General features: G+C 37.5%; 2 protein-coding genes and 1 long non-coding RNA gene across 4 annotated transcripts; all 3 read left to right on the forward strand.

The window, feature by feature from the left end:
• Positions 1 to 3,418: 3,418 nt before the first annotated feature.
• On the forward strand, positions 3,419 to 6,504 carry LOC122312442. 2 transcript variants are annotated; one of them, XR_006243186.1, is made up of 3 exons: positions 3,419 to 3,842; positions 4,039 to 4,044; positions 5,977 to 6,504. It is a non-coding gene; the product is annotated as an uncharacterized LOC122312442 (long non-coding RNA). The 2 variants fall into 2 exon arrangements; XR_006243188.1 differs by having other exon boundaries at positions 4,039 to 6,504.
• A 6,845-nt stretch (positions 6,505 to 13,349) lies between these two features.
• On the forward strand, positions 13,350 to 16,299 carry LOC122313615. Its single transcript, XM_043128800.1, has 6 exons — positions 13,350 to 13,583; positions 13,732 to 14,230; positions 14,348 to 14,420; positions 14,675 to 15,212; positions 15,393 to 16,060; positions 16,152 to 16,299. Exons 1-6 carry the CDS (start codon positions 13,350 to 13,352, stop codon positions 16,297 to 16,299), a joined length of 2,160 nt encoding a protein of 719 aa, XP_042984734.1.
• A 13,680-nt stretch (positions 16,300 to 29,979) lies between these two features.
• Positions 29,980 to 31,014, forward strand: LOC122313683. The gene has a single exon (XM_043128892.1). It carries the CDS (start codon positions 29,980 to 29,982, stop codon positions 31,012 to 31,014), a length of 1,035 nt encoding a protein of 344 aa, XP_042984826.1.
• The last annotated feature ends 41,075 nt before the right edge of the window (positions 31,015 to 72,089 follow it).

The following is a 72,089-nucleotide window of genomic DNA, read 5'->3' on the forward strand; positions in this document are numbered from 1 at the left end:
TCTCTTTCCAGATCATCTATACGTGGCCGAAGATCACGGGCATATTGTTTTAGCACTTTATTCTCCACCTTCAGTTCTTGTTCTTACGACTCTTCACAGAGCGCTTCTGACGCAACTCAAATATTTGATTATTGAGTTGATTGACCTCATTCACTCTTGCTAATAACCTCGAAGATAGGGTCATAATAGAGGTAGCATAATGAGTACTAAGAAATCTTGATTATACAATGACCTCATAATCACTGCTTTCAGAAAAATGAATTTATACTCCTATCATAAGAGTAACATCATCAGGAGAGTAAATGGAAGGATGAGGCACAAATGATTCTTGATTCAAATCTGGAATATTGGCGAAAGGAAACTGTCCAGCCATAATATTGTTATAGATAAACAAATGCAAAATCAAGAAACAATGTGGAGATTTCTTCTCTCGTAAATATCATTCTCTCGTGAGTTTTTTATGAGAAATGATGATCCTGTAAATAGAAATTCAGAGTTTTTCAAAATTTTCATAGCATCTTTATTGCTTCACAGCATCTCTCTACAAGAGACAAGAGAGGTAGACTTATAGCCCTGCGTCGCTTGTCTGACCTAAACAGTTCCAGAAGAGAAGTAAAATACTGCGGTCTTGTCTAGCTGAAATGGCTCCAGAAGAACAATGAATATTTCGTAAAAACTATGTTATACACAGGAACTTCAGAAGAGCACAACTCCAGAAGAATAATGAATTTAATGTTAAAATGATCTTGAATAATTATGACGAATTTCTTCACCAAAACATTACCAACTGCATCATTTAAAGAGTTGGTACATAATATTGAGATGCATCAACGCAAGAACATTTCACAATAAAGACATTGAAACTCTACATACATTTGAGGGGGCAAAAAATAATCAGACAAATTGTACTCTTTTTCCTTAGTAAAGGTTGTATCCCACTGGATTTTCCTTGGTAAGCTTTTAATGAGGCAATCCTAAAGCATTCAAAAACACATTAGAATGTTGTATTCGTTTTCTTTTGCCAAAATTTTTTACCACTGGGTTTTTTTACAAGGTTTTAATAAGGCATATTCTTTGTGTATGGTCATCAAAGAGGAAGTGTTATAAATATTCTTTTTTTCTTTGCTAGAGAATTGGCATTGGAAAAAAGTGAAGAGAGAGAAAAGAAATGAGGGGGAGAGAGAGGAAGAAAGAAAAGAGAGAAAATGAGAGAGTTGAAGGTTCCTATAGGGATTCTTTACAAATATGTGTATATGTACTACGTAAGAAAAATTAAGTATTAATAGTGAATAATATTGAGCTCCTAAAGAGCCGATTTTATCTTTATTATTCTTATTATATTTCTTTAGTTTCACAACAAAACTCTCAATATAAGTAAAAAAGATAATCGTTCAATCAAACATTCCATTTCGGCTATGTTTTTTTGTTTATTATTTTTCTATTTCTTTGATCAATCCCCTCTTTTTCACTTTTTGTTATGATCTTCATGTTCCTTACTGTAAATAAACCAAGAATATGTTATGTTTGGCTCCAATATTGGTTGGGCTCTTATTTTATGGGAATTAGTCTTGATCAGCACATAAATATTTTTTTCTGATTCTGATTGTTTAAATTTTAACAAAGTTATCATAAAGTTATTTTAACAAAGTTATCGTAAGGTTTTATAGTGTGAAATTATAAGAAAGCTTTCAAAATAAATCACATATACATTTAAATGATTTTCCAAAACTCTAGGGGATGCAATTGCACCCTCTCACATACACGTGGCTTGACCATTGCACGTACGTATCAATGATTATATTCATAAAGATTCAAGTAACATGTTTAGTATTAGGATATGATTCATATTCTCTCTTAAAATAATCGATCATAATTTTAGGTGTTAATAGCTCGTTAAATTAATGAGTCGAGTCAAACTCGAATTTGATGAGTCTATCAAGGGAATTTGATTAAAGAGGAAGGGGCTATCTGGTGGGATACCAAGAGGCAGCTATTAATAATAGAATTGGGATGCTTGGCCAACTCGAATTGTGTTTTTTTTTTTTTTTTCGTTTGTAGGTGTGTTTTCAAGCAAATAAGGGAAGTGCCGACTGGGTTGTTTTCTAACTGCTGTCCGCCAACACGTGCCCCGCCAGGATGTTGGCCAGCCGCTGATCTTCAAGTCCACCACGCACCACTGGGGAGCCACTGGCTGATTCAAAACTTGACTTTTCTGAGACCTCAAACTCCAGAAAAGCATAGTCCGACCGTCGGCTCTCCTCCAGCTACTCTTGCACCACAACCTTTGTTTTTTTTTTTGTCTTCTGTCCCTCCGTTCCATTGATGCTTTGGTGTTTTTTTCTTAATTTGTATTTTCACGGCCTCTATTGTCGTGTTTCTTGTTTGTTTTGGTGTTCTGTTCGTTTCATGTGAAGTCCACGGTGAGGTGATGAGCTGTTGAGCGGTCGCAATCTGAGGCAAAGAGCTGAGAGCGGCGGGCGATGCTACGGCCGGTCTTCACTGTGGAGGTTGCTGTGGTCCGTTCTTAAGCTGGGTGCTCGTGATGCCGATTGCCTATGGAGGGTGTGCCTTCGGAGCTCATGCCGTGCTCGTGGTTGGGTTGTTTTTGTTTTGTGGGTTATCTGTTTATTTAGTTTTAGTATAGGTATATGCTATTGGACTATTTGTTCATAGTAATTGTCTTCGCATTTCGCCTCCCTGATGGTTGGAGGGGCCATCCAGCCTCTGGTCATACACAGCGTTTACTCTCTCTTTTGAGAGTTTTAGAAGTTTAAGACAATGTCCGTCACTTTGTGTGCGGGGAAGCTCCTGAGCAGTTGCGTTAGTTGATTTTGTAGTCTGGTTCTCCTGATTTATAAGTCATAGTTGTAACTTTGTTTACTGAATGAATGCAATGAAGCATATTTCCATAAAAAAAAAAAAAAATGGGATGCTTGGCAACTCTAACTTGGGAGAGATTTAAGCAAAACTTAGATGACAAGTTCTTTCTCAAATTGGTTATACAGCGACCTCCCCCAATATTCGTAGGGTCAAAATATGGATAATTTTATTGAGCCTAAATTTGATTTAATGAGCTATTTTAGATAAGTCTATCAGCAAAATTGCATTGAGTTTGGCTATGAATTTTTAATTAGGCCTAGAGGCCCAAAAGTTTTTTAAGGCCCATTGAGGTTTAGACAAGGATTTTGGATGGAATTAATGGGTCAATATTTTTAGAAGCCTAATTGATATTTATCATATAAGTCTAAATAGGCTAAAGACTCAAAATTTATATAATAAGTTAATGATTTCTATTGAGCAAATGGACCCATATTTAATTGATATTAGGCCCAATGAATTATTTTAACAGCCCAAAAATATTTATTTGACTCATTTTGAAAATTAAGATAGGCCTATTAGACTTGTTAATTGACCTGGCCATAAAATTATAGCAAGCCTCGTCATTGCCTAGCCATTGCCAATGCTAAGTCCAAAATGTAAAGGAATGTGGAAAAAGCCATCTGCATTGGACTGGATATATGCCCCAGGTTTGACATTTCTACTACAGTAAGTCTTAAGCCTTTTCCAAGTCTGGCGAGAGACTGTTCTGCTGCCAAAGAGTAAATTATATTACTTTCTCTCCTTCCTCCCGCTCAATATTTCGCTCGTTTATTCTCTTTCCTCCCGAAACTCTCCATTTCCAGTTTCTTTTCTTTCTTTCTCTGGAAAACATTTTCTTTTCTTCGACCCACTTCTCTCCATCTTCTTTCTTCTCCAACCCACAAGGCCTCTCCATCTTCTGGATTCTCCAACCCGCAAGGTCTCTGTCTCGCTCTCCATTGGTCATCTTCCTTCTCTCAAACGTAAGTCTCTCTTCCTCTCTCTTCTCTCCCGCATCTCCGATTCTTATTTTCTAGTTCATCGATTCTTAAAATGGGTTTTTGTTTTGCAATTGTTTTTCTCAAACACTGATCTCTTTCTTGATTATTGCTGGAAAATCGATTCTCCCTTTATTGGGTTCCATTCCGCCTCTCAACTGTTACCGTAAGCGTTTTCCAGTAAAAGGTATATACAATCGTTTTGTTCACTCTCATTTTTGGATGAATCCCGATTTTCTGATTGTTTTGGACATTTTTTATGTTTGGAGCTTGCTTTTTAAGTTTTGATTGGTGGAAGAACTCAGCTTGTTGTAGTTGATTGATTTACTTTTATACATCAAACTTTCCTCTCTATTTTTTTTTTTTTTGTTTTTTTTTCTATACTTTAATTTTTTCAGTTTTTATTCTGACTTTGGCTATATTCATACCTGCTGACAATTTTGGTTATTGGAGTATATGACTGCCGAATGATATTGTTACTTGCATAAACTTATTCTAATTTCCAGAACCTTTGCCCTCTCAAAAGTTATACCCTAATTTTGAACTGAGGCTGTCACATTAACATTTCCATAACTAAACCATGATCTCCAATCCATTGAAAACTGATTATTTTATTCAACTCCAGTTTGTAAATGAACTACATGTAAGAAGGCAATCAAGGAAGAGATTGGCAGAGATTTTCAGTTTGAAATTTCTATTTCATTAAGTTGGTTGTGGTTCTTTTTATTTAGTGAGAAGTATCCCTAATGTTAATTTCCATAGCCGCTGAAAAGTTATGTATTGACTCTTTCTACAAGGAACAAATATGAAGGAACAAAAGTAACTTTATAATGCACTGAACACAATTACTTTAACTAAATAAATGACATATTTCTAACTACTGATATGCATTAAACTACATGAGATCTCTCTACTCAAAATATAAAACTACATACTTCATGCATAAATGAAGTTGATTTGTTCTATAAATTCTCAGAATGGGGACACACTATTTCAAGGTTTTGCATTATTCTTCATTTCCCATGGTGCATATTTTTCTCACAAACTGAGGATACTTCATCCATTGAACCCTCAAGTTTTTGAAGTATCACTTGTAAAGGTTATATTTTAGTATTTTCTATCACTCTCCATGTAAAACTAATGGTAAAGAAATGAGAGAGCCATTCCAACCCCTAATGGTGAAACTAATCCAAGCTGCAGTAATAGTTTTTGCTAATGCTTTTAAGTGTCTGCATGTTTCCTACAACTTCGCGTCAGAACTTCAAGCTAAGCAGCTGTGCTTGTTTAATGTTTGAGCTATTATGAGATAAACCGTACCTAGTACTCTTGGCTAGTAACCAAGGGAATTAAAGTGATTGTATGTTACCATGGGTTAACAAGAATGACGGCAAAAGAAAAAACCTACTATCATATAATACCAATACAGTATTTTTCTGGATATTTATCACCATTAGTCTTTTCAGTAACAATGCAACTTCCATGAGCTACTGCAGCTTTAACCGTTTTCTAAATATTTACCCCTTTTATCTTTTAAAGTAAAAGAGTGGGGAGAAACCAAGCAATAATGCAATAACTCAAGAGGAATGAGGGTTGTGCTTGTCCTCCATGCCTTCTACAGGTCAAGAAAATTATCAAAAAAGTAGTTGAGAAACTAAACAATTTATGAAATCTCAATATTTTTATCCTTTGCATTATTCTCCATCTCCCATGGTGCATATTTTTCTCACAAAGAGAGGAAAGTGAAAATTTCCCATGGTACATGTATTTTGCCGATACTTCATTTTTTGAAAGCCTTGTTTATCTCATCATTTAGAAGAGGCAAACCATTGATTTAACTATTTGAACTTTGATTTGGTCTAGTTGGGGGTGGTTGGCTCTAATTTCCAGAACCTTTGCCCTCTCAAAAGTTGTTTGTATATGCATGTATCATATCATGTTATTTGTACAAGCCTATGAGAGATTTACGTTTGAAAAGATCATCCCTGTCTGCATCCTTTAATTGATAGATGGTTCAGTAGCCCTTATGCCTTTTGCTTAATGATAGATGGTTAAATCAATTCATATTGCTTTTCTGCATTGTTTTCTATATTGCTGTCTCTCTCTATTGTTTGCTGAAAAGCTGAGAAAGAAAGGGAGAGGAAGTGGAAGTCGATGGAAGGCAAAGATGGTGAGATCAAGATTGCCTTAGCTCAGATAACTGAAGATAGAGCGAGCATGGAAGAGCGGAGGCAAGGTGTGTTAAAGGCAGACCGTGAAAGAGCAGCAACATTTGAACTAAAGAAGAAGAAGTTCAAGGCAAAGATGATGCTGCTAGATCTAAGTAACTTGAATGCCATGCAGCAAGAATATTTTGGTGCCATTCAACTGCAAATTTTTGAGGAATGGAGGTCTCATTCAGGAGGTACATCTACATCTCCTTCAACACCTTATGGCAGTGTTTAACTTCTAATGTATGTTTTGGATTTTTTTGAAATTTCAGTGGCAGCCCAGCCACATGTGGGATGGAAGAACATGTGGTTGGGTAGCAACTAAATGTTTGGACTTTTGTATAATTCTCAGCATATTATATTGTACTAGAAAATGAATTGTAAGAGTACTTTATGAACTGTTTTGGGGTAATTACTAGATTGTGAAGGCTATTTTTGAACATCAGTTTTATTTTCTGCTATTGGTGGTCTTCAGCTGGTGCAGAACGAGTTTGTTCATTTTGTGTTTGTGAAAATGCACTAGGTTAATTATTTATTGTTCATCTTGGTGTTGCCTAGGACATTTTGAATTAATTATTTTTCTCAGTTTTTATTGTTCTTGCAATCTTTACTTAGCAACTATGGTCTGTTAATAGCATGCCTGGGACAGTTTTGTTTGAGTTGCAGGTGCATGGCTGTACGTGAGCCATTTTTTGGAGAAATTGAGGAGGTTTTGGGGATTGTGTTAATAGCAATTTACTCCTGCTTGTTGATTTACATGTTGTAAAGTATACATCTACTAGAGAGTAGAAAGAAAATGTCAAAATTGTGTAGGACTTCTGTTCATTCTTGTTTCTTGGGTTTAAAATTGTATACATGTTCTTCCTTGCATGGAATATGCATCTGCAATTGGCAATCTGCATCTGCATTTTGTATCTACACCTGCATCTGCAATAGGCAATCTGCACCTGCATCTGCACCTGCAATCTGCATTTGCATCTACACGTGCAATCTGCAACCTGCATCTGCATCTACAATCGGCATCTGCAATAGATGTGATTGTGGTGCTTGCTCAAATCCTCTGATTATTAAGTACTAAAATGATGGAATCTAGAAATGTTGGTCTTGCCTTAATCATGTTGGTATTCAATAGCCAACCTTCTTTTAAAAAATAAAAATAAAGTGCAGGAGTTGGGGAAACAAGAATCAAGAAAATGGACTGATTCATGAGTGATAGGTCTATCTCTGCCCATTCTAAATACACAATGACTCGAGCATATTGCTGTTTTATACCTGGTGATTGTCTAAATTGGAAGCTGTAACCAAAGTTTAACTAGTATATTTTCTCAATTCTACACAATGGAATATATAAAATTCAATGTATTTTGTTTGTTTATTTCTGGATAACTTTTCATGCTATATAGCTTCTTTGGGTTCAATTTAGTGGAATTCAATGTTGTGTTGTATCAACACCAAGCTAGAGGGTGAGGTTCCGTGAATTTCCTATAGCTTGTATGCTAGTAAATTGACCCTCCAAAGAGTTCAAATGAAGTTTTAAATGAATACCAACTTCCTACATGTAGTGTCTTTGTAAAATATTAAAAGAAAAAAATTATCAAATATTATTAAAATAAATAATGTTATATTATTTTTTAGAGTTAGGGATAGTTAGTCTAATGTGGACTAATTTAGCTAGAAGTCCATATTATGGCCAAAACACAACATTCTATCTAAATTTTAGACTTGGCAATGGCCCATTGCCAATGCTCTAATACCGTGACGATAGAGAGAACATAAAGAAAATTGGGTCAGCCTATTTCAAATCATAATAAAAATTGCATAGGACATAAAATTTCAAAACACTTTTAAATTTAAGAAATCAAACTAGACAAAGAGAAAAGTGATGAGATTTAATTAGAATATCTAGGATTTAATAAAGACAATAATAATGATAATAATAACAATAATAATAATAATAATAAGTGACCAACAAAGACAACTGACTAAAGAGTAGGCACCCAGGAATGATCTAGTCGAGAATATGAAGTTAAAGTAGCATTTGGTTACTGAGTTGATCTCATATATTATGTTAATAGTAAAGAAAAAATAATAAAAAAGTAATGATTAAAGATTGAATAGTAGTAAATAATAATACATAATAATAATAAATATGTAAAAAATAATGATAAAATAATAAATAATAGTAGAGTATGCTGATAATATTCCACTATCCAAACTAGCCCAGTTGAAGATAAACATGGTCATTGTGTGTGCTCGAAGGTTAAGCACACCCGCCTTTCTCTTTTCTAGAAAAATGATGGATAAAATATTTTTAGAGTAACGTTAAATATAATTTTAGAATGTGTAAGTATTATGTATTTTTTTTTAAAAAGTATATGGGATTTACTATTAAAAATAATTTTTATATGGCCTTTTAAATTTACTCACTTTTTTCAAATAGAATATATAGAACTTGCACACTCTAAGACTATATGCATCATTTCTCATTTCAACCCTTTACTACAAAATGTTTTGCTCTTTCCTCTATTCGAAGTGAGCTGAATGTAGAGAAATGAATAAAGACTACAGCCTGAGAATAGGAATTATTAACGATAAGGGCTGAGATTTATATTGAACATGTCTGTGGCACATAGAATCGGTAGGATTGTCCGAGACAGAGACAATCCTTGCCTATCCGCCAGTCTCAACCATGGGCCTATCTAGTATCTATTATAACCCAAACAACAATTGTATATAAATTATACATAATAAGGTCTCCCATCCTTAGAATTATGTTGAGAAGTAGATGAACTTGGGAAACGGGTAAAAACAACTGTGACATGAATCCAATGAGAATTTTATTGAATTAAATTGGAAGAGTAGTAATTCTACTAGGTTAGGGAATAAAACTTGGTTATAGAAGCTAAAGAAATAGAGAAACATCAAAGTCAAGTCTGGGGTTCGAATAATCTTTGCACACGCTTGCTTTTACTGTGTAGATAAATTTAACTCGAGGCGAGAATGTAATTAAAAAGAATGTGAAGGGTGAGATTGGAATCCTTACAATGACTACAAAAAAATCAATAGCACAAAAATCAAGAATTTAAAATGCTAAGCACACAAGTGTAAATAGAAATATGTAAATTAAACTTGTAGGTTATGTTTCTAGAATTGAATTGCTTTGAGACTTTATTGTTTTATTCTAGAGTGGGTAAAAATGGGATGGCTTATCTTGGATTGATGACAAACAATCAACAACCTTGAAGTGATGAACGAACCTCAAGGACTTACCCTTCTAGCTTGGTGAATGTTCATTTATAAAGTTTATGACGAACAATCATTAGCCTCGGGCGTGATGAGCAAACCTCAGACCAAGAACATATCCTCCTGTCTAGGGAAGAGCTTCTTAAATGGGGAGAGAGTACCACGATCAAGAACCAGGTTAAATAATGAGTTATCATCCTTGGAGAATACTGGGCAGTATGAGGGGTCATGGCTTTTGTATAAAGTAAAGTATAAAAGAAAAATAAATGAATGAAAGTATTTATTGTTTATAAAATGAATGTTCATTGATAAAGTTTATGAAATTAATGTTTCATTGACGAGTTATATAATAAAGTATAGAGTTGGAGTTAATTGTGAATTAATGAACGGTTATGTTATTGCTTTTATGATTAATTATCAAATAAACTGTGCTTCTTAATATAGTGTTTACATATTCATTTTTTATACATATTTATGCATTAAAATGAATTGGGAAGTACAAAAATCCATAGCAATCACAAGTCTAATTTATGGATCTTGAACATTGACATGTAAATCTCAACGTAGTGGTCCACCTATGGTTTCAACATTTTTTCGTAATGAAACCACAGATTTTATGGGAGGAACACATAGAACACATTTGGATACCAAGAATATCTCAAAACATATGTAAATAATAGTGAAATTGTTTGTGAATAGTAGTGAAATAATTTGAATTAAGATATTTTATTAAGTTTTGGGAAAAAAAATGAATAAATTGAATAAAAATTTTAAAAATTGTTTGAATATAATTTTTATTTTAAAATTTAGAAATAAGAGCTAAACCACTTCATTTTAACCAAATCAAGTAAATTTTGGAGGGTGAGTCAGGCATCATGTAATAACCTGATCCAAACCAATAATTTTGAAATATAGCTTTACCGTTATGATTTCCGACCTAATAATGCTAGGATGACTACAAAATGTGCACACTAGTACAAATGAGTTTCTTTATTTTTCTTTAATCATTTTTGAAACATTCTTAACCATTAAGAAAAAAAAATATAAATTCACTACAGTCACTTCTTTAACTACAAATTTTAACAAGGTACTTGGGAGGGGTCAAGGGATTGGTAACAATGTAACATTTTCAAAAGAAAAAAGAAAAAAAGAAAAAAGAGGACACTGTTTCTGAATGGAATCAAGATGTATGCATCAGGTCAACGCCACATGCAAACATACAGTTGCTGCATGCCATCCCATTGATGCTAAAAAACAAAATATAGCTATTTGGTGCAGGAATAATAGCAACAGATCATATGCGAGTTTCAAGCACCATTCGAGGGAAGGGTAGTTTGTCTGTTATAAGGCATCATGATGTTAAAACCATCTACTGTACTAGTAGATGCGATCATTCCTGGAATCGGCGAATGCCAATGTATTTCTTTCAAGTCTTTCTGACCCTGTTTAAAGTCAAAGCACTGCTGAGTTAACAGACTGAATCAATAGAGAAATTTCTAATTAATCCATCCTCTCACTAAGGGGTAAGTTCAGATAAAAGACGAGGGGAGTGGGTTACATGATGAACAAATAGATCTAAGTTGTGTAGGTAGATCTTCAGGGGCATTTACTTGCTCTTTTGTTTTAGCTCTCAACTCTGCCTTCTCTTCTTCATCATTTCCTAAGGAAAGGTCCCATATTCTATGCAATGAAGCCAAACGATAAAAAATAAATAAATGAAACCCAGAAAAATTTAACATAAGATTATGAACTTCTATTCAAAGAAGAATAATAAAACTACAAACACATATATTTGGTTGACCACTTCTTAGTTTATGCGCAAATTCAATCTATCATGCCTATTACTTACGTTAGCTGATTGTCTGATGATGAAATAGCCAAAGTAGAGGCTTCATGTGGACTCCACTCAATGGACGTGATAGGGGATGTATGCATACCGATTAAAGTGACTCATGTGAATTGAAGTTCTTGCATTGTTGAAAACCAATATTTTTATATGTTTATTGTATGAAGTAGTTCTTATTGCGTATTTGACTTACTTTTTTTTCAATGAATATGGTTGTCTGAAGAACTGGTTAAACTGAGGTTTGAAGCTGCAAGATGAGACTTGGCTCAGGGAGAAGTGGCATATACCTAGATCTTGTATAGATGTTTTCATTTATGATTTTAATAGAATAAGGTTTAAGAAAATTTTTAATAAGAGCTTCCACGAACTCTCTCTCTCTCTCTCTCTCTCTCTCTCTCTCTCTCTCTCTCTCTATTGTTGTGCGTTTTATCTCATGAAATTCTTTTAAGGTCGAGTTGCATTCTAGTCCCTCTGTTATCTAAAGTAACTTATTCTTAAACTTACGGCACTCTCAACGACCTCTAAAATAACTAACAATATGTCAAAATAAGGTTTCCATTGAATTATATAAATCAATGTAAAAGACATATCAGCAAAAGTGGTTCCGTACATTTAACAGGAATTGTTCACACGTTTACACTTTTATTTATAAAAACATGTAAATGTCAGAATATTATTAGAACTTTTTATCTTAATAAAAAGGAAAAAAATACTCATATTAACAATTGTGCAAGACATGACAAAAGGAACACTAAGCTCTAGCCCAATTGTTGAGCTCATTGTCATTGTGTGTGAGGTCTTGGCTTCAAATCACCACCCAAACATTACCAAGTATGCTTTTCAACAGGCTCTGTGCTCGATTACAATAAAAATAATTTTATTATGGGGAAGACAAAGAATAAGTTTTGAGGAATAAGAAGGATCAAGGTTTCCTCTCCCTTGGGGCATTCGGGTAATTAAGCTCTCGTGAACAGGAGGCTCCGATATTTTAGGGCGATTGTTGGCGATTTCCTTAGGTTTTCTTTGCGTGCGGCTGCTATGGCCGCCGTAGGGACTGAGGCTCTGCCGGGCCGTCCTTGGACACTTGCGGACCTTGTCTTTGTGGCCCCCCAGCCGATCCCTCCGTATGAAGTGCCATTCAAGACTCTGAAACTCATAGCTGGTGAGCTCTGTTTTGTGTTCTCCAAAGAGGAAATTAAGCGATCAGCAGAACCGTTTCGTTTCTCCTTAGTTCTGAAGTTTCTTTGGCGCCGTCCTTCTCTTGATGCTATTCGATCTTTCATTCGTTCTAGATGGGGTTTATCTGGTCTTCCGGTCGTGTCTTCTATGAGCAAACCACGAAATGTTTTTATCAGATTTCAATCAGAGGGTGATTTAAACAAAGCTTTGTCCCGTGAAGTAACAGATATTGATGGAGTCCATTATAGGGCTTTTCGAAGGTCGCCAGAATTTTCTGAAGATGAGGAGCCGTCTCTGGTCCCTGTTTGGATCAATCTTCCAGGTCTTCCACCTAATTTCTTTCATTCATCATTTCTGAAAATTTTTATTGCACCAATTGGGAGATTTATTTGTCGTGATAATTCTACTCGGTGTGCCACAAGAACGGACGGTGCTCGTGTTTGCGTGGAGATGGATACTGCAAAGTCTCCAATACGGTCTTTCTGGATTGGATCCCTTGGATCTTCTACTAGCTGGTTACAGGAAATTATTTTTGAAACTCTTCCAGCTTTCTGCATTAAGTGTAAAGTCCAAGGGCATAATGAGAAGACTTGTAAAGTTGGTGGGGATAAAAGTACTTGGAAATTTCATAGGAATGGCAAAAAGTGGGAGGAGAAAGTTTCAGGTGAATTAGTATCTGAAAAAGAGCAAATAGGGACTGTTGTGCCTGGTTTAGAGAATGTGGTTCAAAATAACACCCCAGTGGAGAGTGTTCAGCCTGAAGATAATCAACCAGAAATGGTGGATAATGCAGAAATTTTTATTGAAGATAATCAGCCAGAAATGGTGGATAATGCAGAAATTCTTATTGAGGAAGTGGAAGAGGAGAAGTGAGTCCAAACTTAGTTCCTTTTGAGACTTTGAAAGGAATAAATGAAGTGAATAATAGTAAGGCTATGGAGGTTGTTTCTGTGCAGGAAGATGATGTGGGTCAACTAGTACTTGATACACATCATTATTGAGGAGGTGGAGGAAGGGATGGTGTTGTCAAGTGGTGTTCCATCAGGGTCAATGATTGTGGTAGATGGTCAGGTAGAGAATGACGTAGTAAATGAGGCGGCATGTGAGACAGCTCAGGTAAAGGGTCTTGGCTTACAGATGGATGCTGAAACTGACCCAGAAATGCCACCTCTGATGGACATTGATGATGTTCAAGTAGAGGTTCACGCTAATGATCAACAACGAGTGTCCTCCCATTCTGATTCAGAGGGTGTAAACCTAATACTCATTTTCAATCGGTCAAAGAAGTTATTTCAGATCCTGAAGAATTAACAAAAACTGTTGATGAGGGAAAGGAAACTAAAGTCAAGATGTCTAAAAGGGCTCGAAGCAAGCCTTCACGATTTCATTGATGATGCAGAAAATTTTATACGGGAATGTACGAGGTCTTGGGACCTCTAGAAAAAGGTTGTTGAAGATGGTGAGATCCAGGAAACCTTGTGTATTTGCAGTTGCTGAGCCATTTGTTGATGGACAGCATCTTGGTCGTTTGCAGAGTGATGTTTCTTTTGAAGGTAGTGTCTCGAATCAAGAGGTAGGGGGTAAACTTTGGGTTTTATGGTCAAAAAATGTGAAAGTTTCTGTGCTGAGTTTGTCTTTCCAAAGCATTACTACAGCAATAGAGATGAATGGGAAATGCTTGTGGATTTCTTTTGTGTATGCAAAATGTTACTATGGGGAACGTCGGCAATTATGGGATCATTTATGTAACTTACATACCTCGAATGTTCCATGGATGGTTATTGGTGATTTTAATATCATCAAATCAGAGCAGGAGCGGATTGGGGGACATCCTCGTCCTCCTATTGCAATGGAGGAATTTAATTCTTTCGTTGACAGGGCTGGATTATCTGATTTGGGTTTCCAATGAAATCATATGACTTGGTGTAATGGTCATGAAGGGAGGTCGAGGTGTTGGGCACGTCTGGATAGAGCTCTTGTTAACTCTGCTCATGTTTTGGAATTCCCTTCGGCAGGAGGTATTTATTTGGCTAAGTTGTCTTCTGATCATGCTCTTTTGCAGGTTGATTTAAGTCCAGAAAATAGGAGGTATGGACATGTTCCTTTCAAGTTTTAGCAAATGTGGACAACCCATGAAAATTTTTCTGATTTTGTTACTAATGAATGGAAGGAGGTACAGGAGGGTGGTGGGATGGTTAAGTTGGCGAGAAAACTAAAAAAGTTGAAAGGGGCTCTTCGTGGATGGAACTATACTGTTTTCGGATGGACTGGGTTCCATATTAAACAATTGGAGAGACGAGTGCAGGAATTGGAGGAACAACTGCAATTGGGTGATTCTGAAGATGTAGAACTGGATCTTTAACTACCAAACTTGAACTAGATGTGTGGAACACTAGAGAAGAGATTTGTTTGGCTCAACAAGAAAAGCAAGAGTGGCTTAATTCGGGAGAAGCAAGCTCAAAATTCTTTAAGGCCATGGCTTCGAATAATCATAAATTGGTGGGGCAGATGAAAATTAGCGAAAATGAATGGTTGAAAACTCTGGAGGAGGTTCATACAGGTGCTGTTGACTTTTTTCAGAATTTTTTGGCCACTAATCATCAGTTCCAGCTTCCGGATTTATCTTCACTTATTGATCTAGTCATTCAAGAGGATGACAATGTCAATTTGCTAGAACTTCCTTCAATCCAAGAGGTAAAACAAGCTATTTTTTCCATTCTTACTGATAGTAGTCCGGGCCCTGATGGGTTCGGATCAGGGTTTTATAAAGCCTGCTGGGATATTGTTGCCATGGATGTGGTGGATGGAGTACATGATTTTTTTGGAGGAGGCAAAATTCCAAGGGAATTCACAGCCTCATTTTTGGTTTTCATTTCCAAGGTTGATAACCCAAAAGGCTTTGATAAATTTCGCCCTATTAGTCTATGTTCAGTTTTTTATAAGACATGCACAAAAATTCTTGGGACCCGGCTATCTCATTTACTACCTTGATTGATATCAGAGGAACATGGAGCATTTATTCCTGGGAGAATCATTTTTGAAAATGTGAGCTTGATACAGGAGATGATCCAGAACATTAACAAACCTGTTCGTGGTGGTAATGTGGTTTTGAAGATAGACATGGCTAAAGCCTATGATAGTATGAATTGGGATTTCTTGATCCATTCCTTGGCTAGTTTTGGTTTCTCGGAGGGAGTTTGTAGTTTGGTGCACCAATGCATTTCTTCGCCTTGGTTTTCAGTTGTTATGAACGGTATTCTAAAAGGTTTCTTTCAGGGAGGGAGAGGACTGAGACAGGGTGATCCTTTGTCACCTTATCTTTTTATCCTGGGGGAAGAAATATTCTCTAGATTATTGAAAAAGAGTTTTCAGGAAAGGAGGATCATCCCTTTTCAGCATCCAAGAGGGGCACCTATTATTTCACATTTATTATATGCTAATGATATTGTGATTTTTGCAAATGGGGATAAAAAGTCGATCCGGGCCATTTCTGAGGTTCTTACTATCTATGAAAATTGGTCTGGGCAGAGAGTTAACAAAGAGAAGTCATCCATTATTTTCTCGAAGATTGTTCCTCGTTCTAGGCGAAGAAACATTTTGAGTATACTTGGATTTTCGGAAGGGTTGCTACCTTTCAAATACTTGGGGGTTCCCATTGTGTCTGGCAGACTAAAGGCGGTTCATTTTGATGAGTTTCTTTGTAAGATCAGGGATAAAATTGGGGGATGGCAATCTCGTCTTTTATCTAATGGAGCTCGCCTGTTGCTATTAAAACATGTGCTTGGTAGTCTTCCCATTCATCTTCTTTTTATTTTGCAGGTCCCTAAATCTATCCTATCCTCTATATCCAGATGTTTTAGCAATTTTTTTTGGGGATATAAAGATGGTAGACCGAAGAAACATTGGAAGTCTTGGAGTTCGATGTGTGTACTTGCAAAAAAGGGCGGAATTGGCATTCGAAATTTAGATGAGGTACAAAAAGCTCTTCATATGAAATTTGCTTGGAGGTTATTAACTGAAAATTCTCTTTGGTCCAGATTTTTCAAGGCCAAATACATAAAGCAAAATCATATCTCTGTGGTTAACCCAAACAAAGGTTCTAGATTCTAGAAGATGGTGATCAGGAGTATTCCGGATGTTATTGAGCATTCCAAATGGAAACCGAGGAGAGGGGATATCTCCTTTTGGTTGGATAAATGGATAGGTGATGAGCCTCTGGCGGCTTCAGTTCCTATAGTGGCACCAAAAATTAAAGTACAAGAATGTTACAAGACAAGTGGCTGGGATATGGATCTCCTTTGTCAGTTAGTGGGTACTCAAAAGGTGCAGGAAATTGTTGATAATTTTTGTAGTCTAAGGGATGGGGAAGACCGTCTAATTTGGATGGAAAAGGAGGATGGGAATTTCTCTTCTAAGAGTGCTTGGGAGGTTATTCAGGTAAAAGCTCCAAAGATTAGATGGGCTAACTGGATGTGGCATCCGTGTATCCCGAAAAATATGGCAATTGTTATGTGGAAAAGTACTAATAATGCTCTTACTGTCGATGACAAAATTTAGAGTGTGGGCATACCTATTGTTTCCAAATGTAACTACTGTATTCATGGAAAATATGAAGACATGAACCATGTGTTGGCTACGGGTGAAGTGGCAAAAGTTATTTGGAGGAGATGTGCTGTGCAAGTGGGTTTCCTTCGGCATCAACATAATACCTGGATGGAAACTGTCTCTGCTTGGTTTGCTAAAGCATCCCTGTCATCGTTCAGGGGTCAAATTATGGGTTTTATCCCTTCTATTGTCACTTGGAGGTTATGGATCCGTCGGTGCCGTGCTCGTATGGAAGGAAAGTGGGAATCGGTGGAGAAGCATTAAATTTTGGCTTGTTAAATTAAGTGCAAAGCTAAAGGTTTTAAAACCGCTATCTCGATGTGATAATATTTTACTAGCTGATTTATGTATTCCTTATAGGTGGAAGAATTGTAGACCTTCTAAAGTTGTCTATTGGGTTCGTCCTAAGGAAAGTTGGGTTAAATTAAATATTGATGGGAGTAGTCGTGAGAACTTGAGAAAGGCTGGTGCTGGTGGTTTAATTCATGACTCTAGAGGTAATTTGGTCCTAGCTTTTTCCTACCCTCTTGATTTTGGTACTAATAACTATGCTGAGTTCATGTCTTTGTTGCACGGAGTTAGACATGTGCGTAGATTGGGATTCAGAAATGTAGAAATAGAGATGGACTCTATGGTTGTTGTAAACTGGATTTTCGCCTCTAATTGCCCCATTTGGTATTTAGAAGATTATTGGATTGAACTTATGGAATTACTTTGCAATATAAATTTCTCCATTCGACATGTTTATAGGCAAGGCAATAGCCTTGCTGACTTTTTGGCCAAGCTAGCATTTGAGGATTGTGCCGCTATTTGGGAGTCCTTGGTTATGGTCCCTCCTCTTTTAAGGGGTCTGATTAGAACTGATAAACTGGGTCTTCTGTATATTAGAATTTGATTTATAGGTTTGGTTTTCGTGTTTTGCTGGTTTGTTTTGGGCTTGTTAGTTTTTTGTTTCTTGGTTTATGGCGTTCTTTGACACTTGGTTTTGGGTTAGTTTTTAGAGTTTTATCTTTGTAAACCCCCAAGTGTTTTTTTTTTTTTGGTTCCACGGTATTCCTCCGTCACAAATGAGGGTTTATTAATAAACTTGGGACAGGGCTGCTATGTGTGTGGCTACTGACTCTTATTTAAAAAAAAAAAAAAAAAGACATGACAAAAGGATAAAAAGATCACAAAAAATAGAATGAACGAGTTTTTCCCATGTATTTTCTTTTTAATTTTTTATTGAGCTATTGATATCATTTTTCCAATAGAGAGATAATGTGTTCATATTAATTTCTGAAAAATATTGTAAAGACTTGACAATATTATAAATTTAACGGTAGGTATACAAAATATTTGAAATGAGTAATGAAAGAAAAAAATTAAGAATATTAAATGATATATAAAAAGGATAGATAAACTTATATATATGGTGTATTGTAAAAGTTGTTATAAGCTAAAATAAGGAAAGTTAGTTTTAATTAATTATTTCATAGGAAAATTTAAATAATTAGCCATTGGGAATGTCAAAGGGGGGACAGAGTGCTACATGCCATGTGGAGTGCTACATGCCATGTGGCAAAAATGTCTGTTAAGGGAGATCAACTGAAGTTGCAAGTTGCATCTTCCAATTGTAGAAATTACTTGGTTCTTTGCAACAAGGTGATCTTTCTATGACTTCTTATGTTACTCAACTCAAAACCCTATGAGATGAGTTGATGGTTTATCATCTTGTTCCTACTTGTGGTTGTGGTTCCAATTGTCAATGTGGGGCAGTTAAAGCCTTTATTGAGTGTCATCATGAATAATATTTCATTCGTTTCTTGACTATTCTTAGTGATTCTTTCTCTACTGTTGGGGATCATATCCTTCTCATGGATCCTTTACCTCCCATTACTCGTGTTCTTTCTTTGACTTTCCAAGCTGGACGACAACATGCTATCTTGCTTGGTCCTATACCTAATTTTGATGTTGCCTTGATAACTACTTAAACAATAATCAATTATGGTGTTCAAGCATAGAAATTGGTTCAATCAAGACCCTAATTTACTAAAAAAAATTGAGGCCTCTCTATAGCCACTATGATATGATTGGCCATATCAAAGAAAAATTTTACAAGCTTCATATTTACCCGTTTCGCTTCAAGATGAACAAACCTCGACTTAATTCTATATTGAGTTGTCAACCATCTGAGCTATCTTTCAATTCTCAAGAGTCTCAAGTTGTTCCAATTTCTAGCATTGTGTTTAATCACTTGATTAAATCACTTCCACATGCTATTAACTTCTCAAATCCTATTTATGACATCATTATCAAACCTTTTAAATCTTGGATATTTGATTGGGCTAAGAAAAATTGGATTTGGACTTAATAGCATCTCAAACCCTAACCAAACCCCCTTTAAACCCCAAATTGAAACCCACTTGGTTGAGGCCCCCACCAAGGCCCACGAATTTGGCCACCTTGGCAAATATTCTTGAAGAAGTTTCCTCCCCCACGTGGCAGACCATTTACTTCCCTTGGCTGCACCCAACAGCTCCTTGATGAGATGGAGAAACCCACCCGATCAACCTCTATACCTAAAAGCTTCTGCAGACAGTCCTTTCCCCTCACTATTCTCCACTTTATGTCACATAGCCACATCAAATCAAGGTTCATTCAAGTCCATATATTCCCCCTCCAGAAGTCTTGAGTCGTGCAAGACACACTTCCTTCCCTTTCATCACTTCTTCACCCCGTTCTTAGGGAGAAACCCAAAAGTGCTCTCTCGGGCAGATTTTTGAGTCTTTTTGCGTAGAGCTTTTCTACCATTTGTAAGTATTTTCACACAATAAATCCATCATAAAAGTTATTCCTATTTGAGTATAGTTTTCGTAGATATATTATTCGTATCATTACATGGTTATTTAGTTGGTCAAAAGTATTTTTAACCATAGAAAGGTCATTCTGGGCATGAAACTGGAGAGTAGTAATTTACATTAACTACTATATTAACATTGACGTCGCATTGTCGCTCAATCAACTGTGTCTATTTGGTCAGCTCCTGGTTCTTCTTCAGGTCCTGTAACAAGATCTACCATTCGGGGGGAATGGTAGTTGGGACTACCACAGTGAGATTTGATTACAAATCTCAGCAAGTTAACAAAAAACTTCCACACAGAATAATGATGTATGGATGACAGTAAAAGCATAAATGCATAATCAAATTCATAAGTAATTAAAGCATAACTTGGCATACAACATAGCATAATTGACATAACTTAAATTGAAACATGAACTGAACTTGACTTGACATGAACTTGATTTGAAACTTGACTTATCATGAACTTGTTCTGAAACTTGACTTAACATGAAAAATACATACTCCACAGTTGTTGTGGCCCCATGTATTCTATGTGCAAATACATACTCCACAGTTATTGTGGCCCCATGTATTTTACACAAACTTGACTTAACATGAAAAATACATACTCCACAGTTATTGTGGCCTCATGTATTTTACGTGTAAATACATACTCCACAGTTGTTGTGGCCCCATGTATTCTACACAAACTTGACTTAACATGAAAAATACATACTCCACAGTTGTTGTGGCCCCATGTATTATACGGAAACTTATTCTTTAACTGCTTAAATACATACTCCATAGTTGTTATGGCCTCATGTATTCTACATGTCACAATTGCTGTGTCTCACGTAGTGTATGCGTCACAATTGCTGTAACTGCATACATAAGTAATCAAGATGAAACGTGACTGGAATACGAAAGGACTGAAGCTCTGACGTTACATAACGTGATTTGAACATAACTTGAAATATATAACCAACTTGAGATAGAAACATTTCGTAACATGGCATAACATATAATAGACAACATATTTAACATGACATACTTGCAACAGTGAATATTACATGACTTGATATACATGTAATAGATGACATACTTAGCATGACGTACTTGTAATGTACAGTAATACATAACAGAATATATTATGTAACAGATAAAAATTGATGACAGAATAGATTCTGTATAATAGACAATTACATGATAACTTGGCAAGGCATGACATATATGATAACACACATACATACACTGTAGTTCCTTTACTTAGCACACATACACAGTATCCTGCTAGTAAGTTAAAAGCTAACTTACCTCGATCTCCGCGTTTCTTATAAAACCTTGAACGCGATCACGAGGAATTGTAATTAGTGATTCTAAAATTTAGCACTAAATCAATAATAAATTGAAATATGGAAAATACTAACTTAAAGTGTAAAATTTCTATTTTACTCTCTGCATGTAGGAAAATGACCGTTTTACCCATAACTTAAGGATTTTGCATACTAACTCCAAAAGTCACCAAAATTTACATGCCTCATGTAAATTTTATCCTCAATTCAAATATCAATTTAGAAAAATTTAAAACTAATCACAACTATTAAAACTCCATAGGGCCAAAATTCTCATATGCTATTTCTATTGATTTTTGTTTCCAACTTGTTTTGATCAACCTTTTGATCTATGACTTATAAATATGTGATCTTCAAACCAAACCATCACATGGTTTAAAAAGATGTCCTAAAACATATATAAGCTTCTAATTCAAGATCACATGGTTAAAACTTAACCAAAACATAAATTTAGCCAAGAACATCCACATTTTGGCTTATCTGAATATCTCTTTACATAAAATTTCATATCTTTGAAACTAACATCAAATATCTTCAAAATAATAATATAACATGTATATAAGATGCTTAAGATCCTCAATAAAATTATCAAAGTCATTAGAATAGGTTTAGACCACCAAAGAGTTAAACTTTCTCAAAACAGAAACTGTTTTTCCTCTTCCAGTTTCTAAGTTTCTAAATCTAAGAAAATCTTTCATCAAAACCTTTAATCATGCAAAAATCCTCAACCAATAGTCATATATACATGTTAACAATACTCCATAAAAATTTTGGAGCAATATCTATCCATTAGCTTGGTCAAAAACTCCAAATTATAATATATTCTCCAGTTTATCTCCCAGAATGACCTTTCTATAGTTTACACAATATTTGATTGACCAAATGATCTTCAAATGGGGCAAATAAGATATCCATGTAAACTAGACTTAAAAAGAAACAACTTATATGAAGGAGATTTTATGATAAAACACTTACAAAAGTTTTTAAATGGGCGTACAAAAGAACTCCTAAAAGCTGTCCGAGAGAGAGTGTTTGATAATCTTTTATTGGAAGGTGTAAATGAAGATAAGTTCGTGGGTGCTGGCTGGAGATCCTTATGGACGAGATAAGGAAGATGATAAGGCTGGAGTTGAGAGTTGAGTGTGGTTTTCTCCTACCCAAAATATCTATAAAAGATTATCTCAAAATATTCTATCCAATAATATCTATAAAAATCAGCTCAATATATTTTCCAAATGTGGAGTAGACTTGGAAGAGTAAGGTTTCTAAAATCTTTCCATGTGTCCAAATAAAATTTCGCTAAACTAATTTGGATATTACACACTGTGATTTTGAAAACACTGTGCTTAGTACGTTTACCGAGGTTACTATTCACTATAAAAATAAACGTAATAAACTTAGTACTGAAAAATCCTAAATATTCAATTAAGCCTATTGGTGTAGACTATAATGTATTCTGACACTTCTAACTATCTCAAATAATTAAAATCGCACTTCGGATACCATAGTAAATAGTAACACTAACTATGTAGTTAAGACTAAAACCTATACGATTAATGGATTCGTGAAAACTTATGGGGTCTTCACGAGGTTCCTAAAGTCAAAAGAAATTCCACAATTGAATTTCTAGCGGGCTGTTACATATGCCATGCCATGCCATGCTACGTCATTACATGTTTATCTGTTATGCATGATTTATTTTCTCACGAATATTTATCTATTACACAATATATTCTGTCATGTATTGCTATATGTTATAAGAATGCCATGTTAAGTATGCCATATGTTACATGTATGTCATATCATGTCATATTCGCCATTGCAAGTATGTCATGTTAAGTAAAGAAGTCAGATCAAGTTTATGTTAAGTTAAATTTCAGATCACATTCATGTTAACTTATTCACGTCAATCATGGCCCTAAGTGATAGGATGAGGTAATATCCTGGTGGAACTCTTTGGTTCATGCTGGAGTGTCTAAATAGGATTGAAATTCCCTAGGTTGACCAAGTACAGTCAAGAGGTTGCGAATGAGGCCTAACTAGCTGGTCACCGGAGCATGCCAGGCACTAACGCCGATAGGGCCATATTTTATTTTACATGTGCTCACAACAAGTGTGGCACAAACAATTCATGGGGCCACAACAACTGTGGAGCATGAAGTATGGGGCTACAACAATTATGGAGCATACACTACGTGAGACACAGCAATTGTGACGCGTAGAATACGTGGGCCCACAACAACTATGGAGTACATATTAACGCATTCACAGCTGGTGTAAATACATGTGTTGTGATGCGGTAATCGAAAGGGACACACGGCTCAAGGGTAGCACCCATATGGTCACGTTATTAATTAAGTCTATTGAACAAGATTCCAAGTTCATGTCAAGAAGTTAAGTTCATGTTCATATCATGTTATGTTCACGTTTATGTTATGTTCAAGCTCACTTTCATGTTATGTTATGTTCATGTTCACGTTATGTTTCAAGTTCACGTTCATGTCATGTTATATTCACGTACATGTTATATTCAAGTTTACGTTTATGTTATGTTATGTTCATGTTTACGTTATGCTTCAAGTTCACGTTTATGTCATGGTATGCTCAGGTTTATGTTAAACTCAAGTTCATGTTTATGTTATGTATGTTCACGTTCATGCTATGATTCAAGTCCATGTTATGTTTCAAGTTCACGTTCATGTTATGTTGCTAGCCCATGTTATATTTTAAGTTCAAGTTCATGTCATGTCAAGTCAAATTCAGTTCATGTTTCAGTTTAGGTTATGTCAGCTATGCCATGCTCTATGTCAAGTTATGCTATGCTTACTTACAACTTTAATTTTGCATTCATGCTTTTACTGCCATGCATGCATCTTTAACTTGTGTGGGAGTTTCCTGTTAACTTACTGAGATTTGTAATCGAATCTCATTGTGGTAGTCCCAAATACTATTTCCTCCGAATGGTAGGCAATGTGTCAGGATCAGAGCAGGGAGCGGACATTGGTAGACTGAATGAGGTTGACTAGACATCGCAAATACAACGTGGAGCTTACAGCTTCCCTAGCTAGTTCTTGGATAGTATTCTGGCCTCATTAGTCGAGTTACACGAGTTACTCGACGAACTTCCTCAATAGTGTATTTTGGTAATGTAAATATGGAATCTGGCCTTCCATGTTTTTGAGATTACAGTCTTTTGAGACTCGTACTGAAATCATGAATGTTTATTTTGTTAAGTATGCTTGGATTATGATTTAACTATTTGGGATATTATAAGTTTGGTGCATAGTATTGCTCAAAAAAAAAAATTATTCGCTGCGAATATTGCATAATGCTATATGTATGTTAGGAATATTGCATCTTATATGTCATGAACGGGGGTAGGTAACCTTGTGTTGCATGTCTCGACGCTTCAGATGTCCGTTCGATCCTGAGCGGAATCTGGGGGTGTCACACATATTTTATAATATGTTGTATATTATGTGTATTACACTATAATATATATATTACTAGACTATATATATACTTATAGTTATTATATTTAATATATTATATATTATATAATATAGTATAAAATAATCTATACCATATATATATATAGTATAATATATAGTACTAGACTATATACTATATAGTCTATATAATTATATACTATATGTATATACTTATATACTTATATATATAGTATTCAACCATATATATATTGTACTAGAGTATATACATTAAGTATATAGTAGAGTACTATTAGACTATATACTTTATTATATACTTTAGTAGTATAATTATAGACTATATATATGTACTTATATATAATATTCAACTATAGATATACTTGTAAAATACGTATAGTCTACTAATATATAGTATATACTTATATATATAGTCTTCAACTATATATATACATGATATATAATATAATATAATAACTATATAATTTATATGTATAATATAATATAATATATTATCTTATAACTTTTAATGTAATATATAAAAATTAATTTACATGATATTATATAATATAATATATAAAAATAACACTTTTTTCCTCAATACGTTCGAACATATGGTATACGTCTGAATGTAAGTGAAAAAGTGGCGTGAGTTTTCCTGTTTCAACTTTGGGACCCAAAAACATTTGAACGTTTAAATATAACGTTCGAACGTATTATAGAAAATTTAGACAGGCTAATTTACCGTTCGAACGATAAATTATAGACGTGAGCGGGATGATTTAACGTTCGAACGTCAAGTAATGAACGTTCAAATGTCAAGTTATAGACAGATAGTCTTTAATGAAAACATGCATAGGAAAGCAGAAACATGCACAGGACTGCTTTCCTCCCATGCATGAAAGAGAGATAGAGTGTTAGAGTGAGAGAGGGAGAGATTGAGGGTAAGAGTGAGAGAGGGTTAGATTTTCTGCTTAGAGTGAGAGAGGGTTAGCTTGAGTTAGAGTGAGAGAGAATTAGTGTATTTCTTTTTTCCTCCCAAAGGGAAGTAAGGTAAAAATATGTTTTCTTTTGATGTTTTTACAATTTCATGATATTTGTCAGTGTTTTTTTTTGTATGTATTTAACTAGCTAGTGTTGTGATTTTTATGAAAGATTGCTTGTTGTGGCTTGTTGAAAACTTGTGATTTGCAAGAGGATATTATGAGCCCAAGGTATATATACTAAACTTTATTAATACATTTTGTTGTGATTTTATTGTGGATAAAAGTGAAATTTTTTATGTGTATAATGTGAGTTGATTGGGGATTTTGATGAATTAGATTAGGGTATAATATTGTGAGTTGGGTATTGAATTTTGATTGTATATATTGTGAATATGTTTTGAATTGGTTATTGATGAATTATATATATTTATTCGTGGTATGGATTGTGTTATACTATGAATTAAAATGAAAAACTGTTTTTATGTGTATGTTTATTTTTAAAATTAATGTGTTTTAGAAGTGTGTATTTTTTTGAAGCATATCCTATGATTTTTGTGTATGTTATATTTTTTTTAAGCATATGTTGTGGGTATTTGTGTATGTTATATTTGTATATTTTATTATTATTTGTGAACTTATGTGTTTATTTGTATAATATGTTGTGATTAAAGAATATATATATATATATAGAGTGTGATTATTTTTTGTGCATAATAGATATTATATAATGAGACAACTATATGCATTATATTTATTATATTTGAATAATAACAATTATTATAAGTTATAATAGAAATATTAAGAAATAAATTGTTATCAATAAATAACTATCTAATTTGTATAATAACAATTAATAATATTGTTATTTATAAAAAAAATAACAACAAAACATATTATTTACAAATAATAACAATTAAAATTATATAATAACTTATATAATAACAATTATATAATAATAATACAATAACAATTAAAATTTAAGTGTTATAATCTAGTATATAGTATATTATACTAGATAAGAAATAAATAAGTATCAATTATAATCAAATATATATAATAACAATTATAATAACAAATACTTTCTATATATAATAACAATTATATATTAACAATAATTTTTATTTTTTTATCTATAATACTAATGTCAAACAAATAGTTGTGTTATTTTGTTAAATTGGAGTGAGATATTGTAAATATGCTCACAAGCTTCCTATCTTAGCAAGAATGATTGAGAATTATCTTGAATGAATGTCTGTCAAGTTGTTTGACTGTCAAGTCTCTCCGACCTTGAGAGTTGTCAAGGTCGGATAGTTTGTGACAGTTAAGTAATTGGACATAAATTTAGACATTTCTTCAAGATTATTCTCAATTGTTTATCTACAAGACAGTTAGCTTGTGAGCATATTTTTCTATCTAAGCTCTAGTTTAACAATATAACATTATTATATTTGCTTGACATTGTTAATTCAAACAACATGGAAATATTGTTTGTAGTATTTTTTGTAAGATATTGTATAACATTGCACAAATAACCTTAAACTTGTTTCGTAATTAGTGTACATTTAGGTGTACACTAATTCTTGAATTGTCTAGTGTGGATAGTTTGACATTATATTATCTGTATTGCACATTCTTGTTACTCCTACTGAACACGTTTAGTATGAAGTTTCGATATCTTCCTTTATTGTTCTTCAGGTATACTATTCATAGGGTCACAATCCCTCTATATGAACATGTATACTTGGAGACCTATGAGGAGGTGCTGCATAAATTTCTACTGACGTGGAAAGCAGTAGAGTGACGGAATATGTGCAATATAGATAATATAATCTCGAATGGGATAGGACCAACTACCTTATCGAAAGAGCAATTTGAATTGGAGCATGACATGCATGTGAATTTTCTATATACGTGTTACTAATAGATAGATGTTTTTAGAAATGGACAAAAGTTAGATGTGTCTAGGCGATAGACTTGGAAATAATTACGTACCCTATGCGTGTGGAGTAAGAACTTTAATTGATTTTGCAAGGGCCTCTGCTTATAGTCATGGTTACATTAAGTGTCTATGTCGAGGTTGTAAAAATTTGTGTGCGATAGGGTTGGATAAAGCTGAAAGTTATATATTTGTGAATGGTATGGAGCTGGGGTATACTCAATGGGTACTGCATGGTGAGCCGTATGCACAGTCAATGGATGGATTATTCGGTCATCCGAATTATTTGCAGCATGTGGATGATGATTATGAGCGAGATGAGATGGAGGAGATGTTGAGTGACACTGGAGCTGGGATGTTTATGGATGAGGTTGACGACAATGCCTCAAGTGGCCGAGGGACTGATTCTGAAAATTTTTCTACAATGTGAGAAGATGCAAAGCGCGAGCTTTATCTAGGTTGTACAAAACATTCCAAAATGTCATTTATTGTGCGGTTACTTCACATTAAGTCATTGTGTGGGATGTCAACAAAAGCAATAAACATGGTATTAGGCTCATTAGCGAGGTACTTCCCGAAGGGTCTGTATTATTGAAGAACTTTTATGAAGCGAAACAATTGAGAAAGAGATTAGGGTTTGAGTATAAGTCCATACATGCATGCAAGAATCATTGTGTTTTATTTTGGAAGGAGAATGAGGAGAAACAAGCATGTCCAGTATGCAGAGTCTAGGTGGAAGGGTAAGAAAAGGGTGCCAGTTAAGGTCTTGCAAGATTCCCCATTGAGACCTACGTTGCAAAGATTATATATGTGTAAGAAAACAGCTCACAATATGAAGTGGCACAAGGAGAAAAGAGTTAATAATGATGCATTTATGAGGCACCCAGTTGACTCGCTTGCGTGGCAATCTTTCAATAATCAATATCCAAAGTTTGGATTATTGTTTTCCTCTCTAAGACTGTAGGTCTTCGTAGAGGTCTTTTTCTGCCGTACGACAGTCCCTTTCATTTTTTTTTTTATTTCTCTTTCATCAGAGGCGGTATGGAGGACGATATAGATGATTTGTATCAACGGTTATCTCTGACTGAATAGGAGGAGGAGGCCGTGGTGGTGGAGTCTTATGATTTGGAGGAATCTTCTCTGTGCAATGGTAAGGGATTAGTGTTATCTCTTTTTACCGAAAAACACTTCAACCGGGATGCTTTTAAAATAACGATGAAGCGCGCATGGAGATTGGTGCATGGGGTGAAATTCTGAGATCTTAACGCTTATCTTTTTTTGGCCGAATTTGAAGACTTGCGTGACAAGGAGAAAGTCTTGAGAGAAGGCCCCTGGTCCTTCGATAAGCATCTTCTTTTAGCCCAGGAAGTGGACGGGAGTAAACAGGTGCATCAAATAAAAATCTGAGAAGCTTCTTTTTGGGTCAGATTACATGATCTTCCCCTTCGGGCGCGGAATGAACGTGTAGGGCAGCGTATAGGTGCAAAAATTGGTCGGGTGATAGAAGTGGATCTGGACAATGGGGAACTGGCGTGGGGGGATTTTCTTCAGGTTCGAGTAACTCTGGATGTGAGGAAGCCTTTGCTGAGAGGTACTCGATTTTCCATGGGGGCAGATGAATCATACTGGGTTTTGTTTTCGTATGAGCATTTATCTAATTTCTGCTACTATTGTGGTTGTCTGGGTCATGGAGATCGGGAATGTGAACGTAGAACACATGCTGCTCCGGGTGCCTCTGATGAATCCTTCCCCTACGGATCCTGGTTACGGGCCTCGAGCTATGGGGATTTGTTTCGAGATGGTCGAACTTGGAATCAACGTAATGGGTTGCGGTCTGGCCGGCGTGCTTCTCCACCAGCTTCTACGTCTCAGGGGACAGTGCAGCAGTTGGAAAACGGGTTGAAACGTCTCCCATTTTCTCGGCGTAGATCAAGGAATTAAATGGTAATGCCACTGACTGTTATGTTCCTGCTGGGATTGGGGAGTTATCTGCTAATATGGAAACAGTTATTGGTGATGGTACAATTCAAAATCCTGGTAGGGGGTGTATATCATATGTTTGATGAAATTCCTAAAATGGAAGTTCCCCTTTCAAAGGATATTTCAGATTCTGTTAAGGGCTCTAAACCGAATGGGCCTGGTTTGGGTGATGGGCTTGGGTCTAGGCCATCTTTACAAGCTGTGGAACCAAATGGGGCTCATGTTGTTTGTGAAGGGCTGGGCAGTGAAGGTCAAGACCCAACAAAGGTGGATCGGCCTGATGGTTTTTCTAGTAGGAAATGGAAGCGGATGTCAAGTATTTCATTAGCTACTTATTCCACAGATAAGGGCTCCCCTTCTTCCAACCTTGCTCTGAAACGGAAGGTTCGTCCTCCTGATGATAATGACAATGGAAGACCGACCAAATGAGGAGCTTCTTCACGTGGTTAATTGCCTGATTCTCTCCAGGGAGATGACGTCATATCGGCGGTGGCTGTTGCTCAGCCTCGCCGAAGGCAATGAAAATTCTCAATTGGAATATCCGTGGACTTGGGAACCCACAGGGCATTCGAACTCTCTGTGATTTGGTGTGGAGAGAAGCTCTCGATATTTTGTTTCTCCAGGAAACGTGTCTGACTGCAAAGGAATTTGAGGTATGCAAATTTAAATTGGGGTTTGTGAATTGTTTAGTTGTTGATAGTAATGGGAGAAAAGGTGGTCTTGCTTTATTGTGGGGTAGGGATATTTCTTTAACTATTATGAATTATTCGGTTTGCCATATTGATGCTCGGGTTGATGATGTTATGGGTGTGGGCTCTTGGTACCTTAAGGGTATCTATGGTTTTCCGGAAGTTTCACAACGTTGTAAGACTTGGGATGTGTTACGTTATTTAAATAGAAGGGATGGGGAGGCGTGGATGATGATTGGGGATTTTAATGAAGTATTGCATCATGATGAGAAATGTGGTGCTTTACCTCGGCCTAACTGGCAGATTAATGCTTTTCGGGATGTGGTTGATGAATGTTTGGTCAAGGATTTGGGGTTTAAAGGAAATCAGTTTACATGGAGAAATGGTAGAGGAGGTGAGTGGCGTATTTGTGAGAGACTTGACCGTGTACTGGCAAACCAACCATGGTTCGACTTTTTCCTATCTGCAGGTGTCTCCCATGGTGTGGCTGCATATTCCGATCACTCCCCCATCTGGGTGATTACTGAAGCTGATAGCGATCATGGGCATTTTAAATGCCCTTTTCGCTTTGAAGAAATATGGGTCGGGGAAAAGGGTTGTGAGGATATTATTAAAGCTAATTGGAGGGGAGTAGAAGGGGGTCACGATTTGGATCATATTATCCATAATATTAAGGAGTGTGGGACTCAACTGAATTTGTGGAACAGGAACTGTTTTGGTAATGTGCAGAAGCAATTGAAGTTGGCTAGGCTGAATATGGAAATGCTAAGTGTCTCGGATCCAACAGCAGAATGCAAATCTGATCATATCAAGGCTCGAGAAGATTTTCAGAAATGGTTGGAGCGAGACAAGGTTATGTGGTGACAATGTTCAAAAGCCTTGTGGCTGAAAGAGGGAGATAAAAACTCAAAATATTTCCACATGAAAGCTTCTCAGAGAAGAAGAAAGAATAGGCTAGATAAATTAAAAGATGGGGATGGTGTGTGGCGAACTGGTTTTAAGCGTGATAAAATTCTGTTAGACTATTTTGGAGCTCTCTTTGAGAGTTCTAATCCAAGAAGCTCAACAAATTTTCTGGAAGCACTTGCTGATCGGGTTACACCAGCTATGAATTTGGAACTAAGTCAACAGTTTTCTGAAGCTGAAGTGTGGAATGCGCTGGCAGAAATGAACCCCTCTTCGACGCCAGGGCCTGATGGAATGTCTCCTGCTTTCTTTCAGAAATATTGGCATGTGTTAGGACCTTCCATGAAGGGCGCGATCCTTCAAGCTTTAAATACAGGTGTTTTTCCTCCTTCTCTTAATCATACCTATATTTCTCTTATTCCTAAGAAGAAATGCCCTTCTGTTGTTGCTGATTATAGACCCATTAGCTTGTGTAATGTGGCCTATAAAATTATATCAAAAGTCATTGCTAATCGTTCGAAAACTGTTTTGCCTTGTATTATTGGGGAAAGTCAAAGCGCCTTTGTTCCAGGTCGTTTAATTATGGATAATGTATTAATTGCTTATGAATTGATACATTATCTAAAGCATAAGAGGTCTGGGAGTCAAGGGTATATGTCTTTGAAGTTGGATATGAGCAAGGCATATGATAGGGTTGAATGGTGCTTTATTCAAAAGGTGATGGAAGTTATGGGTTTTCAGTCGAGTTTTATTTCTTTGGTGATGTATTGTGTTAAAACAGTTTCTTTTTCAGTTTTAGTTAATGGTGTTCCAAAAGGGCCTATTGTTCCTACTTGGGGGTTGCGACAAGGGGATCCTTTATCCCCTTATCTTTTCTTTTTTTGTACTGAAGGTCTTTCTTCTTTGCTGAATGCTACTGGGGTAAGAAAGGATATTTCTGGTTTGAAAATTTGCAGAAATGCTCCCAATATCAATCATTTGCTATTTGCGGATGATAGTGTTATTTTTTGTAAGGCGGATGTGGAAGAGAATAGAAGGGTACAAGAGGTGTTAGATGTTTATGAGCAAGTTTCTGGGCAGAAAATTAATAAGGAAAAAACATCTATGATTTTTAGCAACAATGTCAGTCACGGGTTACAGCAAGAGGTCCGTTTGTTGTGGGGTAATGGGGAAATCTAACAGTATGAGAAGTATCTCGGCTTGCCTCCAATAGTGGGTAAATCAAAAACCAGGGCATTTCAATCTATAAAGCAACGGGTTTGGCAAAAATTGCAAAGTTGGAAGGAAAAATTATTGTCTCAAGAGGGAAAGGAGATTTTATTAAAGGCTGTAGCGCTTTCGATTCCAACTTATTCGATGAGTTGTTTCTTATTGCCTGCTTCTTTTTGTGCTGAAATTGAGGGTCTTATGTCAAACTTTTGGTGGGGCCAAAAAAGAGAGGAAAGAAGGATTCATTGGGTTAGTTGGCGCAAGATGTGTGAAGCTAAGAGTAGAAGTGGTTTGGGGTTTAAAAATTTAAGATTTTTCAACTTGGCTCTTTTGGCTAAACAAGGTTGGCATTTATTGCAGAATAATGACTCGGTGTTACATAAGCTTCTCAAAGCTCAGTACTTCTCTAAGTCTAGTTTTTTAGAATCCAATTTGGGGTATTGTCCATCATATACATGGAGGAGTATTTGGGAGGCGAAGCATTGGCTGAAGGAGGGTTGTATATGGAGGATTGGGGATGGGCAAAAGGTCAATTTATGGCATGATAAATGGGTGCCAGGTCATCAAAGCTTGGCCTAGAACATGGGGTAGTCGAGACTCATAGGGAGGATGTTGTGGCCTCGGTTGTTCAGGTTGATAATCTGGGATGGGATTTTCAAAAACTCAGAACTCTCTTCAATCCAAGTTTAGTGTTTGAAATCATGAAAATTATGGTGTTTCCGATAGGTACAACAAATAAATTGATATGGAACTTTGAAAGAAATGGGATGTTTTCGGTTAAAAGCTGCTATAGACTGATTATGGACCTCTCTCAGCTTGAGACTTCTGAATCTTCTACTGTTAGAACTCAGCAGAATTTATGGAAAGCCTTATGGAAGATGCCGGTGCCTAATAAAATTAAAGTTTTCGCATGGAGAGCTTGTATGGATAGTCTTCCATAAAGCCAAATTGATGCAGAAACAGGTGCTTCAGGATGCTTGCTGCAGATTCTATTGTTTCCCGGTTGAAGATTTACTGCATGTAGTTTACACTTGCGATCAGGTGCAAGCTTCTTTAGCTCAGTTTTTCCCAATGTTGAATAATCTTAGTCCACGTAGTGTTTTTGAGTTGGCTATGCAATTTGTTGCTGGACAAGATATGTCTAATTTGGCAAGATTTTTCTGTTTTGCATGGGGTTTCTGGTTTAGGAGGAATAAACTTGAATTTTTTTTTTTGAAACAAAGAACCTCAATTTCATTTATGAAATCAAAATCTTACATCTCCTATCAATATCCAGACTTTGAATAATACAGTCTGGTACCTCCTCTACCCAAATTTTTTCCTCTTCTAAACTTAAAGCAAATTTTGCCAAATTATGTGCAACTTTGTTCCTTTCTCTATAATCAAAATGTAAACTCCACTCTTTCCTATTACTCAGCACATCCCTAATGTCATCAACTAAGGGACCTATAACAGACAGGTCTTCTTCTTCACTCTGCACAGCTGTTATGACTCCTTTAGCATCTCCTTCAAAAATAACTTTCTACACATTCAATTCGCTACACATCTTTAAAGCCTTCCAAAGAGCATAGCATTCTGCCACTTCTGCTGATTGAACATTGAACTTTCTGTCACATGCTGCAATCAAAGCCTCTCCATTAACATCTCTCATTATCACCCCCATTCCCATTTTCCCCCTCTTGATATCAAAGGAGGCATCCCAATTCACCTTTACATAGTCTTCTGTAGGCCTAGTCCAGACTGCATTATGAACTGGCCTGGTCTTTGGTTGAAACCCTGTAATTTTCCTTCTATTAGCCTGCTTAAACTCCTCCAGTACCTCTGCAGCTGATAAGAGCAGTTTGTTTGGGCATGAGAGTCTGTTCTCAAACACGAAAATATTTCTTCTTAGCCAAACCTTTCTCATCTGTATGGCTACAACTTCTAGCTTTTCTCTATCAAGCCCTTTCATCAATTTTTCCCATAAAACCATAAAGTTCCCTTCAGCCCTTTGCCATTTCTGTAGTTCACTCAATCTGTTTGCCCAGACATCATTTGCTGCTTTGCATTCCCATAGTACATGCATCACTGACTCCTCTTCACCATGACATATAGGACAGCTGGGATCCTTCACTATCTTTTTTTGGTACAGGTTTTTCTTTGTAGCTAGTAAGTCATTAGCTGCCTTCCACAAGAATACCTTCACCATATTTGGCACTTCGAGCTCCCATATCTTCTTCAATCTATGATCAACCTATTTTTCCAAAGAAGACTCCCCTCTACTCCTTCTTATTTTGTCCCTTTTCAGGTAATAGGCACTTCTTACAGAAAAAAGCCCTTTCTTGGATGGCCCCCAAACTACCTTATCTTTAGTTCTACCTTTGCTTAGTGGAATGCTTAGAATTTGTTTTGCCTCTTCTGCATGGAAGATAGCTTGAATCCTTTCTTCATTCCACTCTCCCTTGTTTTCTCCCATTAATTCATCAACTGTTGAATCTGCTCTTAGCACTGATACTGGTGACTAAACTGAAAAGGAAGTAGGCGTATTCAACCACTTATGATCCCATATTTGATTTTCTTACCATCACCAACCCTCCACCTCATTCCCTCCTTAATCAAATCTCGAGCATTCCAAATGCTTCTCCAAATCAGAGAAGGTTTAGAGCCCAATTTACCTTCCATGAAGTTGGAATGTTTGAAGTACTTCTCTCTATAGACAGCTGAAGCCAGAGAGTTAGGGGACTGAATGAGTCTCCACCCTTGTTTAGCTAATAAGGCTAGATTGAAGCAATTCAGGTCCCTAAAACCCATTCCACCCTTCCCTTTAGCTAATAAGGCTAGATTGAATTTGATCACAAGATCCTGTCTCCTTCTCATGTCATTTCCCATTCATTTGGTCTGTTACATAGTTATAAAGTTGTGGTTGTTAAAACTCGGATGCAAGCCCGAACTCATTTTAGCTGGAAAGCTCCTCCTGTTGGTGTGCTGAAACTTAATACTGATGGTGCCATTTTTTCAGATGCTCATAAAGCAGGTATTGGTGCTATTTTGCGAGACTCAAGTGGGCAAGTTCTTATGGCTGTTTCAAAAATTGAACTAGCTTTAGAAGATCCTAAAACCGTGGAGCTCCTAGCAGTTTTTAGAGGCATGCAGATGTGTATTTCAATGGGAATCTCGGCTCTTGAGGTGGAAAGTGATTGCTTGCTCCTTGTTCAAGCTTTGTAACAGGAAGATATGGCAAATTCTATGCTTGGCAATTTGTTTTCAGAAGTGAAACGTTTATGTAATTGTTTTTCAAGTGTTTCCTTTGTTCATGTGTATCGAGAGGGCAATAGAGCTGCTCATCTACTTGCTAGGAATGCTTAGAGAGTAGAGGATATTGAAATGTGGTGGGATAGTATTCCAGACTTTCTTTCTCAAGCCTTATGGTTTGATAAATGTCTGTAATCGTTTTATCTCTAATGAAGATGTTTGTTCCTATCAACAAAAAAATATATATATATCCAAGGTTTGGGATAGAAGCTAGGAACATTCGCCTGGGACTCACAACCGATGGAGTCAACCCTTTGGAAATATGAGTACAAGTTATAGCACTTGGCCTATAGTGTTGATTCCCTACAATCTTGCACCATGGAGGTGAATGAAGGCACCCGACTTTTTGTTAACTTATCCCTCGCTCGAGATCACCTGGGAATGACATTGATGTATTCATGTAGCTGTTGATTGAAGAGCTGAAAGAGTAAGAACTTATGATGCATCCACGTCGACATCTTTTCAGATGCATGCTGCGATAATGTGGATGATAAATGACTTTCCGGCATATGGGAACCTTTCCAACTGGACTACTAAAGGGAAGTTAGCGTGTCCGACATGTAATAACGAAGCTACTAGTAAGTGGTTAAAATTTTCTTAAAAGTTATGTTTCATGGGTCATCCACGTTATCTACCAGCAGATTATGCATGGAGAACAAAATGTGCTAAGATTGATGGGCGCATAAAGGATAGAATTTTGCCAAATGAGTTGTCTAGGGAGAGATACTAGAACAATTGGTACATGTTAGAGCGAACAATTTTGGCAAAGGTCGGGGAAAGAACAAGAGAAAACGAGGCATAACAGAATTGAATTAGACAAATCGTAGTATTTTTTTGACTTGTCATATTGGTTGTCCTGCATGTTACTACTTAGTTTGGATGTAATGCGCATAGAGAAGAATATTTGTGATAATATAATGGGTACATTGATGAGCATTAATAAAAAGATGAAAGATATAATCAAGACAAGGAAAGATCTTGAGAGAATGAGAATTAACCATGATCTGCATTTATGGGTGGAAGGTGATGGGGTGGTCATGCCGCATGTATGTTTTACGATGACAAAGGAGGAGAGGATGGACTTCTGCAAATGGTTGCAAGATGTGAAGCTGCCGAATGGTTATACTTCAAATATCAGTAGATTCGTGAGCCCTAATGACTGGAAAATAGGTGGACTGAAAAGTCATAACTGTCACGTATTTTTGCAGAAGTTATTACCGATGGGAATTCGTGGGAAGCTGACATCTAATGTACGTGTTGCCATAACTGAACTTTGTATGTTTTTTAAGGATTTGTTTGCTTGGGTAGTAAATCGAAATATGCTATGGAAACTGGAAGAAGACATCTACTATACTATGTAAATTCGAGCAGATCTTTCCACCATCATTTTTCGATGTCATGGTCTATTTAGCAATACATTTACCCTGGGAGGTACTGTTGGGTGGACAGGGGCAATTCCGTTAGATGTATCCAGTTGAAAGATATTTAAGTCGACTGAAGTGCACTATTGGGAATAAAGCCAGAGCTGAGGGTTCAATAGCAGAGGCCTATATACACGATGAATGGTTAACATGTTGCTCTCTCTACATCTTTGTGGTGTTGAGACACGATTTAATCCTCAAGAGCGAAATGCTAATCTTGTTACTCCGCCTCCTCGTGAGCTATCAGTGTTTTCTCAGAATGTATGACCCTTAGGTGCACAAACTGGTTAAGATTTAATTGATACAGAGTTGGATAAAGTTCGGTGGTACATGCTAAATAATTGTCGGGAGATTGATCACTATCTCAGATTGATCACTATCTCAGGTATGTTGTTGTATAAGGTTTGAATAATTCTAGTTTCAAAAGTTTAACTATAACTTTTGTTCTAAAAAATAATATGATTTTTCACTTATATACAGTGAGCACATGGACAAACTTAAGATGGAAGGCGTATAGAATATAGAGGCAAGAGATGAGGAAGCATTTCCTAGATGGTTTGAACAACGTGTATGAACTAAACTCTATTAATATGTTAGATTTTGAAAGTTTTAACTTTAGGTAATATTTAATAAATATACATTATTTCAATTGTTAGATTTTGGAACAACATGCTTGTAATCCCGGACCAGTCTCTCATGAATTGTATGCATTGGCTCATGGTCCCTCAAATAGATCGAGCACTTCGATACACTGCATGCACGGTTCGAGGATATAGATTCCATACTCTGGATCGTGAACATAATAGAAAGACTCAAAACTGTGGTGTGTTGGTCGAGGGGAGTCATGGAACATATGATATTGATTATTATGGTCTCATTCGTGATATTATTGGATTGAAATATCTGGGTGGGTCTGTAACATATGTCTTTAAATGTGATTGGTGAAATCTAGGCAGGGGTTGGGTTTTGATATATAGGGATAATCATTTCACAAGTGTCAATACTGCATCTAAATGGTACGAAGATGATCCCTCCGTATTGGCTTGTCAACCTATTCAAATTTATTACTTGATTGATCCAATGAAAAGCACTGATGAAGATAGAGGAGAGATAACTTGGCGAGTCGTAAAAAAATTTGTCTCCCGAAATATATATGAAGCAGGAACGAGTGCAGTTTACGATAATAGTGGAGATGAAGATGACACTCTGCTTGTAGAGTCCTACTAGGAAGATGGAGAGGGTATTAACTTGTTTGTTGACCTTGGTGCACTATTGTTGCTCCCCTTGTGTAGAGATGACGTCCCATCTCGACCCGTCCGTATTAAATGATCATTCAATTCAAGAAAGTGTGGAAGAAGAAGAAGACGAAGACAAATCCAGGGGGGAAGTGGATAAGGAGGACGAAGAAGAGGTTGATGATAATGACGAAGATGTTATAGAGGGAGGTTATGAAACAAGCATGGAAAATACATCCAGAGATGAAGACTAAAAGTACTACAAACTTTATTCATATAGGTGACTATAGAATTTTATACTAAAATTAATTTCTTCTAATTAATTAATCATTTTCAAAGATGCTGCCAAAATGACAAAGAAGAAATGTGCCTCCTCCACCAAGTCCAAGTCTTGAACCCATTGAGGACTCCTCACCTAAGGAATCTGTTTTTAACACTACAGAGAACAATGCACAGTCGACACACTAAGGAAATATCATTGATAATTAATTATATAATTAATAATTTTGTCTCAATAACTATATAACTGTAAAAATTATACTATTATCTATTAGTTGATGCATCCACTCGTCGAGGTCGTGGCTATACACGTGGCATCTCACTTGAGAAAAATTGAAGGCACGGAAAATTGAAGGTCACCATTCCTGATAATTCCACTCGAGGAGTGGATGATAGTGCAACAGCGCTTTCCTCCTATATTGGAACAGTAGTCTGAACTTATACTATATTTTTTGTGCGCTCCTGGCGAGATGTTCCAAATGAGATTAAGGAACACATTCAGAGTCGTGTGCTAGTGAGTTTACTTTGAGAGTTAATTTTGTCCACCTAGATTAGTATATCATATTTTTGACATAATTAATTTATAATTAGGATGAATTCGACCTCGACTTTGGCTGTAGCTAGGATTTGAGAACTGTGAATGAGTTAATGGCTACACTATTCCAACGTCACAAGAGACAATGTCATGACCACTTCAAGAAGTTTGAGACGTTTAAAGAGACTGCACAGCCCCCTTTCCAGTAGATGAAGTTAGATCATTGGGGAAAGTGTTGTGATCTTTTTGCAGCTCCAGAATATCAGGTATTCTAGATTTATTTCCTTCAATTATTTACATTTATATTTGTTGTTTATATTATATGTATATATATTACAATTAACATTCTTAATTAATTTTGTAGCACTTAAGTTCTACAAATATACATAATAGATCAACTCTGACTATCCACCATCGTGCTGGTTCAAGATCATTCCATCGTATTGCTGAAAAAATGGTAATTAATAAACTATATAATTCATTTATTTTCTTGCTATTCTTTTATATGAGTACTAACACTATCTTTTTAAAATTGCTAATGTCATTTTGTTAGAAACGTATTGATCCTGAAAACTTTTCCCTTGCTCATGTTTATGTTGCTGTTCACACTAATTAGCGTAGTGAGTGGATGGATCCTGCCGTTGCAGATAATTATATAAGCGGTATTCCTTTTGTTAAATAAATTATGCAACATGTGAATAATTTATTTTTTATTTGTATTTCTTTTAATATGTTACTTATTGTGTGTTTTGATATTTCAAATTGCAGCAAAAAATGTTGGAGATGCAGTTAGCTTCCGGGGAATCCTCTCCTAGTGACATAGACATTTTCACGCAAGTGCTTAGGCCCAACTCTAGTATGACAAGAGGTTTAGAATGATCTTTCAAGCATTCTGGATCATCCTCCTCAACCCCATCCACTTCACAAATTAATAATCTTACCAAAGATTTAGAAGCTACACAGCGCGAGAATGAGTATATGATATCCAGACAGCAAAAGTTGGAGTCTTAGCTAGAGCGAAAGTCTCAATTAGAGATGCATTTTCAAGACCAAAAAAGAGACCAGGAGGAAAGAATACTTGGTGAGGTCTAAGAGCAAGTGCAACGGGAGATGATGCTGCAAATGGAGCGTGTTATGTCATTGCACCCGAATTGCGGTGGACGAGGAAAGAAAAATAAATGAATTTTATTAGTGTATTATATTTTTAATATCTAATTTGGAAACAGTTGCAAACATTGTTGGTTGTGAAATATGTTATGTAATATGATACAATTCGTATAATTGGTATGTTTTTTAATTGGATGACTTTAGTATTTCTGGTATGTTTTTTAACGTAATTACAAAAAATTATAACAAAATGTTCGAACATTCTCATCGTCAAATGAACATAACGTTCGAATGTTTAAACTTTTAACGTTCCAAACCTCCGAACGTACTTCTTGCATTCGAACGCTACTTTGTTAACATTTGAATTAACGTCCAAACGTTATGATACGTATGTTTGGACATTGGTCCGTTTACGTTGGAATTTAAATTTGAACATAAAATTCAGATGTAAAAATGTTTGAACGTAAATATGATACGTTCGAACATAATTACACAAAATTATAACAAAACGTTCGAACGTTCTCACTGTCAAATGAACATAACGTTCGAATGTTTAAACTTTTAACGTTCCAAACCTCCAAATGTACTTCTTGCATTCGAACGCTACTTTGTTAACATTCAACTTAATGTCCAAATGTTATGATACGTATGTTCGGACATTGGTCCGTTTATGTTGGAATTTAAATTCGAACATAACGTTCAGATGTAAAAACATTTGAACTTAAATATGATACGTTCAAACTATAATCAACAAACATTACCTTATGTCATTCAGATGTCAATTGGCCTGGTTTACGTTTGAACGTTAAATTTTACATTTGAACGTGACTTTCTGTGACAGATTTCAACCTGCACAAAAAAAGGCAGCGTTTGAACGTTATATCAAACGGCACACCGCCAACTGTGACTAAAAGTATTTTTAGTAACGGTTATACTGTAAACTGTCACCAAATGTATTATGTGACGCACATTAGGTGACGGTCATGGTGACGGTCTTCAACCATCACCAAATGTATTTCGTGACGTTTTGGTCATTTTTTGTGAGAGTTTCCTCTGTCACTAAATCCCATTTTTGTTATAGCATTTTGTCCTCCTCACACAATCATCTTCTCTTCCTCTTTCTCCTCTCTTTTCTTTTCTTATTTTCCTCTTTATTTTTCTTTTTCTTTTGTCCTTTCTTCTTTCTCTCTTCCCAGGTGTCTTTCCTTTCTTCTTAGTACGTTGTTGCTTCCTCTTCTTCATTAATTTATTCTACCTCCTCTCTTTCTTTATTAATTTTCCTTCTTTGCCTTGTTTTTACTTGTAGATTTATTTTGATTTTCATATTATTCAATAATTTTGGTTTTTATGCAATTTGCATAACTGAGAATCTATATGGTTATACGTTAATTGCATGAAGTAGCTCTTACTGAGAGAGACGCTTGGAACTAGTTTTGGTGTAAAGAGGGTATTTATGCCCTTCAATAACCTATTAACACCACCATTGTAATAAGAAATGTATATTTCATGAATTTGATGTCCTGTCTTATTTGCTACCACCACATAAATATTTTTTTAACCAAATTATATTCTAGAATGCAGAAAAGATAAATAGGCAATACCTTTGTCATCGTAATATGCTGCAACATGCAAAGACGTTCGACCCAAGGGGCCATCATAAGCTGGTGACTCCAATTTGTTTAAAATTTCTGACACCAAATCTGGAAAGTGTCTCTCGACAACCAAGTAAAGTGGGGTCTGATCACCAGCAACATTAGCACCAAACGAAAATTCTGGATCTGCCTCCATTAGTAACTATTTTACTATTTCAATCAAGACTTTGACAAAGGAAGCATGCCCATACCTTGTCGCCACATGTAACGGAGTATCCTATTCCGCGAGTCTTCTTTAATGAGGATACTTGAACTACAAATATGTAGGATTGTATTTTTATTAACTATTAAAAACCCATCAAGTGGATTGGAGATATCATATGGTTCTAAGGCCTCCAGGTTGCCTTGTGCTGCTGCTTTATAGCTAAAAGGATCCATTGCAGTTAGACAGGCATTACAATTGATGTTACATTCAACATTTTTCAATTAAGGCGCAAATCCTACCCATTTTATGACAAAATGCCTTTTTGACAATTTCCTCCACCATCCATACGGGGAACATGGGTCTGGAATTCTTGATAACGCTGAGGTTTAAATTTCGCAAGGACTAAACTGAAGTAGATGCACTTGAGAAATTGAAGACAAAGTTAAAGTATGAAAAATCAGAATGATCATCCTATGTTTATGTTTCTAGTCTGATCTATGCAACGAATACTTTTATTTCTTCTCTAAATCCCAGATTTGAGATTGAAGTCGTAAGCGCAAACAATCACCATAAAACCCTTCTCGATAAATACGATAAAATTAAATTCTCAATAAGTACTATAAAATTCAAGTCATGTGTTTATATTTCTCATATTTGAAGTCCTTCTCGATAGAAGTACGCTTTTCTGACTCATCTGAAGGGGAGTCCGACATCATAATGACGTTACTAATCAAATATCTTTGGAGTAATTTTTGTTCACTAAATATTGATAATGACGTTATTCGACTTGATCAATTTCTAAAAGAACGTTCAGATATATAATGGAAAATTAACAAATATATCTAATTGCAAATTTATAAAAATCAAAATATAATCTCTCTAATTATAAAAATGTAAAAATATAAATAGTCAGTGTTTTGTCTCCGTTCATCCCTCTCTCTCTGCCCCCCTCACGCTATGCACTACCACCCCTTTCCACGCTGTGCCACTGCCATTTTATCGCCGTTGTTGCCTCACTTAGCCGGTGAGTGTCTCTCCTCTCTCTCCTCTCTCTCTATAAAAACCACATAATGATACCTAGGGGTGTTCATCCGGGTTAGATTTTTATCCGGCCCGGTCCGGAACCCGGATAACCGGGTTCCGGTTATGGGTTTCGGACCGGATCAAATCCGGGCCGAAATCCGCAATTAAAATAACCGGAATAGCTGGTCCGGACCCGGGTATGAAACCCGGGTTCCGTATTCAATACCCGGTACAACCGGGTTGGTATAAAAACAAAAAATCCTACGGTTCCTACCCAATCGACGTCCCGACCCCCCCTTCTCTCTCTCTCTCTCTCTCTCTCAAGCGAAAGAAACTTCGTAACCCTAGCCGCCGCCGCCGTGTCTCACGCGGCCCTTCTCCCCCCTCGTGTCTCACCCATCGCCTTCATCCTCGCGCCCGTTCCTCCTCGTGCCGTCGTCTCTATTTGGTGGGTCTGTCTGCATCGTCGTCGTCTTCGTCGTCTCTCTCTCTCACGCCGAAACCCTAGCCTCTTCTACCGATCAAAGCCTCGTTTTCATCCCCGTGCCGTCGTTTTCATCCACGGGTATGTCTTTGTTTTGTTCTCTCATTTTGGGCCTTCGTACTTTGTTCTATAAATATAACAACACGCTCGTACGAAGTAGAGGCCCAATCTGGAACGGTTTCTGATTAGGGCTTCGATTTTACCTGGCGGTTTATCTCCATAGGATCAATCTCCCAGCTTTAGATGTAGTATTTTGATATTCAAAGTTTTTTACTTTCTCGGAAAAGCTTTGTTTATCTGTTTGTTGTTTGTTGTTTGTTGTTTATCTGTTCCGGACAAATGGAAAGAAGGGGCGAGCAACACCATCGAAGGCGATGGCCGCAAGATCAACGAGAACAAGCTCCTCTCCAAAAAGACCCGGGTTCAATCCTGAACCCGGAATCCGGGTTTTACAAAACCCAGGTTTATCCGGGTTCCGGCCCAGATCTGACCCGGACTAATCCGGCCCGGGTTTCAAATCCGGATTCCGGTTTGGGTATACCCGGGTTTCCGGGTCGGATCCCGGATGAACAATCCTAGTGATACCTAACCTTGTTCCCACTCTATCTCCCTATCTCTTTCCTCTCTCTCTGTCCTTTTCTCTCACTCTCCTCTCTTGATTTTTCCCTTCTTTCTCCCTCCATCTGTTTTGCTTACTGTCTCTCTCTCCAACGCCCTCAGTTCTTCAGCAAACCCAGACCATTTTGCCCATGCCAAATCAAACTCTCGATATGACCATCATGTGGTTCTAGGTATCTTCTTCTCTTACAATTGCTGCTTACAGTAATTTCACTAGGTATCTTCTTCTCTTACAATCGCTGCTTATAGTAATTTCACTCTCAATTTCCTTATCCCGCTTATAGTACTCCCTCTTTTTATAAATTTCGACTTTTCCTCTTGTTGATACTTGACATTTTAAGTTGTTTTCCATGAATTCATGTGTTTATCAGTCTGATTTTATGCAATTGAATTGCTTATACATTGACTGATATCAATTTTAGCATGATTGTGAGATTTTTTCTGTTAGGTTTCCATAAAAACAAAAGATTAGGGTTTTTACTAGTGGATTGTAGTGTTGAAATATGCATTCTAATGCATCTGTACTTTAGTTTTTGGTGTGATTTATTTTTGTGCCACTTGTTCTGGCATTGGATCAATCTACCAAGTTTCAATTTTGTTGCATTTGGATTCCTTCAAGCAGCTATCTTATTTGATTGAGATGATATGTTTCTTAATCTTTTTGATTCACTGCAGAACTTCATAATCAAGTTTACTTTGATCTCATCATAGTTTTTTTTTAAAAAAAAACTAGTTACTTGTTATTGACTTCTCGATTAACTTTAACTCTTTCACTTCTTTCATGTGCTTTCTCATCGTGGTGGAGAATATGTATTCTTCATTGTCCCTTAGCAACCAGAAGTAAAATTCTTCTCCAGACTATATCAACATTTTGAGATGGATCCCAAATTAGTTGCTAAACTGCCAATTCATTTTATAAGCCACCAATTAGGAACACAAGCCATGATATCTTAATTTCCAAAATTGAGATCCTTTATGCGCATCAACAAGAGAAAGACGTTTACCTTTAACTTATTTGACCCTAAAGAATTGAGACCATAGAGAAGATGCCGTCATGATATTCCAAGCAAATTTCATGAGCAGTGAAGTTTGAACTTCCTCCAAACTCCTCAGTCCAATACCCACTTCAGTCGTTGATTTACAAAGTGACTTCCTGGACCTTCGGATTCTAATATTTTCCCTTCTCTTTCTTTCCCCTGTTTTCACGCAGCCACAACACTTTGTAACCTTCCCTACCCCGACGACGTCGTTCAAGGTCAGTTTCATCTTTCCACACACATTTTATCTTTCCGACGGTTTTTCAATTTCAGTTTCTGCACTTCCAAAGATTCCTCCACCCAATCTCCTTTGTCTCCACGTCTAGGCAGTTTTAAGTTTGTACTTCCTTTCCGTTTTTGAGTTCTCTCCTTTATTTCATTCCCCATTCTTCACTTGGATCACTTTCTATATCCATATCTCTCATGCACTCGATCTTCTCTCTCTCAGAGTCTCTCCTGTTCCATTAGTCAGTCTTCATGATCTATAAGAACCTGCTTCACCACCCTAAACCAAACCATGTACACAGCCAACCTCCTTACCCCTTCATGTCATAGCCATGCACATGGTGGGAAACATGTACCCCCACTGCCCAGTCCCTCGAGAAAACTGCTACCACCTTGTCCCCTGCCATAACGGGAACGCTGCCCCGATCTCGCAGCACAACAACTCCGAAGGGAAATCAACTTGCCAAGTTCTCTCCTACACGATGGAAGATGCCAGCCTTCAATCCATAATCCTCCACCGCACTACCCCTGCACCTCTAGCCTCACCACTAACCAAGCATCAGCACCTCGAAGTTGAGCCAACAACCTCTATTTTTATGCAAGAAAATAAAGCACTTGTTGTGCTTTCAATCCCTTGCGTGTCAGAAGCCTAACCTCGTCGTCATCACCTTAACGTCGTCTCCAATTGCACGGAAGGTGTCGCCCAGAACTGCGCATTACCCCATTGTTTTTCCTCTCAGTGAGCACATAGCCTCTTCTCCGTTTCTCTTTCGCACGCTGTGTTCTCTCTATTTCATCTCTATCTGTCTTCCTCTCTCTCCCTTTCAGCTCCACCACCACGCACGTAAAGGTCACTGTCACTGACCTTGTGTCTGCCTAGAACTGTAGCCGCACCAACTCATCCTCTTGGTTTCTCGTTGAAACTCTGTCACTCCCCTTTCCACAGGTTTCAAATTCAACTTTTTTTTTTTCTAGGTAAGCTTCAGCCACCGAACAAACCAGTTGTTGTCCTTCATGTTTTGTTGCTGAATTGTAGTGCATTTTTATATCTCTATTAACCTCTCTTTTTGAAGAGAAGTTCATTTTATTCTTATACCTTTTTATTGAAAGTGATAACCGAAATATAGTTGTTTTTATGCAAACAGTGTATTGTTTATTTTCCTTTATCTGAGCCAGTTTTGATCTCCTACGTTGGAGTAAAATTGTAAGTGCAACTCGTGAGTTTTTGGACTTGGGCATATATCATTTTGGGCATGGTAATATTTTAGTTTCACTGTTATCTTAAGTGGTTTGGGCTTAATAATATCTTTAAGTGGAATGGGTTTTAATTGACGATAATTCATAAATCTTATTCGTTTTACTGAAAATATTTTAAGAATTTAAATTATGTTATTAAGTATAGATTTTTACTATTTGAATTTCAAGAGTAAATGTTAACTGTATAATTCTATTTTAAACACTTTAAAATCTGATTAAATGAAATGGTGTTGTTTATTTTAATAGATTTTTATATAATTATACTTTTAATATTATTATTATGAAATAAATGAATATGTTAAGAATATTTAAATGATATGGGTATTATTAGATTTTTTGTAAAGTTGAATAATTATGTTAATTATAAGAAAGTAAACTTATTTTTAAGACAGAAGATTTTCACGACTTATTTTTATTTGAATTAAAAATGGCCAAAGTATTCTACTAATTTTATAATACGTTATTAGTATTTTAAATATTTTAAAATATCAGTATTCATTGATTTTTGTGTTAAATAGAATAGTTTTTCAATTATGTTTTACCGTATGAATTCGATTAAGTGGATATTGATGGATTTGGAAAATGATGGTATGTTTGGAATTATGAGAATTTTAGGTTTTGAAGTATTAAAATAGGTATTTTAGGTGTAAATATGAGGTATCTATTCAATTGGAGATTTATTCAAGTTACATGAATTTTCTATAGGTGGTGATTGATGTTCGTTTGGCACTATTGTGAGGAAATTCAGAGATCAAGTAAGCAGAGTTCATGTGCTAGGTTTTACACGAATTATTGAGACTGAGGTTGACTTTTTGAAAACGTTGCATGCTTTGTTATGAAATGAGAACTTGGGAAAAATAACTTCAGTCGTTTCTTTGCATTACTCACGAAATCGATCTGAAAAAGGGAAAATATTTTCTGACATGCATTGTGTAGACATGAGCTATATTTTTTGTCATGCTATCTTTGAAATGTGAAAAAGACCAATATGAAAATTTTGAAAATTTGTGCATTTATTTAGAAAGATGCTCCGGCTTTTATTTTCAGAATGCAAAAATGATTTGAATATGTTTTGGTATTATGTTTTCTTTTGATATGACATCTAAAAAACCTTTGATATGCTATACTGATTTTGTATCTGACTCTATCTCTGCTCTATGTTGCTCTGTTCTGTTTGGGTTGGTACCAACTCCTCTGTCTCTGGGTGCACACACTTTGGAAGCAAGGTGGTTTATTTGTGGTCTTTCCTATGTGCACACTCGGGGCTCTAAGAATAATAAGGGAAAGATTTCACCTCTATCTCTGTCTGGTTTGGCCGTCGAGGTTTAGCACAACCCTACCACGGGGGTTAAAGATGGTCTCTGCTTTGTGAGATGTTTTGTTTTGATGTGATGATGATGCTCAGGTTATGTTATGGCAAAGTACCTTGGGTTTTATATGTCTTAAAACCATAGCTCTATAACGTTTAAAAACATGTTTTGTTTTGATTGATAACTTTGGAAAATATTTATTTTTGCATGATGTGCTCTGTAAATATTTATGTTTGCATGCTAGTATATTTCTCTTGCTTACCGAGTTGTTGATAACTCACTCCTTTATCTTCACAATATTTTTCAGATGATTTTGGATATTTCAGTTGAGGATCAGATTATGAAGCATTGGGTGAGATGATTTAAGAATTGTGGTTTAAGCTTAGAGAGTTCTATATGTGTATTGGTGAAGTTTATTAAGAAATTTTATTGTGTTTTGATGACTTAACATTTTAGAAAATTTTAATATTGAGGAAATTAGTTTGAAACAAAATTTCTTTATGATATTGGGATTTTGGAGTCTATAATTATCTCATTGAAATGTAGGTTTAAGTGATAGGAAATAACTCTCTAACCCCTGCAAAACTGGGGTGTCTATAATTATCTCATTGAAATGTAGGTTTTGGTAATAGGAAGTAACTCTCTGACCCCTACAGGACCAGAGCATCACACTTCCAAGACTTCCACTTCCACTTTGGCTTTCCATCAGAATAACCACAAAAACAATTACTCATCAACGGATTGATTTTCGCCAACACCAATTTTGATGCATGCACCAGCAAAAATAAATGTATAGGCATACTATCAATAACATGCCTTAATAAGAGAATACGAGCACCATTTGACATTATACGTTTCTGCCGACTGCCTAGCTCTTCTTTGATACAAGCAATACGATTATCGAAGTGAGCCACTTTCTATCTACAAGAAATCAGTGGAGGTCCAAAATATTTGACAGGAAATATGTCTTTTGAAAATCTTGTAAGACGCAACAAGCTTCGCCGTCTGCCAGAGGAAAAAAATGGATGACTTTTCGCTACTAACAACCTGCCCAGACTAGTCATCATTTAATTGAAATATATTCGGAATTTTCCACAAAGAAAAACGCCCACCATTAACAAAAACTACAACATCATCGGCATGCAATAAATGCGACAAAAGTGGTGTACCTCGAGGATGACTAAAAGACTCTATTCTTCTAGCAACAAAATTATTTTTCAGCATGTTCGATAATATTTCTTCAATCAAAATAAATAAGTATGGCGAGAGTGGACCTCCTTGGTGCAAACCACGTCCACTAGCAAAGAAACACTTTGCAGTTCCATTCATAACCACTGAAACCTAGGGTATTGTACTACACTATCTAATAAGCCCACAAGCACCCTAAGAGAAACCAAAGGAGCTCACCACATGCAAAAAAAATTCCCAATCAATACTATCATATGCTTTAGACATATCCACTTTAAGTATCACATGATTACCACCTCTCACAGGCTTATTAATTTGATGAACCATTTCTTGGGCAAAAGAAATGTTATCAAAAATACTAAGCCATGCAAGAAAGCACCTTACTCCAGGGACACCAACTGACCAAGGATAGAAAACAATCTCTGAACAAGAATTTTAGAACACACTTTATAGATCAACGAGCATAAACTGATAGGCCTAAACTTGTCAAACCTAGTAGGCATTAAGACTTTCAGAATTAAAACAATAAAAGAGGCCAAATAAAATCTTGGTAAAGGAGTTCCGTGAAAGAAATAGGGAACAACTACAATTATATCTGGCTCCACAATATCCCAACACAAACGATAAATCTCAAACCAAAACCATCCAGTCCCGGACTATTATCTACCGGGAAAGAAAACATAGCCTCTTTTCATGATAAAAAAACATCATTGCTTACCAAGTCAGATGAGTTCGGCAATTCCCCGCGTGCCTTGGCTTGAAGAAATTGACGAAAATAATTAACTGCTCCAAAGTGAATCTCTTCAGGAGATGTGAGTAGAACACCATCCCGAAGCCTTATATCATGAACCAGCATTTTCGACCTAGAAGCAAAGGAGTGAAAAAACTGAGCAAAAAATCTGATTAAATGAAATGGTATTTTTTATTTTAACAGATTTTGATATAATTATACTTCTAATATTATATTTATAAAATATAGGAAAATGTTAAGAATATTTAAATGATATGGGTATTATTAGATTTCTTGTAAATTTGAATAATTATATTAATTATAAGAAAGTAAACATATTTTTACGAGACAAGATATTCACAACTTATTTTATTGGATTTTAAAAAGGCCAAAGCATTCTACTATTTTATAATATGTTATTAGTATTTTAAATATTTTAAAATATTAGTATTCATTGATTGTTGTGTTAAACAAAATAGTTATTCGATTATGTTTTATAGTATGAATTTGATTAAGTGGATATTGATGGATTTGGAAAATGATGGTATGTTAGGAATTATGAGAATTTTTGGCTTTGAGGTATTAAAATAGGTATTTTATGTGTAAATATGAGATATCTATTCAATTGGAGATTTATTTAAGTGACATGAGTTTTCTATAGGTGATTATTGATGTTTGTTTGGCATTGTTGTGAGGAAATTCGGAGAGGCTAAGAAGTACAGGTAAGCAGGGTTCTTGCACTAGATTTGCATAAAAAATAAATGAATTGAGGTTGGTTTGTAGAAATATGCATGTTATGTTTTGAAAAGAAAACGTTAAAACAACCTCAGTTATATGTTCTGCATTCACTCATGAAATCTATATGAAAGACAAAATGCTTTTTGAGATGAAAAGTGTAGACATGAACAATATTTGACATGTTCTGAAATGTGAAAAAGAGTGAATATGATATTTGAGATTTTTGTTCATGTAATATGAAATGTTTTGGATCTGTTATTGATCATTTGAAAATGATATGAATGTGTTCCGCACGTGATTTGATATGATATGAATATGAAAAACTTTGGCATACTTATCTGTTATTATTCTGATTCTGAATATGGTTCAGATATGATGATACTAGTTCACGTGATATGTTTGGTACCAACATGATATGATCTGATATGAGTGCACCCACTTTGGAAGCAAAGTGGTCTTTTATGTGTTATTTCCTGTGTGCATACTCGGGGCTTTGAGATTGAAAAAGAGAAAGTTTCTCAGTATGATACTACCTGGTTTGGCCACCGGAGATAGCACAACCCTACCACAGGGGTTAAATATGGTATATGATATGAAACGATATGATAAAATGAAAATGTTCAGTTATGTTATGCCAAAGTGTTTTTGAATATGAACAATTGTTTTATTCAGAATATGAAAAGATTGAAATGATGCTTTGTTTTTCTTACTTGATAATATGTTTTGAGATTTTCATATGAAAATAAATTGTTTCTATTTCCTGCATATGAAACTTTATGAAATGGCTCATGTTTTACACACTAGTATATGTGCTTTGCTTACTGAGTTGTTGATAACTCACCCCTTACTCACCCCTTATCTCTACAATAATTTTTTAGATAGTTGGATATATCAGCTGAGGGTCAGATTATGAAGCATCGGGTGAGATGATTTTTGAATGGTGGATTAAGCATAGAGAATTTCTATACTAGTATTGGCAAAGTTTATTAAGAAATAAAATTGTGTTATGATGACTTAACATTTTGGGAAATTAATTATATTGAGGAAATTAGTTTGAATCACAATTTCTATATGATATTGAGAATTTGAAGTTTGTAATTATATTGTTGAAATATGAGATTAAGTGATAGGAAGTAACTCTCTGATCTATGGGACTGAGGCGTTACATTAGGAGCTTCCTTGTTTTAAATTTTAGATGGTATTATTTTAAGACTTTTAACTATGAAATTTAAATTAATGTGTTTTCTTGTCGTTAAATAGTGTTCATTATTTAAATTGCACTTTATTCTAAATTATTTTTTTGTTTTATTGTTGGATTTTATTATTTTATTTTATTTAGTCACTATGTTTAAATTATTTTATTCAACTTGCCATTTTTTAAAATCTTTTCATTGGATAAGTTTTATAACCCAGGTTGTGAGGACTAGATCTCATTCATTTTTCTCACTTTTTCTTTTTCCCTTATTCTTTTTTCCTTTTTCTTTTTCTCATCTTTTCCTTTTCTCCTTTTCTTCTTTCCGTTATTTTCTCTTTTCCTCTTCTTTTCCCCAGCCATCCCCTCATGTGCAAGCCCCTCCTCCCCTCTCCCCCATTTGTTTCTTTGTCCCCTCCAGTGCACCACCACACGCCGGCATGGCCAACACCACCCCACCCATTCTCTTTCCCTCTGGCCGGCATCCCTCCCCATCCAATCTCAGCCCCTTTCATGCCGTCGTTAACTGCCACGAGGGAATTCAAGCCGCGGCCCTTTTATTCATTCTAGCTCCGCCGTCGCACTGTCGTTGGCCACCATCTCTTTACCACACCACCATCGACCCTCTAGCCACCAAAACCACCCTTCCTCAACCCTTATCCGCCACCGTTGTAGCCCTTCTAGCTCATTTTCTTATTTGGGTATTTCGGCCTCCAACCACCACCCATAGCCAACTACCACCACCATTAGCTTCACCAATACCTCTAAGCCCTTCCCTAGCCAACCCAAGCCTTCGTTGGTCTCCATTCAAATTTAGGCAAACCCAAGACCATAATTTGAAATACACTATTACGTTGCTATGTTGCCACCTCTAGCACCTCATTGATCCTTCATAAATTACATTTTAGCACTGTAAGTAATTTTCCAAAGAAATTTATGAGATTTGAATATATTTTTACACTAACATATTCTCTACAGTTTGGTTGGTTGTGCCAGACTTTGAGTCTGAGGAGTATGGAGGTCAGGTTGGATTGGAGGATGGGTTTGTTTATGGAATTGGTTTATGCTTGGTGTTTTTATGTCATGTTTGGATATCGTATATGTGGTGTTTGATGTCATGACATTCATCACTGTGTTCATGTATTAAGGATGAAAACTGGGTTTTCAAGTGAGAGAGGATTTTGGGTATGTTTGTAATGAATGGATTGAACGGATTGAGAGAGAGGAAAAATAGAACTGTAGGGATGGTGATAAGTAGGGCAGCGGTAGAGTCGTGCTTGTGATTCTCGCCTACAGTGCACGTGGTAGGGATGGTAATAAGCAAGGATGGTGGTAGTTCCGCTAGCGATTCCCACCTACAACATGAGTTGTAGGGATGGTAGTAGTCCTGCCTATGGTGCACGCGTTAGGGATGGTGGTATAATTCTGCTTGCGAGTCCCACCTATAGTATCCAATAAATGATTATGTTGGCCATTTTTCAAGAAAATGACGGTTTATGATTTAATGGATATGAGCACCATTTTTTGGAAAAATGGCAGATATTACTCATATTGTGTTTTGGGTCAAATGAGATTTTTGGCGTGCATTGAAAAATAATCCTTTTCGGTGAAAGTAAGGTTTTTGGGTCACATACGTGTTTCTTCATGTGCACGCATGTTTGTTGGATGCATTAATGCATTTTTATCTCTTGGCTTGTTTGGGTGATTACTTACTGAGATTCACAATATCACGGTATTCGATACCCTTGGTTCTATTTTATGAAACCGTAGACTTTGATGCAGATGAGGATGTCGAGCCTGAGGCTTTGGCTCCGCTAGAGGAGTGACATGGGGTTGCTCTCGTGTATCTAGATTTATTTTCCCACTCGTTATGTATTTTGCCCTTTGTATTATATTTTTCGGGATAACTGTATAACTCTTTTCTATACTACTCTTTGTTTTAAATTTTAGATAATTTACGTAGTATTATTTTAAGACTTTTAACTGTGAAATTTAATTTAATGTGTTTTCTTGCGTTAAATAGTGTTCATTATTTAAATTACCCTTTATTCTAAATAAAATATTTTTGGATTTTATTATTTTATTTTATTTAGTCACAACGTGTAAATTATTTTATTCAACTTGTCATTTTTGAAAATGTTTTTGTTGGATCAATTTTGTGATCCAAGTTGTGAGGAATGGACGTCATTTCTTTTTCTCACTTTTTCTTTTTCTCCTCTTTTCCTTTTTCTATTTCTTCTTTCCTTTCTTTTCTCTTTTCCTCTTCTTTTCCCCTACCTTTCTCTCGCACGCAAGGCCCTTCTCCCCTCTCCCCTGTTTGTTTCTTCGTCCCCTCTAATGCGCTGCCGCATGCCAGCATGGCCAACACCACCCCGCCCACTCTTTTCGCCTCCAGTCGGCATCCCTCCCCTTCCAATCTCATCCTCTCTCGTGCCGCCGGTAACCACCACGAGGGAATCCAAGCCGCAACCCTTTTTTTCGTTCAAGCGCCGCCATCATGCCACCGTTGGCCACCATTTCTTCCCCACACCACCATCAGCCCTCCAGCCACCCAAACCACCCTTCCTCAGCTTCGATCCGTCACTGTTGAAGCCCCTCCAACTCATTTTTCGATTTGAGTATTTTGGCCCTCAACCGCCTCCCATGCTGCCACCCATGGCCAACCACCACCACTATTAGATTCACCAACACCTCTAAGCTCTTCCCTAGCCAACGCAACTCTTTGTTTGTCTCCATTCAAATTTTGGCACCTTGAGACCATGACCATAATTCGAAATACACTATTACGTTGTTGTGCCGCCACCTCTAGCACCTCATTGATACTTCAAAAATTATATTTTTGCACTGTAAGTAAGTTTCCAAAGAACTTTATGATATTTGAATATATTTTTGCACTAAAGTATTTTCTACAGTCTGGTTGGTTTTGCCGGACTTTGAGTCCAAGAAGTATGGGAGTCGGGTTGGATTAGAGGATGGATTTGTTTATGGAATTGTTTTATGTTTGGTATTTTTATGTCGTGTTTGGATATCGTATATGTGGTGTTTGATGTCATGACATTCATCATTGTATTCATTCATGTTCATGTATTAAAGATAAAAACTAGGTTTACATGTGAGAGAGGATTTTGGGTATGTTTATAGAGAATGGATTGAACGGATTGAGAGAGAGGAAAAAGGGAACTGTAAAGATGGTGGTAAGCAGGGATGGTAGTAGAGTCCCACCTGTGATTCCCACCTACGGTGCACACGATAGGAATGATGGTAAGCAGGGATGGTGGTAGTCCTGCCTGCAATTCTCACCTATGGCACATGCTGTAAGGATGGTCGTAAGCAGGGATAGTGGTAATCCCGCTTGTGATCCCTGCCTACGGTGCATGCGGTAGGGATGGTGGTAGAGTTCCCGCCTGCAATTCCCTCCTACAGTGTCAGATAAATTATTATGTTGGGCCATTTTCTGAAAAAATGATGGTTTATGATTTAATGGATACGAGCACCATTTTCTGGGAAAATGGTTGGTTTATGTTTGGCTCATTAGGGAAAATGGTGGATATTATTCATGGTGTGTTTTGGGTTAAATGTGATTTTTTGTGTGTGACGCCCCCAAATCGCCACGCACAGACACGGGAAAATCGAGACGTCCGGATGATGACATCACGGGTCACCACCCCATCGACGAGTGCCAAGTGTGTGTATAAGCAATGAATGTGCACGAAGAAACACGCAGCGGATAACAAAAGTTATAACTAAGTACCAGAATTTTTCTTGTTTAATACAAAGATGTTCAAAACATACATAATAAAATATTACATAACACAAATATTGTTTTAAAAACTAACTACAATGCATAGACTTTAACTTCAGCACCCCGGCGGAGCCGCATCCTTGGGCTCAGCTTCCTCCTCTTTCTCGAAGTCTGCACCAAAATCTACAGTACCAAAAATGGTGCTGCAGGTAAGTAAAATCCAAACACCACTAGATAAAAATATATTAACTCAAACAACATGCATGAAAGAATGCAATGCACATGTCTCATAAAACCATAATTTTTCCACGCACGCCAAAAATCCCATTTGGCCCAAAAAACATAACCTTTCCAAATATCCCGCCAAAAGTCACATTTGGCCCATATCCAACTCAATCCATTAACCGATTAATCCGTATGCACCATGACCTCCCCTAGGGGTCATCCGCACACCCTGGCTCCTGTGCCACACCGCAGGTAACAACCACGCGTGTGACACCTAAAAGAGCGATGCCCAGTTCCGTGCCCCGCGCGTTCGGAGCCAAGCATCCTCTAGCCCTCGCCAGTGAAGGGCCACGGAGTCGGTGCGTAGAGCGATGCCCAGTTCCGCGCCCAGCGCGTTCGTAGCCAAGCATCCTCTAGCCCCCGCTCCCGTCGTCGCTCAGCGACAACTCAAGGGACGTCACTCAGTATATTACGTTCCCAAGTGACCAGAGGAGCTCTACTGAGATAATAACCCATCCCGGCTTGGGCTCGTGAGACACACACACCCGAAAATCCATTTATGCCAACAAAGCATGATTTTCTCAATTAAAATAAAATGCACATGTATGCAATATGTAACGCACGCCTCATGGAACAAATAACCAAGCAATCACAAACAACCAAAACCAAGCATTTCGTCCTCAATCCATCCGACCCCTAAACTCCTCAGACTCAGTCCGGAATCAACCAACCAGCAGATAAATATTTATTGTAAGAGTAAAATACATTTAAATCTAAAAGTAGAGTTTGGAAAATACTTACAGCGCTATATATTAATTTTTGATGGATCGGCGCGCAGCAAACGGTGAAGGAAAAGCAACGTAACAGTGAAATTTCACTGTGGTCGTGGGTTGTAAAATACCCACTTTTGAACGGGGACAAGCCAAAGCTCGGGATTGATAGAGAATGGTCTAGGGATGTTTATGAAGCTAAGGGAAGTGGAGTTTGGCCGTGGGTGGCGGCGAAAATGGCGGTAGGAGGCCAAAATACCCAAATCAGAGAGTTAGCTCATGGGTACTATTCCAGCGATGGATCGAGGCCGGAAATGGGTGGGTTAGGACGGCAAGGAGTCAGTGATGAAGTGGTGAAGAGGTGGTGGCTGGAGGTGGAGCGACGACGGCAAATCGGGGCTAAAACCGTGCGGCTTGATGGTGACTTTCTGGCTAAACGGCGGCACGGTTGGGGATGAAAGTTGGGGGGGTGGTTCACCGGAGGGAGGGAAATAGATTGGTGGTGGTGGTGTGGCTCACGGCGCCGGTGAGCGGTGTTACTGGGTGGCTGGACTTGAACGGCGCGAGGGAGAAGAGAGAGAGAATTCGTACGGGGGGGTCGACGCACGGGAAGAAAGGGTGGGAAAAAAGAAAGAAAAAGAGAAGAAAGAGAAAGGAAAAAGAGAAAAGAAATGATGGGGAAAAGAAATGAGGTCCAGTCCTCACTCCGGAAACCAAAACTGATCCGCAGAAAATGATATTAAAAACCGTAAAACGACTAAATAAATAAAACACAACATCAAATAAATTAAAACCCAATTTAAATACAATAATTTAAAATAAATAAACCAATATATTAATTAAATTAAAAACAATCATTCAGTGAAAATAGACGTAAAAGCGGGTCATCACATCCTCCCCCCCTTAAAAACAAATTTCGTCCTCGAAATTTGCAAGATCAAACACCAACTTGAAACAAGCCACATAATTCACATAAAACCACCTGTGACCAAGATTAAGAACATACCGTTATTACTCAAACAAGTAGGGGTACTGCTCCCTCATGTCAGCTACTCTCTCCCAAGAGAAGTCTTCAGCTAACGGATCTCCCCATGCCACCTTAACCAAAGGTATCGTCTTGGACCTCAACTATTGCTCTTTCCAATCCAAGATCTGCGACGGAACAACCTCATAAGTAAGATCCGGTTGCAACTGAATACGCTCTGGGTCGACAAAGCGCGGCTCTTGTTGTCCAAAGCTCTTCTTCAAGGATGATACGTGGAAGACATCATGAATATCCCCAAAATATTCTGGCAAAGCAACTCTATAGGCGACGGACCCTACCTTCTCCAAAATCTGAAAAGGGCCGACATACCTCAGATCCAGTTTCCTCTTCTTACCAAAACGCTTAACTCCTTTCATGGGAGAGACTTTGAGATAAACCCAATCAGCTTCTTCAAAAGATAACTCTCTCCTCTTGGTATCAGCGTAGCTTTTCTGACAACTCTGAGCTGCCGCCATTTTATCCCTGATGATCCGAACTTGGCTTTGCATCTCTTGAATTATTTCGGGTCCAATTATCTTATTCTCCCCAACTTCATCCCAACACAAAGGCGATCTGCACTTCCTCCCATAAAGAGCTTCATAGGGAGCCATCTGAATGGTCGCATGGAAGCTATTATTATACGCAAACTCTATGAGCGGCAAGTGGTTTTCCCAACTCCCTTGAAATTCCATGACACATGCCCGCAACATATCTTCAAGGGTCTGAATGGTGCGCTCTGATTGGCCGTCTGTCTGCGGGTGATATATAGTACTGAACCTCAACTTAGTACCCAATGCTGCCTGCAAACTTTTCCAAAACTGAGACGTGAACCTTGAGTCCTGATCCGACACAATACTCTTCGGTATGCCATGCAACCGTACTATCTCCTTGACGTACAAGTGGGTCAACTTACCCAAGGAATCGGTATTATTAACATGCAAGAAATGAGCACTCTTCGTTAACTGGTCAACAATCACCCAAACAAAATTTTTCCCACTAGGCATCCTCGACAAGCCCACTACAAAGTCCATCGTGATGTCATCCCAGTTCCACTCAGGAATAGGGAGGGATTGGAGCATACATGCGGGTCTTTAATGCTCGGCCTTGACTTGACGGCACGTGTGGCATTTCTCAACATACAGGGCAATATCCTTCTTCATTTCATCCCACCAATAATTTTTTTTCAAGTCCCGGTACATCTTTGTACTGCCGGGATGAACTGAATAAGGGGCCGCATGCGCTTCTGCCATGATCCGCTCCTTGAATTCTGAATCTTTGGGGACCACCCTACGATCTCGGAACCGAAGAATTCCATCTTTATCCATACTATAGTGCAACGGCCCTCGAGATTTTCTGACTCTTTTTCTGATATCCAACAGCTTCGGATCCTTCCTGTGAAGAGTCTTCAATTCCTCAAAATCAGTTACCCGAATATTAAGAACTGAAGATAAAATCTCTTCTTGCTGTGAACTTTCAATAAGGAGTCTTCTCATCCCACGAAGCAAAGAATCCAATTCTGACAGCTCGGCTTCATCTTCCAAATGCGATTTTCGGCTCAAAGCATCAGCAACTATATTTGCCTTCCCCGGATGATACTTGATCTCGCACTGGTAGTCACTGATTAACTCCAGCCATCGCCTCTGCCTCATGTTCAGATTCTTTTGGGAAAACAAGTGCTTCAACCTCTTGTGATCGGTGTATACTTCGCAAGCTTCCCCATACAAAAAGTGCCGCCAGATCTTAAGAGCAAAAACAATAGCAGCCAATTCCAAATCGTGCGTCGGATAATTCTTCTCATGGTCCTTTAGCTGACGAGATGCATAAGCAACAACCCGTCCTTCCTGCATAAGGACACAACCCAATCTGAATTTAGACGCATCGCTGAAGACTACGAATGGCTTATGTGGTTCTGGAAGCGCTAACACTGGTGCCGTCGTCAACCTATTCTTCAATTCTTGGAAGCTTCTCTCACACTTATCTAACCAAACAAATTCTGCATTCTTCTGAGTCAAAGCTGTGAGAGGTCCAGATAAGCGAGCAAATCCCTCCACAAATCTTCGGTAATACCCGGCAAGTCCCAAGAAACTCCGGATCTCACGCAACTTCATCTTGGGAAATCACATGCCCAAGAAATCTGACTTCCTCCAACCAGAATTCACACTTGCTGAGCTTGGCATACAACTGATGTTCTCTCAATTTCCCAAGAACTAGACGAAGATGATACACATGCTCTTCAACATCTTGGGAATAAATCAGAATATCATCAATGAATACTACCACAAAGGAATCCAGATAAGGTCGAAATACCTGATTCATTAAATCCATAAAAGCAGCAGGAGCATTGGCTAATCCAAACGGCATCACCTTAAATTCATAATGCCCATATCTACACCTGAAAGCAGTTTTGGGCACATCCTTGTCTCTTATCCTCAACTGGTAGTATTCCGACCTCATATCAATCTTCAAGAACACAGCTGCTCCTTGAAGCTGATCAAATAAATCATCGATCCGTGGGACAGGATATTTATTCTTGATGGTCACCTTATTTAATTCCCGATAATCAATGCACATACGGAGGGTTCCATCTTTCTTTTTAACAAACAGAACTGGCACACCCCACGGCGAAGTATTTGGTTGAATGAACCCCTTATCTACCAGCTCTTGCAACTGAGTCTTCAACTCTTTTAATTCAGCCGGTGCCATGCCGTAAGGAGCTTTATGTACAGGAGCCGCTCCAGGTTCCAAGTCTATAACAAACTCCATTTCACGAACAGGGGGTAGCCCAGACAAGTCATCCACAAACACGTCCGAAAATTCTTCCACAACGGGAATATCTACCAAAGACTTCTTCTCAGACGGCGTAGACACCATCTAAACTAAGAAGGCATCTGCTCCCCATGCAATCTCTCTTCTTGCTTGAATTTCCGATATAATCACCGGCTTTTCTTTTAGCTTACTCCCCACAAATTCCAGACAATCACCATCTGGAAGCTGAAAGCTAATTACCCGACTTCTGCAATTAATACTCGCAGAATATCGGTATAGCCAATCCATCCCGAGGATAATATCAAAACCCAACAGCTTAAATACCACCAAATCAGCATCCAAGAACCTTCCATCAAAATTTAATGGGCAACCCAAAGCAACCTTGGAACACCATACCATTTCACCATTGGGTAGGGCCACTACCAATGAATTCGGTAAAGGTTTCGTGACCAAATTACACATCCGAGCATAAGTAGGAGATACAAATAACTGTGAAGCACCCGAATCAAACAAAGTGCAAGCATAAAACTCATATAAACGGACTCTTCCTAAACCAAACATATAAACCCATGAAATCCAAATACACAAAGAAATCAAAGCATACCAAAAATCAAATCCAACATAAAATTAAATTAAATCCATACCTGTAATTACTCCAGCATCATGGGTCGCTGGTGCCTCATCATCCACATCTTCGGGTGTGACAGCATAAACCTGGACTTGCACTGCTTGTCTTGGATTTGTTCTTCCACCGCGTCTACTTCCACGACTTTCTTGAACTCTGATGGGGCACTCACGAGCAATATGTCCCACCTGGTCGCATCGGTAACACTAGGGTCCACGACTCAGCCGACACTCGCCCTCATGAACTCTATTACAAACTCCACAAAGTGGCATCCGTCCTCCCATACGAACACTTGAGGACGCTTGTGGTCGGGTCCCGGTCTGCTGAATAAATTTCTGAGGCGAACCCGAGCTACTTCCTTCACCAGAAAAACTCCGTCTCTTATGTCCTGGAGGGGAGCCCATGCTCAGATTATTCTCTCGCTCCACAAGGGTGGCCACGTCCACTAAATCCTGAAAAGTGGATATCCGGTGGCTGACCACCATACGGCGTATATCAGGACGTAGTCCCTCCTGGAAACGCTCGGCTCGCATTTCCTCTGTGGCAATAAGGTGGGGAGCAAATCGCCCAAGTTCTAAAAATCTCCGGGCGTACTGTTCCACGGTCATGCTCCCTTGGACCAAGCTTGAGAATTCTCTTGCCTTTTGCTGCCTTACAGAAGCGGGAAAGAAGCGATCATTAAACTCTTTCTTGAAGCGCTGCCAGGTTACAGCGGCAAAAGATCCCAACTCTGCTTCTAGCATTACTCTCTTGGTATTCCACCAATCAGAAGCGGTGCCTTGCAATAGATAGCTGGCGTAGAGCACTTGTTGCGCCTCAGTGCAACCACACACCTCAAAAGTTCTTTCCAAGTCTCTGACCCACTTTCTAGCTTGAAGTGGATCTTCTTCTCCAGTGAAGTGTGGAATTTTATGCGCCAGAAAGCGCTCATAGGTGCATCTGGCTTGCACCATGCTACTAGGCCCTCCTGGGTATAGCCAAGGCCCTCCATGATGTGGCCAAGGACCTCCTTGTTGTGTCTAAAGCCCTCCTTGTTGCGGCCAAAACCCCTCTTGTTGTGGCCAAGGACCCCCTTGTTGTGGCCAAGGTCCTCCTTGTTGTGGCCAAGGCCCTCCTTGTTGTGGCCAAGGTCCTCCTTGTTGTGGCCAAGGCCCTCCTTGTTAGGGCTTAAAATTCTGCTGCATGAACTCTGTCATCTGCCGTATTGCTTGGGCTATGGAGTCATCTCTCGATGTATCGTCCTGTGGCTCCTGAGTAGATTTCCTTGGTCTCACCATTTTCCTGCCACAACACAACCTTTGACCCCCTTTAAGAAAAACAAATAAAACCAATATAAAACTAAAAACCAAAACCAACACCACATAGCAAGAAACAAAAGAAACCAGCATGCAATAACATAACTAAATAAATAAAACAAGCAAACCAGTTCAAACAAATAAAACAAATAAAACATGTCAAATAGCAACTTTACTTAAAATAAGCTTTTAAAACACAACTTTAAAAACATTCTGGTACTCCCTACGGGACATGTGGTTTTAACCAGAGCCAAACGGCTCTGATACCACCTGTGACGCCCCCAAATCTCCGTGCACAGACACGGGAAAATCGAGACGTCCGGATGATGACATCACGGCTCACCACCCCATCGACAAGTGTCAAGTGTGTGTATAAGCAACGAATGTGCATGAAGAAACACGCAGCGGATAACAAAAGTGATAACTAAGTACCAGAATTTTTCTTGTTTAATACAAAGATGTTCAAAACATACATAATAAAATATTACATAACACAAATATTGTTTTAAAAACTAACTACAAAGCATAGACTTTAACTTCAACACCTAGGTGGACCTGCATCCTCGGGCTCAACCTTCTCATCTTCCTCGAACTCTGCACCAAAATCTACGGTACCAAAAATGGTGCTGCAGGTAAGTAAAATCCAAACACCACTAGATAAAAATATATTAATTCAAACAACATGCATGAAAGAATGCAATGCACATGTCCCATAAAACCATAATTTTTCCACGCACGCCAAAAATCCCATTTAGCCCAAAAAACATAACCTTTCCAAATATCCCGCCAAAAGTCACATTTGTCCCATATCCAACTCAATCCATTAACCGATTAATCAGTATGCACCATGACCTCCCCTCGGACTCAGTCTGGAATCAACCAACCAGCAGATAAATATTTATTGTAAGAGTAAAATACATTTAAATCTAAAAGTAGAGTTTGAAAAATACTTACAGCGCTATATATTAATTTTCGATGGATCGGCGCGCAGCAAACGGTGAAGGAAAAGCAACGTAACAGTGAAATTTCACTGTGGCCCTGGGTTGTAAAATACCCACTTTTGAACGGGGACAAACCAAAGCTCGGGATTGATAGGGAATGGCCTAGGGATATTTATGAAAGTAAGGGAAGTGGAGTTTGGCCATGGGTGGCGGCGAAAATGGCAGTAGGAGGCCAAAATACCCAAATCGGAGAGTTAGCTCGTGGGGACTATTCCGGCGATGGATTGAGGCCGGAAATGGGTGGGTTAGGACGGCAAGGAGTTGGTGATGAAGTGGTGAAGAGGTGGTGGCCGGAGGTGGAGCGATGGCGGAAAATCGGGGCTAAAACCGTGCGGCTTGATGGTGACTTTCCAGCTAAACAGCGGCACGGTTGGGGATGAAAGTTGGTGGGGTGGTTCACCGGAGGGAGGGGAAGAGATTGGTGGTGGTGGTGTGGCTCATGGCGCCGGCGAGCGGTGGTACTGGGTGGCTAGACGTGAACGGCGTGAGGGAGAAGAGAGAGAGAGAATTCGCACGGGGGGGTCGACGCACGGGAAGAAAGGGAGGGAAAAAAGAAAGAAAAAGAGAAGAAAGAGAAAGGAAAAAGAGAAAAGAAAAGATGGGAAAAAGAAATGAAGTCCAGTCCCATTCTGGAAACCAAAACTAATCCGCCAAAAACGATATTAAAAACCATAAAACGACTTAATAAATAAAACACAACATCAAATAAATTAAAAACCAATTTAAAAACAATAATTTAAAATAAATAAACCAATATATTAATTAAATTAAAAACAACCATTCAGTGAAAATACACGTAAAAGCGGAGTCATCACAGTGTGCGTTGGAAAATAATCATTTTCGGGAAAAATGAGGGTTTTGGGTCACATAAGTGTTTTGTCATGTGCACGCATGTTTGTTGGATGCATTAGTGTATTTTTGTCTCTTTGTTTGTTTGGGTGATTGCTTCCGGAGATTCACAATCTCACAGTATTCGATACCCTGCGATTCTGTTTTATGGTAGACTTTGATGCAGATGAGGACGTTGAGTCTGAGGCTTAGGCTCTGCCAGAGGAGTGACCTGAGGTTGCTCTCGCGTTTTGTATTTTGAACTTTGTATTATATTTTTTGAGATAACTGTATAACTCTTTTCTATACTACTTTTATTTTGGTAAACTTATATTTGAAATTCTGGTATTTAGCTGACTTATTTAATTTATCTATTACATTTTTGTTGTACACTTTCTACATGTACACACACATGACACTTATTGTTGGCATGCGTGACCCGTGTTGTCATAATTCTAACGTCACGATTCTGAAGTTTCCGTACGTGGGAGTAGGGGCGTCAGATGCATAGACCACCGAAATAAATAATCTCAAATTATCACAAATAAAAGACACTGTAACATGTTGTGAACTTGCACTCAAAATAGAAATCTATAAACTTGAATCTCAGAGTAGCCATAATTTACCTCCACAACTTTGATTAGAAAAACATCCCTCAAACTGTAAGGAACTTCTTAGTACCATCATCTTTGACTCATTGGCAAAAGGTTCAGCCAGCATAATAAAATTTAATTTCCTGCAAATAACTAATTTTTGTAATCTCTTTTTTGAAATACCCAAACCACAAATATTATTCCAAAATATAGGCTTACAAATCATAGATTCAGACAAGCGGACTTGCTATGAGCCCGAGTCGAATTTGAACTTTCTTTGACATTTTCCCACCATCCTATATACCTTCAGCTTCATTGTCTGAAGGACAACCTTTGAATTTCTCAGAAAGAACAACAGGTTCATAATTCGTTTCTGACAAACACATCTCCTACCCAAAAGGTTCCTCCTCACATGGCATAGGGCCATCACAACCATTATTAGCTTGTAAAATCTCCCTCACAAAATTAGACAATAGGGCACCACCCAATTCTTGAGAGAGGCCATCATTCAAAATGCCCTTAGAAAGCAAAGCATTTGAAACATCACCAATCAAGTAGTTATCCAATCTATTACCGTCATCAATTGACAAGAAAGACTGATATTTCACAATCTCCTTTCCCCTATTAGACACCATCCCCCACTTCTCCCCTCACAACAACCTCTTCGGCCACAACCCCTACATCGTCCAAAAGAAAACAAAACAGAACCACACTCCCCTGCTTGAGGCACTTTCAATTGAATTTTCATTCACCTCCAAAGAGGAAGAACTTGCACCTGAATTGTCACCTTCTACTTGTTGCCCAGCAACCAGCAAACCGTCCAAAGATTTTTCCAGTAACTCATGAGCATCAACGTTCTGCCTTGCACCCTCAACTTTGGATTTCGGAACCCACACTTGCACTGCCTTCTCCCCCTCTCTTTTTTTCCTCTCCAATTCCTTCCTTCCCCCATCCTACTAATGACAAGTTTTAGAATTATGACCTTGAATATTACAACAGCAACAATATGCCGAAAGAGTTTCATAAACAACTTGAATATAGAAACTCAGGGGATGATGCGGAATGCTGATCCAAATCCCATGGAGATGCTCCTTTGTTGCATCCATCTCCACACAAATAGAGCCCCATTCGTCCGACTAGCTCACCTTATTGAATTATCCCTTCGTAAAAACCAACCAAACAGAGAAATAATATTTCTAAAAAATGATTCATGATACAAATTCGGGGGTAAACCAGGTAGCACCACCCAAATTGGAACCAAAGAAGGCTCCCAATCTTCATTAAAATTGTGGTGCCAATGGAAGGCATGATACTGCAGTCCATCAATATCAATTACTTCTCTTGAAAGTGCCTTCAATAAATCCTCCTCATCAGACAACCTGATAAACACATTTCTTGGCCTGCACATAGAGGACACAACCAGTTGTGAAACCAAGCCTTAACAATTCTAAATAAAAGATCGAATGGCATCCAACATTGGGCTTTGGTGCAAAAACTTCAAAACCAAGGAAAATTTGAATGATTCAGAAGATCTATCAATTTCTTCCTTCGAAAAAATTATACACACTTCGCGATCACCTCTAAATGTCTTAGAGGAACAACAACCTCCGGTAGGGCCTGGGGAGACTGCACAACCATATCAGCGAAGGTTCGTAGTCACCAAGCTATCACTAGTGAGACAGGAGATGGGCAGCCATGCAAGGCGCAAGTAACACAGCCTGAAAGAAACCCTAGCAGAGCTCAAAGATATTCCCCCATTTCTTTGATGACTTTACTATACTCCCATATCCATTTCTTTGGATATTTACAGTAGTGAATGGGCACCCAAAATAATATCCATTTGTGACAATAATTTTGAATCGTTGGTAAAAAGTAGTTGTAAAGAAACTTTGGCATCCAATGTGCATTGATGCAAAAACAGATAAGAAAATGTAATTGCGGTGATTATGGGTACCTTTTGCGGCTAATTTTGGCTCTGGAAAAGGGCTTTTTTCTTGTAGTGATTACAGTGTGAATATTGGTTATGATAGGCCATGGAAATAAATTAGGTTTTTTATTTTTTTGACATATGCATGTTACAAGGAGATGATAAATTTCAGGAAGATGAATTATTTTAGGTCATGGTGATGAAGTTTTAGCATTAGGGACTTGCATGAAATTATGAATTTATGTAAATCATGGATTTGCATGTTCGAGGTATATGGTTAATATGTTAGGTCATGTTCGATAGATTTGAGGTTAATATGTTATAGAAATCAATTTTATGGGCTTAATGTTGAAAGAAAAAATGGCTGAGGTTATTTATGTTATAAAAGAAAACGACGGTCAAGGATTTGACATTGTGTCACCAGTTCGATAGTTGAGTAATTCCAAGGTCAAGTGGGAATTATTTAAGTACGTATTATGGGTCTAAGGTCAAGGATAGCCCCATTAAGTAGAGTTCTAAGCCTTTTTATTAATGGTGCACTTAACAAGGAAATTGGCGTGGCACTAACGTGAATGAGATTTGATTGAAGGGAGGTGATTTTGCACAAGCTCAAGGTAAATGATTATATGTATGTTCATACCCTTCTTACTATTTTATTGTAAACAAAAGTGTCATTTTTGCAAGCTATATTATGTGTACATGTTTTAATAATATATGTGTATAGACTATTCATCGATAGCCTCTTTTTAAGTACCCTCTTATTATTATATTTGATGTATGAAATGAAAAAGATTGCATATTTCTGACTATTATAGTATCTCCATATATTAAATGAATAAATCCTTGATAAGATAAGGAAATGTAAGACTAAATGAAAACTGAAAGGAAATGGACTAAACTGCATGTTTGCCTATTCGAAGAAAAATGCACATAAAGTGCAATAATAGTGAAGATGGTACCATGATGTTAAGGGGTGGCTTTATTCCCAACAGTGCACTTCAATCGACCCAAATATCTTTTAACTGGATACATCCAACGGAACTATACTGGTCCATCCAACAGTACCTCCCAAGGTAAATGTATTGCTAAATGGACCATGAAATCAAAAAATGATGGTGGAAAAATCCTCTTGAATTTACATAGTATAGTAGCAATGTCTTCTTCCATCTTACACAACATATCTCGATCTACAACTCGAGCACACAAATTCTTAAAAAACATACAATGTTTGGATATGGTGACATGTACATTAGATGTAAACTTCACATAAATTCCCACTGGTAATAACTTCTGCAAAAATACGTGACAGCCATATGTACAATAGATGTCAACTTCCCATGAATTCCAACCGATAATAACTTTTGCAAAAATACATGACAATCATGACTTTTCAATCACTAATTTTCCAGTCATTAGGGCTCACGCATCTACCGATACTTGAAGCGTAACCATCTGGCAACTTCACACCTTGTGTGATAATCCACTCCTTCTTCCTTCTTTAAGTATGAGTCTTGTTTTATGTGTTGAGCTTCGATCTACGTGCCGAACCCCGATGACGTGTTCCTAAAGTTATCCAACGGATTTCAAAGCTAGATAAATATTTTAAATCTTACGGATATTATAAATATTCTAAAAATTATAATCTTTTGATGAGCTTTATATTTGTGAATAATTATTTAAATTAAATAGTTTAGTCATTTTAAAATATTAAGAGATTTAACTGTACGTTAAAAACTCTAAATTAATTTAAATGATTTTATTCTCTTTGAGTAATTAATGATACTTCATCATTTCAAATAATGATGAAGGAATATTATTTTATAAACTTTAGTTTATAAAAGAATATTCTATCTTAATTTCTCTCAGTGTTTTATTTTAAACTTTAGTTTAAATAAAATACTTACATGTTTTCAAATCAGTATTTAAACTCATCGTTAGATCCTTTCGAGGATCCCGACACGAAGGACTTGGATTAAATACACAAGCCCCTCTCTTTTTCTCCTCACTTTCCTCTCCTTCTCCTCTCTCCTCTCTCCTCTCTCTCTCCCCCAGCCCAACGCCTCTCTTCTCTTCCTCACTGTGCATTACTAAAGCCCAGCCATTGTCGACGACCGTTGGCCTCACCGCCGGTCACCGATCACTCCCCTCATGCTAGCCAACACTCCCTCCCACCAGTGAGCCTCCAAGTTCACTTCTCCTCCTAGTGCCGCCATACATGGCCAAAATGGCCACCGAGCACCACCAATGACTTCACCACATCATGGGCTTCCTCCCCATGTTCTCATTTCCCCTACCTCTCTCTCTTTCTCTAATGGGTCTCTATAACCATACGTTTGGTTGCACCACCGTGCACGGCTGCCCACGACGTCTCACCACCACCATCTTGTTTCTCTCACCACCACGACATTCCCCAACCATTTTCATGCCCAACTGAGCTTTGCACAACTCTCACTCTCCAAGGCACGAGTTGCACCATTATTGGCCGATCCGCTGCCGTGAGCCACCACCTCACCACCACAGCTCCACCACACCTTCCTCTACCTCCCCCTAGCTTCCTACGAAGTTCCATAGCCTTTCTCCACCTCAAGCACCCTCACTCTCTCTCGGATGCACTGTTCATGGCGTGATGTCGCTGTGCTCGGCCACCTCAGACCACCATGAGGCCACCTTGAGCTTTTCTAAGACCACGCCAAGCTAGTCTCAAGCCCAAACCGCCACTTTACGTGGTGAGTAGCCACCGTACGCAGTGTTAACAGCCACGCACAACTACTCGACTTCTTGATCGTGACGGGCAGCAAATGATGCACGGGTTAGCCCGTTGATGGTATAACCCTCTATCTTTTGTTATTTATGTTCATATTAGTTGGTCGATTGGACTATAGACTGTGTAGTTAGTAATTGTGGAGTTCGCTGTGTAGTTGTGAAGTGAAGTGTAGTTGTGGAGTATTTAGCTTGACTGTGTAGTGTTGTAGACTGTGTTGTGAGTATGAGCGTGACATGGATGCCGTAGTTGTGATGGGGCATACTGTTGTGAAAGGAGTACACATGGAGCGTACGTGGCATAGTCCAGCGACACACCATTTGACATGCACTATAGTGACGTGTGGCATAGAATGAAGAGAGTACACATGGCATGTGCTCTATGTTGTGTAGCTACACACTGTGTGATGTGCGTCATGATAATAAGTGATGTAGTGAAGGGAGTATGCATGGGAGTACGCATGGTGCGTACTTCATGTTGTGTAGCGATGCACCGTGTGGTGTGTGTCATAGTGATGGGTGGCATAGTGTGGATGGAAGAGAGTTCACGTGAGTGTACTCTGTGCTATGTCATGATACATCGAACGGCATGTCACAAAGGGTTGGATGGCATAGCTGAGAAGCATGGAGTGTATGGTGTAATGTCAAGAACTATGTAATAGTTTCCCGAAGCAATGGTGATGTTGCCTATAGTTCGAGGTGACTGGTGTTACCTTGTGGTTGACTTATTGCTGAGAGTATATGTAACAACCCACTAGAAATTCAATGGTGGAATTTCTATAGACTTTAGGAATCTCGTGAAAACTCTGTAAGTTTTCACGAATCGACTAAACCCAAAGGTTTTAGTCTGTTAACATAGTCAGTGTTATCACTCACTATGGTGCCAGAAATGCGATTTTAATTGTTTGAGGTACTTAGAAGTTTCAGAATATGTAATGGTCTACGCCACTGGACTCAATTGATTATTTAAGATTTTATAGCGCAATAATCTATTTTCATAATTTCGGACGAAACGCCTATTCAAAACTGTGAATTTATTTTTAGGGACACTTCGGGGTTGAGTTTTGGTAAACGATTTTCACTGTAGGTTAATATGAATATTTGTAATTTTTCAATACTAAATTTATTACGCATTTTTTTGAGTGAATAGTAACCTCGATAAGCGTACTAAGTGCAATGTTTTCAAAATCACAATGTGGAATGTCCAAATTAGGTTAGAAAAGTTTATTTGGACACTTGGAAAGATCGTAGCCACACATTGTGAATGGTATTAGACACTTGGAACAAAGAGGAACCATTAGATGGATTTGTGAAGGAAATCAAGGTGTGAGATCATGTCAGTTAAGCAAAACTTTTTTTTACCTGATCAACCAAATTGTACCAGACCAAAGAGGGTTTCAACCCTAGCGATACCTTAGATGGTTGGAATCCAATTGAAACCCCAAAAGCTTGGTTGAAACCGAAACCCTAAACGGTTTCCCCAAACCCTAAAGTTGGCCTTCAAACCCTTTTTGATCCAATTTCTAGCATTGTATTTAATCACTTGATTAAATCACTTTCACCTGCTATTAATTTCTCAAATTCTTGTTATGACATTATTATCCAACCTTTTAAACCTTGGATATTTTATTGGGCCAAGAAAAATTGAATTTGGGCTTGATAGCATCTCAAAACCTAACCAAACCCTCTTTAAACCCCAAATTGAAGTTCACTTGGTTGAGGCCCACCAAGACCCACGAATTTGGCCACCTTGGCAAAGTTTCTTGAAGAAGTTTCCTCCCCCACATGGCATACCATCCACTGCCCTTGGCTGCACCCAATAGTGCCTTGATGAGATGGAGAAACCCACCTCATCAACCTTTATACCTCACAGCTTCTGCAAGCAGTCATTTTCCCTCACTATTCTCCACTTTATGTCACATAGCCACCTCAAATCAAGGTTCATTCAAGCTCATATCTTCCCCTTCCAGAAGTCTAGAGTCGTGCAAGACACACTTCTTTCCCTTTAATCACTTCTTCACCCCATTCTTAGAGAGAACCCCAAAAGAGCTCTCTCGGGCAGATTTCTGGGTGTTTTTGAATGGAGATTTTTGACCATTTTTAAGTATTTTCACATGATGAATCCTTCATAAACATTGTTCCTCTTTGAGTATTGTTTCCGTAGATATATTATTTGTATCATTCCATGCTCATTTTGTCAGTAAAAACTATTTTTAACCATGGAAAGGTCATTCTGGGCGTGAAACTGGAGAGTATGTTATGTTTTGAAGTTTTTGACCAAGCTAATGGACATATCTTGGTCCGACAATTTTATGAAGTGTTGTTAGCATGTGTTTAAAAGTGTTCATTGAGGTTTTGTTGCATGAATAAAGCTTTTGATGATACATTTTCTTAGATCTAGAAACTTGAAAACTGGAAGTGGCAAAACAGTTTTTATTTGGAGAAAGTTTGAATATTTTGAGGTTTGATCTTACTCTAAAGGCTTTGATATTTTTATATGATGATCCAAAGTCTCTTATTTTCATGTTAAAATTTTATTTTGAAGATATTTAGTATTAGTTTCAAATATATGATTTTTCTATGCAAGAGAATTTCGGTTAGGCCTAAGATCTGATGTTTTTGGATTAGATCTATGTTTTACTGATTTTTAGCCATGTGATTTTAAGTTTGATGGTTGGATATTCTTTAGGACATATTTTTAAACCATGTGATGCTTTAGTTCAAATATCTCACCTTCTTAAGCCATTGACCAAGAGATTTATCAAAGCTAGTTGAGGACAAAGTTTCTGTTTTTGGACTAA

This window comes from Carya illinoinensis, chromosome 1 (genome assembly GCF_018687715.1).
Source record: "Carya illinoinensis cultivar Pawnee chromosome 1, C.illinoinensisPawnee_v1, whole genome shotgun sequence".
Lineage (NCBI taxonomy): Eukaryota > Viridiplantae > Streptophyta > Magnoliopsida > Fagales > Juglandaceae > Carya > Carya illinoinensis.

Excerpts from the sequence above, each read along its gene's own strand:
- LOC122313683 (XM_043128892.1), top strand. The coding sequence starts at position 29,980 with ATGAAAATTCTCAATTGGAATATCCGTGGACTTGGGAACCCACAGGGC.
- LOC122313615 (XM_043128800.1), top strand. The coding sequence starts at position 13,350 with ATGGTGTTGTCAAGTGGTGTTCCATCAGGGTCAATGATTGTGGTAGAT. Across the intron at positions 14,421-14,674 it reads TTAAGTCCAGAAAATAGGAG|ATGTAGAACTGGATCTTTAA; the intron begins GTATGGACATGT and ends GTGATTCTGAAG. Across the intron at positions 16,061-16,151 it reads AGGGATAAAATTGGGGGATG|GTCCCTAAATCTATCCTATC; the intron begins GCAATCTCGTCT and ends TTTATTTTGCAG.